Source organism: the organism of the source record quoted next, unplaced genomic scaffold (genome assembly GCF_019419815.1).
Source record: "Pyrus x bretschneideri cultivar Hongxiangsu unplaced genomic scaffold, Pyrus_bretschneideri_v1 Contig14, whole genome shotgun sequence".
Taxonomy (NCBI): Eukaryota; Viridiplantae; Streptophyta; class Magnoliopsida; order Rosales; family Rosaceae; genus Pyrus; species Pyrus x bretschneideri.
The window spans coordinates 6,715,449-6,777,199 of NW_025999435.1; the positions used below are offsets into that span (position 1 = coordinate 6,715,449).

At 39.0% G+C, this 61,751-nt stretch overlaps 5 protein-coding genes and 2 pseudogenes across 5 annotated transcripts in view; all 7 read right to left on the reverse strand.

The window, feature by feature from the left end:
- The window catches only part of LOC125475280 (subtilisin-like protease 4), a 4,125-nt gene extending 3,966 nt beyond the window's left edge, over positions 1-159 (reverse strand). Inside the window, exon 1 of the mRNA XM_048579962.1 lies at positions 1-159. This exon is cut by the window's left edge and continues 3,966 nt beyond it. The gene's annotated coding sequence lies outside the window, so the exon portion shown is untranslated.
- Positions 160-4,551: 4,392 nt separating this feature from the next.
- On the reverse strand, positions 4,552-6,639 carry LOC125475155 (annotated as a pseudogene).
- Positions 6,640-13,558: 6,919 nt separating this feature from the next.
- On the reverse strand, positions 13,559-15,871 carry LOC103952883 (subtilisin-like protease 3). Its single transcript, XM_009364570.3, has one exon. The coding sequence runs from the start codon at positions 15,869-15,871 to the stop codon at positions 13,559-13,561; it is 2,313 nt and encodes a 770-aa protein (XP_009362845.2).
- Positions 15,872-23,481: 7,610 nt separating this feature from the next.
- Positions 23,482-25,368, reverse strand: LOC103962354 (subtilisin-like protease 3). The gene has a single exon (XM_009375052.2). It carries the CDS (start codon positions 25,366-25,368, stop codon positions 23,482-23,484), a length of 1,887 nt encoding a protein of 628 aa, XP_009373327.2.
- Positions 25,369-32,739: 7,371 nt separating this feature from the next.
- Positions 32,740-33,415, reverse strand: LOC125475156 (malate dehydrogenase-like). Its single transcript, XM_048579527.1, has 2 exons — positions 33,125-33,415; positions 32,740-32,931 (listed from the first exon to the last, which is right to left on the reverse strand). Exons 1-2 carry the CDS (start codon positions 33,413-33,415, stop codon positions 32,740-32,742), a joined length of 483 nt encoding a protein of 160 aa, XP_048435484.1.
- A 1,407-nt stretch (positions 33,416-34,822) lies between these two features.
- Positions 34,823-35,498, reverse strand: LOC125475157 (annotated as a pseudogene).
- Positions 35,499-45,199: 9,701 nt separating this feature from the next.
- Positions 45,200-49,698, reverse strand: LOC103962386 (subtilisin-like protease 3). Its single transcript, XM_009375086.2, has 2 exons — positions 49,620-49,698; positions 45,200-47,460 (listed from the first exon to the last, which is right to left on the reverse strand). Exons 1-2 carry the CDS (start codon positions 49,696-49,698, stop codon positions 45,200-45,202), a joined length of 2,340 nt encoding a protein of 779 aa, XP_009373361.2.
- Positions 49,699-61,751: the final 12,053 nt, after the last annotated feature.

Here is a 61,751-nt window from a genome sequence, read left to right on the forward strand (position 1 = left end):
CTGGTTTCTCTGCTTGAGCTAGTCCTCAAAGTTAGAGTTCGATTCACTCTGATTGTAATTTGAAAAATGATACGTTACTGGTACGATTTCTAATTATACATGTATATATGTACGTATTTTGTAAATATTTCTTACACATGGCCAACTATTACTTGGAATTTATGCCGATGGGAATTGTCCATACTCAGTGTACAATACCATACTACACTTCGTGTGATTTTGTCTTTTATCCTCCGGAATATTTTTCTTGACACTTCTTTTTCATGCTGTTTCTTCAATGGAATAACAAGCCTGATCTAAAGAAACCCTCATTCTACAAGGCTTTATAATTAATTATTATACAAGAAATATAGAAATATTGCTCATTTAAACAATGTTCAATTTATTAGTATTTATCAATTTAATGTGGTTTTTTTTTTCCTTTTAGGTGTCGCCCTCCTCATCTAGTTGTAGTTAGCATGAACCGTAAATGGTGAAGGTAGCTGGAAATGAATAGGTTGATCCTCTAAGGTTTTTCGTGGAAGACGATGATGGTCTTTCTTTCAGGTATTATTGTGAATATCAATAATGAGTACAACGAATAATCTTGCCAAGTCTTTAGAATTAAGACTAGACGAAAAACTTGAAAGAACAAGAAATACACACTAATTTTTTCTCTCGCAAACACTTTGCCCTTACAATATTCTTACTCTAGTTATGAATCCTAATTGGGAATACGAATCCAATTAGGAGAACAACCCCAAATAGGAAAACAATTTAATCCTCTTAAGACTATAATTCATAATAGACTTATGACAACTCATTATGGGCTGGAAAAACCCAACAATATCCCCATCCAGAATATGAGGAAGGCATACCAAAATAGGATTGCTCCTTTTGATCAAACTTCCATTGATCAAACTTCTCATAACTAGGTCCACCTGGATTGAACTACTTATGACCAAACTCTCTCTGATCGAAATTCTCTAGACCAAGCGCCTCTTGATCAAACTTCTGTTGACTAGGCTCAAGTACTCATGATCGGACTCTCCCTGTTTGAACATCTCTTGACCAAGATCTCTTGATTAGACTTCTCTTGACCAGTCTCTCATGATGAGAACTCTCCTCTTCATTAGTGTTGGAGGCCAAAATTGCACATGCAAGTCCAATTATGTCTCAAAGCCCGATTGTTGTAAAATAACCCAAGCCAAGCTTAAACATATGCATAGGTGTGGAATCGAGAATATATACGCCACGTTAATAAAATAAAAATTATGGAGTAAGTGTTTGCATAATCACGCCAAGCTCATGCCCAAGCGTATTCATCACGCCAAGCTTTGACATGACATTGCTGTCATGTACAAATCATGTTAACTACAATACATGCTCACTTAAGCCCAAGCTATGTGCCAGGGCTTGCTTAGTGGATCGTGATGTAGATGGTTACATAAGTTTTATTGGGCCTATGTGGAATCAACAATATGGAAGACTTTGGGTTAGTTGGGAGTACCAAAGATCCAAGCCCACAACCCTTGAGCTCCACATAGGTGAGTTTGGGAGAGAACAAATTAAATTAAATTAAATTTGGTTGCTTATTGTGATTAGGATTGGACTGGCTATCCCATGACTCATCGTTCAATCTCTAGGTATTGTGTATTTTTGGGTAATTCTCTCATCTCTTGGCACACAAAGAAGCAGAATACCATTTTCTTATCCTCCACCGAGGCAGAGTATAGGGCGATGGAAGGTACTTGTTATGAGGTCACTTGGTTGAGATTTTTATTTGAAAATTTACGATTGCCTCATTGAGGAGCTTCACTTTTATATTGTGATAATCAAGCGACTTTACATATAGTGGCAAATCTAGTTTTTCATAAGAGGACACATCATATTGAGATGGATTGCCACTTTATTCGAGACAAAATAATTGATGCCACGATCCCTACTCGACATATACTGTCTTTGTAATGGTTAGCATATGTGTTTACAAAGCCTTTGGGCAAGGAGAAGTTCTTGGTTATGTTACGCAAGTTGGGAGTTCTTGAACTTCATTCTTCAACTTGAAGGGGAGTGTTAGAAAGTCAGTGTTCTTAGTTAGAAAATATTCATATAATTGGTTTATATTTGATTTCGTATTTATGATTGTAATCCCTAGATTATGGGTTTAGCTATTGTACAAGAAAAGCTGTTGTATATATTCCTAAGGTATTAATCAAATTACTAACCGTGCCAATCATATTTTTAACAGACTTGCGAAAGCATCATACAGTATGTTAGCTGAAGGAAGCGGAGGATTGGCCGGCATTTCACGCTGCTGGAGGATTTGCAGTCACTTCTTACCGCAATCTGTTGCGGTTACTCGGGAGAGTGTGTAGAGCTCCGATATTCCTAACACCACCACTTTCTCACTGGTTGCTGCCATTATTGGCAGCATTGCTCGAGTATTGCCACGAGCTTCTTCTACTGTGTGATTTGTTTTTTCCTTTGGTGCTGCGTTGCGGTTGGTTGATGCAATTGGAGAGGCGTTTGTCGGTTCGAGGCATGAAAGCTTGCAGATCCGGTTGGTTCCCTGTAGCAGAGGTGGTGGAAGAAGAAGATTAAGGGTTCTTTTGTTCTTATGGGCTCTTTTTTGTTTAACTTTGTTGGCCCACTTGTGCTTGTATACTAAGGCTTTGGGCTTTGGTTTGGGTCCACACAACCAGTGAAAAGGGACTCTCAGAGAGAGAGAGAAAGTCACTCATGAGGGAGAGAAACTAATTGATCATCCTTGCCTTTTTTGTTAACCGGACAGTTCTTAGCATTTATGGAGGTTATTTATCTTAAATTTCAAGTAGACGAGCCACGGGCCCACTTTAACAACACCGATACTGTCCCCACTTGGCCATCTGCTCAATCTGTTAGGTGTGGGGTTTTAATACAAAAGGTCTCGGTGTTGGTTAGAGTAGAGTAATTCTATATAAATTGCTTGTTCTCAAGCTCTTTGGTCTATGTGGGACAAAGGAATTCCAACAAATTATTCTCTTCTAGTAAGAAGCTACTATTAATATAATTGATGTCACCCTAGTTAGCAACTTGCCTGAATTTTTTTGCGTTGGGACTTTGCTGTCCTTTTCTGTTGGGTTATATTCTGCCACTAGCAACTTAGACATTAGAAAGAGTCGTTTCTTGCAAGTCATGGATTGCTATGTGGATAGAGTATTCTTCTTTAACCCATCGTACTCTAGATTCAAACTCTTATCCGTCTATCTAGTGTAGATGAATTCGGTTAGAACTAAACAAATACCAATATTTGTTACCTTATACTTAACCCAGCAGCATTTATAATACCAATATTTATTTATTTTGTAAATATTCTTACACAAAATGCCAATTATTCACTTGGAATTATGTAGATGTGAATTGTGCATAGTGAACAATCCTACACTTTATAGCCTCGTTCGTTATCCAAATAAATTTTCTTCACGGCTAATCTATTTTATACCTTCACTTAAACGAAAATTGCAAGTGGACATCCCATTCTCCGTTTGTCATTCCATTAAATCCGGTGAGTTGTCTATCCAAACCAATCCTAGACTACAAATTGACGCCTACGATTATCTTTTAGCGGACAACATATTTATTCTTGTCATGCATAGAAACCGTTACTTGCAAATGAAGATACTACTCATATAAACATAGTTCAATTTTTACTAATGTTTGTAATTTGTTTATATTTTCCATTTCATCCCCATTTTAGTATTTAGTTAGCGTGAATGCTAAATAGTATTATCCTCTCAAACATCTCAATAGGTTTCTTGCATCCCAAGTACTGTCACCTATTCGAGTACATGTCACAGAGAACGTTGCTGTTTGCTTCGTCTCCGTGAAAGTAATTACAATGGGCACTACACGGTTGTCAAATCCTTGTGGCGGAACAACCCATAGTAATAAAGTGAGAAAGCAGAGCCAACATTTGTCGCTGTCCTTGTAAATGTCAGAGGACTCGGATCAAATGCATCGGAAGATGAAGGATAGTTGTGCTGCAGGTACGCCTTTTGGACTCGACATTTTATGCTTTGTTATGTGATCATGCCTATCTTTCACTGCCTGTAAGATTCAAATCACATAAGTAATTGACATACTCATCAGGATAAATGTCACATATTTTTAGTCCATTTTTTCGACTTTTACAATTCTAGCCTCTAGAGGGCGCATTCAGCATTTCTTGAAGGGGGTTCGAGGAGCTTGGGGTTGCTATATTTCTAAATCACGAAAGAAGGTAAACTTGTTTAGTCATTAATATGTCATCCGCAACCTCTACTCTGAACTCTGGAAGTGAAAGGGCTGATGAAGCAGACCCCACCGCGATATAGCAGAGGGTGAAAGTACATTAACCATGAGAACCTGCATTGTGGAACATGGGCTTCTGAAACTCAATTATCCAAGTCACCAGATCAGCTGCTCGGTTGGCTTCTCTACACACGCTAGAGGTACGTATAATCTAAACCTTTGAAGACCTTGCTTGAAGCTATTTAGTTTATTTTTTATTTTTTATTTATCATTATGCTCGACAATCCCCAAATTTGTATGTTGGCTAATGCTGTTAGATTATTAGTTCTACGTTGAAAAAAAAAAAAAAAAAAAAACAACTGAAGAACTGTGTCCATCAGCTGATACAACCGTAAACAATCCATTTATCCATTTACTTCTTTTATCAATTTCAATTCTAGTATGTAAGCAATGATACAAAGGACTTGCAAATCGAAAATTAAATCTTGAATGTCTAAAATGGCACCGCTGGAGTATCACTTATTTATTGAGCTCAATTCCTTCTATCGTTCTCTGCAATCTTGTGATGTCTTTTCCTATGTGTCAAAGATCACAGATATGGGGATAGTAACAGAATGCTGATCAGAAACCCATCTCAGGTACCCCTGATCAAACAGTATACCATCCTTCCTAGCCCCGTCTTGTGCAATAAACTCCACACTGAACGTAATCTCTTGGTTAACCTCTGTGAATGTTAGAACCTGAGGATTCACACTCATGTTCATTTTATGTGGCACATTAAGATCCAGCTTGTAAGTTGAACTAGCCGTCCCAACATTCTTCACTGACCTTGTATAGTGCTGAGACTTAGACTCGTTAGATGACCTAGTTATAATAGAAAATGAAGGATAGTTGAGCTGTGCTTCTGGGATGGCTCCCACTTTAGCGTAGTTCAATGTTTGTTGGGTGACGATCTGTATCTGTTTGTTTGTGTAATTCAAACCGCACATGTAAGTAATGTAATCCGTTGGTTTTATGTCATAGATGAGCCCCGGGTCATTTTCTTTTGAAGGGTTAACATGGCCTGCACCAGTGGCAAAAATGTCTGCTGGTTTTAGTGTTTCATCAACAATAGGCTTTCCTCCAAGGTTATTTACTTCTGTGGTTGTCATGATTGCAGACTTAATGGCAGCTGGTGACCAGTCTGGGTGGGAACTCTTGAGCAAGGCTGCAATGCCACTTAAGTGAGGGCATGACATCGAAGTACCTGAAGCCATGTTAAATGTTGCCTTAAGATTAGGAGGTGTGGCAATGTCCACTGAAACGGGCCATGCTGCTAGGATGCTAACACCAGCTCCAATGATGTCCGGCTCCAAACTTCCAGGGCTTGCAATGCTTGATCCCCTTGATGAAAAGAAAGAGACTAGGAGCTAACGGATCTCCAATGACAGTGCCTTTGAACAAGACTGGCGCTTGAGGTGTTGTGGTTGAGTTTATGTACACTTTGATCATCAACCCCACATCATAACTCACGTGTGTCGTGGGAAGGACGTGAACATCAGCTAAGACGTTGTAGCCATCAGCCTCTAGGTTCACAAGAATCATGGCAGCACCACCAGCTCTTTTTACTTCTACCCTTTTGGCAACTCTTCCTCTTCCTCCCTCGCACAACACTATTTTCCCTTTGACATTTCCAAAGGATCTTGGGGGACACAAAGATAATGATAGGTTGTCGTTCACGCCTCGATAAACAAGAGGCAACAATGTTGAATTAAAATCGTTAGGCTGGTTCAAAGATACGCATCAAGTTCCCCGTGATTCAATGAGTGCTGTCGCTCTTATGCTTCTGTTAATGGTGCTTGCTCCAACTGTGAGAATCCACGGGGCCTCGTTGGACAAAGACTCGTAGTCAGGACCAGAATTTCCTGCTGAACAGCTGACAAAAATTCGCTTTTGGATTGTTGTGAATGCACCTACATCAATTCCTTCGTTATAGAAAGGAAATGAAGTACCAGCAAGTGAGAGGGAGAGGATGTCAACGCCATCTTTGACAGCAATATCCATAGCCGCTAAAATGTATGCATCAGAACAACCCTCCTCACCACATACCTTGTACATTACCACGTGAGCATAAGGTGCCATGCCTGTTGCTGTGCCATTGGCCATTGCAACGCATTGGCATCTTTCACAAAATATCCAGCAGCTATACTGGATATGTGTGTGCCACTTTCTCCCAAACAACGTAAGTTTGCATGCTACTTTCCCCCTCGTGAGTATCGGCAGCTGCTGCAACCGACAAACAAAACAAGAAACTTAAACCGAGTAGATATACAATCTGCAACAACATTAGACACTTTCTTTTCGTTTAAGAACTACTACGAAGTGCAAGTGTTTTGTGTTAGTCTACCGCATATGAGCAACTATATATAGTCGATAGCAATCGATTGAGCTGGAATGTGCCTGCATTTCTTATATAGATAATTGAAGAGATGCCAAATGGTAGCTGCTGAGGAATAAGACTCCAAAAATTCGGAGCTGGAGTTGTTCGGGCTAGATTTGTCCCTCGCACAACTCCACTGGGTCTTGCCTGTTGTGCAAGGTTTACTGCTTAATGTACTGCAATATGAGTTTGTTATTATGTGGGGCCTTTGTTAGGCCTTGAGACTCACAATCAAAAGTAATATGGGTCTGAGCGTGCCACCGTTATCTTTGTATAACATATTGTTCTTTTTTGGTTATTAAATGGGTTGATTACTTGCGTCACAAGTTATTTAGACTTTTTATTTCAATTGGATTTGATTGTTTATACATGGGTTAAGTCTGTATAAAGTTCTTTTTCTTGCCTTATAAATAAGGACTTTTACTCATAATATCATATGTCCAATTAAAGGGAGTTTAGTAGACCTAGCAATTTATTACACGACCCGTTAACATGACACGTAAACGACACAAAAATAACGGGTTTCGGGTCAACACGATAACTAATCGGGTCATTATCGGGTCACACGATAATAACCCGTTAATAACGGGTCCTTAACAGGTTTACACGAAAGTGACACGCGGGTAACCTGTTTCGACACGATAAGAAAAATGCTATTTTGATGATTTTAATTTTTTAAACTACTAAAAAAAAACTTACTATAAAATGCAATAGATATAATGAATATGTATATATTGTTTATTAATTATTATTCTATTATTATTTTATATAAATTTTAAAATTTAAGTTTTATTTATTTATTTATTTTTATAATATATTATAGGCAAAGATTGAGATTAAAAATCATAAAACACATTAAAAATAAAAATATCAAGTAATTTAAAAATACCAAAAACATAAAAAAATTATAATAATTAATTTCCCGCCTAATATTTCAAGAGTTTCATCCATTTCCCACCTAATGTTTGGGAAATTTTACAACCTATATCCATCCATTTCCCGCCTAATGTTTAACCCAAAGAAAAAAAGTAACCAGCTTTTTTTTTTTTTTTTTATCTCTTATAACATTTTAACTTGAATAAAAATAAAATACGTAATAAAAAAACATAAATGTAATTTTATTATTAAATATCATCACATACTAATTGAAACATAGTCTAATTAACACTTAAAATATATAAATAATTAATATATTTATTCCAAGTCATCAAAACGATAAGATTCACTAACGCTTAAAGTTTATTTATACTTTCATTAAGTATAACATCAATGCGTATCCCATCAAAATGATGAAAGTATGAATAAACTCTTAAGTGTTAGTGAATTTATCGTTTTGAAGGGATAAGTATCCTACAAAACTAATTTCAACAATCCAACTGTCAAACTTGTTTATACATGCTTCGAGATCGCATACTCCAAAAATTGCAAAAAACAAACATTCAGAGATGAAGTAATGAGACAAAACTTTTCAACGGTTATAAACGAAAAATCACGATTTAACGGTTATTTTAACTCCGATTTTGATGACTTTTACAGCTACACTCCTTGACCTTATATGAATACAATGAATGAATTCGATCTTCAATTTAAAATATTTACACTAGTGTATACCACAAATCTTATGTTATACTTAATGAAAGTATAAATAAACTCTTAAGTGTTAGTTAATGTATCGTTTTGATGGGATATGCATCCTATGAAACTAATTTCAATGATCCAACCGTCAAATTTGTTTATACATGATTCGAGATCACATACACCAAAAATTGCAAAAAAAAAACATTCAGAGATCAAGTAACGAGACAAAACGTTTCGACGGTTATAAACGAAAAATCACAATTTAACGGTTATTATAACTCCGATTTTGATGATATTTTACAGGTACACTCCTTGACCTTATATAAATACAATGAATGAATTTGATCTTCAATTTAAAATATTTACACTAATGGATACCACAAAATCTTATGTTATACTTGATGAAAGTATAAATAAACTCTTAAGTGTTAGTGAATCTATTGTTTTGATGGGATACACATCTTAGAAACTAATTTCAACGATCCAACCGTCAAACTTGTTTATATATGCTTCAAGATCGCATACGCCAAAAATTGCAAAAAACAAACATTCAGAGATCAAGTAATAAGACAAAACTTTTCGACGGTTATAAACAAAAAATCACGATTTAACGATTATTTTAACTCCGATTTTGATGATTTTTTACAACTATACTCCTTGAACCTAAACAAATACAATGAATGGATTCGATCTTCAATTTAAAATATTTACACTGGTGGATACCACAAAATCTTATGTTATACTTGATGAAAGTATAAATAAACTCTTAAGTGTTAGTGAATCTATCGTTTTGATGTGATATGCATCCTATGAAACTAATTTCAATGATCTAACCGTCAAACTTGTTTATATATGCTTCGAGATCGCATACGCCAAAAATTGCAAAAACCAAACATTCAGAGATCAAGTAATGAGACAAAACTTTTCGATGGTTATAAACGAAAAATCACGATTTAACGGTTATTTTAACTCCAATTTTGATGATTTTTTACAGCTACACTCCTTGACCCTAAACAAATACAATGAATGAATTCGATCTTTAATTTAAAATATTTACACTAGTGGATACCACAAAATCTTATGTTATACTTGATGAAAGTATAAATAAACTCTTAAGTGTTAGTGAATCTATCGTTTTGATGTGATATGCATCCTACGAAAACTAATTTCAACGATCCAACCGTCAAACTTGTTTATATATGCTTCGAGATCGCATACGCCAAAAATTGCAAAAAACAAACATTCAGACATCAAGTAATGAGACAAAACTTTTCGATGGTTATAAATGAAAAATCACGATTTAACGGTTATTGTAACTCCGATTTTGATGATTTTTTACAGCTACACTCCTTGACCCTAAATGAATACAATGAATGAATTCGATCTTCAATTTAAAATATTTACACTAGTGGATACCACAAAATCTTATGTTATACTTGATGAAAGTATAAATAAACTCTTAAGTGTTAGTGAATCTATCGTTTTGATGGGATACGCATCCTACGAAACTAATTTCAACGATCCAACCGTCAAACTTGTTTATATATGCTTCGAGATCGCATACGCCAAAAATTGCAAAAAAAACAAACATTCAGAGATCAAGTAATGAGACAAAACTTTTCGATGGTTATAAACGAAAAATTACGATTTAACGGTTATTTTAACTCCGATTTTGATGATTTTTTACAGCTACACTCATTGACCCTATATGAATACAATGAATGAATTCGATCTTCAATTTAAAATATTTACACTAGTGGATACCATAAAATCTTATGTTATACTTGATGAAAGTATAAATAAGTGTAGATTTTTAAAAATCTCATGAACAATGTTATTTATTTGAGTGAAAAATTAATAATAATAAGTGTGAAAAATGTAATCACACGTAATGAAAAACTTTACAACGTTCATTAAGGGGTCAACTCCGAAATTTAGTATGTATATACTAATTTAGTATTATGTTTTACATTTTTTTGGGTCAAATTATGTTTTTCTTTTCATTTTTATTGATTTAAAATATAATTTTCTTAACAGGTAACGGGTCGGGTCATATTACCTGATAATATTAACGGGTTGATTTCGGGTCGGGTCATATTACCTGTTTACTTTAACAGGTATTACACGACACGACCCGTTAAGCTATCAGGTATGACACGAAAACGACACGAACACGAGAAACACGACACGAATGCCAGGTCTAGAGTTTAGGGCCCTTCAAATTATTTCTTTGGTTACGGTTAATACTAAAGAAGTAAGGTTAATTAGTTTAGCAAGATTAATCATAGATGAAACTTTGAACGAAAAGTAGTAGAAAATGATATAGGATACAATGAAAGATGCATAAAATAACAGATCTACTTTATGTAAGTACAAACAAAAGAGACTCGGGCAAGATTATGACCTTGTCAGGCAAGGTTCGTCTTCTTGCAACCACTTCTCTTTGTGTTTTATAGGGGTTGTAATCTTTGGAGAATGAAGTATAAATCGGGTTTACTAAAGGGATTCGATACTACAACACAGGGGAAATGTAGTAGAGCTTCTAAAACTTGACAAAAAATGGCTTTCTATGGTGGACCTGCGACTAAAAAGGGTAAAGTTTGAACAAACTAAAGCTTTCTGGTTTCTTGCTTGTTGAAGTGCAAAGTTGGATGTCTTTTGATTGATTGGTTAAGCGTCATTCTTCCTTGTGTCCTTCGTTGCTTTTATAGACTCTCTAGCCCAACTGTCCAAGCCTCTCTTTTTGGGGATGGCCTCTAAAGTATGGTGAGTCACCATCTGCTTTTGCTATTTACCCATCTATACCCAAAAAAGTACTTTTTGCTGGGGGTGAGCTACCCTCTGTCACCTATCATTTTCCACATAGGCTTGCTGCCTATTTCTTGGAAAAAATAATTTTTAATTCTTCCTAGGCTGCCAACTGCCCCAGCCCAATCTTCCTTCTACTTTTTGAGTTCTTGGGCCTCCAATTGTAATAAGCCCAGCATTAAATATCCACTCAAACATGAGTTATATTTAACATGAATGTCAAACAAACAGGCTCAAATAGTTGAGCCTATTGACTGGGACGACCTAAATAGTCACTTGGTAGGAGCAGACCACATGAATACAACAGTCAAAGCTTTATTTTTGGAGTTATGCAAAGTAAAATAGACAAACAAAATATTCTGAATAGGGTGACCTTAGGGAGATCATATTTAGTAAATCGTAGACCCACTTCTCTAATAAAGATAACGTCTACAAATATAAGTATGTCATACCGCTATTAGGGAGGTGATTTACATGTAGTCTACTAAATTGGTCTCGTTAGCATTTTCCTTTTAAATAAAACACTTACGTATCATGTATTTTGAATTTGAATGATTTTTTGCAAGAATAATTTCAAAATGTGAGAAAATTAAAGGCTTGGATTAATGAAACCACGTCCTAGGTGGAATAAAATGATGATTTTTAAATTTGAATTACTGAGATGATCAAATCTTTTAGTATGTTGTTAACATCTGATAGCTATACTGTCAATCTTTGATCACCATATGGGTTTATATTTGATCGATGTGTCATCGATATTCAATTTTGATCGGTTTAGTAATTAGAATTATATATATATATATATATATATTTTTTTTTTTTATCCTTTTATCCTTTTTTTTTTGTTATTATCACATTATTATATTGTGGCATGTGTTTCAAAATTTGTTTTTATATTTCTCATGGTGGACGTACCATTAGCAGTACAATGTAATGATATTTTTCTCATTTTTCTCAATGTATAAGTAGAAGATTTCAAGTTCGACTCTCATCAATTATGAGTGCGATACTTAATGGCTAGCTCATTGTGTGGTTTAACGCAACGCCTACCTTGATATTATTGTATCAAAGAAAAACTCTGCATGGATTTCAAATTAGCCAAATGCTTAATTTCTTTAAACTATACAAATTACAGTTGTTCGGATCAGTTTCAACAATATAAATCTTGGACCAAATCGAACCAAACCAAAGCATAATTAAATTGATTCGGCCTATATAGGAACGAGGGCTGGCCCTGGCTAATTGGAGCCTTGGGGCAAAAACTGAAAATAGGCCCTTGAAAATTACCATAATAGCCAAATTTGTTGGGTCATCATCTTCAACCTGTATTTTTTTCATCTTTTTTGTCCCACTTCCCACCTCCAAGATCTGAGGGTGGGTATTTGTCGGCCACCAAGCTGATCCGTGATCATGGCTAATACTCATACGGTTAGGAACTTTGGGATGGGATGGGACATAAATTCATGGCCACTATTGTAAAAATTCCCACCTAGGTGGTAGGTGACTGGCCATTATCCCGATTAGCTAAGTGTTTGAAAATTAAGAAAACCTATTGAGGCGCCTGCCTAGACATGTTGAGGTGCATGCATAGACTGCCTAGGCACCCGCTTAGCCTACCCAGACCCACCTAGACTGCCTAGGTTGCAACTCACTTAGATAGAAAATAGATAACTTTCATTTTGCATTTTATTGCTTCCAATAAATTGTAAGAGATTTATTGAACACTTAAATAAACACACATTATATGTTTGCTCTCCATATATATTTTTATTATGTTCCAATACTTCATAATATATATGTCATTCTATTTTCTAGTTTATGATAAAATTATATATATTTTAAGTATAAACAGACATTTATTTACACGAAATACAATAGACTTACTTAAATCTATTTAGTCTGCCTAGGCGCTAAGCCCCAACCCGCCGCCCGACTAGCGCTTAACATCTTTTAGAACCTCGTTCATGGCTACTTGGTTTTCTTTATTTATATGTTAAGACTAACTTATAGAGCCATTTAATATTACGGTCTAGTGATATTAATCTCACTAGACATTTTCTTATGGGAAGTGTTATTGGCACTCCAAAAATCTCATTCTACACTCCTCACAAGTGTATTTTTCTTTCCTAATATAGAAAGTTTGGAGTGTAGAATGCGATTTTTGAAGTGCTAATAACAATTCCCTTTCTTATTGGAATGAACATTATTATCATGTTTCATCGCGCACATTAGAGACTTCTAACATAATTATCCATGTAGTTTGTTATTTTAATGGCTTGTTTGTGCTAAAATTTTATTTATTAGAATAGTGAATGCAATATTGTTAAGTTTGTTAGGTAGACGATATTCGATTCAGAATATAACAACCTTTTATTTTTTTTTTCAACTTTCAAGTTGACAATGACAACGCTAAAAAATCAAAATGTTCAAGGATTTGAATTGCTCTTATTTTGGGCTCTGTTTGCTTCTGTTACTGTCTGCAAGCTTGTGATAACTATTGCATGTTCATTTTCCATCCGAGCCGGTGTCAAAGATGACTGATATTGGACTACTAACAGAATGCTTATCAGAAACCCATCTCAAATATCCCTGAGCAAACGGAACTCCATCCTTTCCAGCGCCGTCTTCTGCGAGAAACTCCACTTGGAACGTAATCTCCTGGTTAACCTCTGTGAATGTGAGCACCTCAGGATTCACACTCATTCCCATTTGACGTGGTACATTAAGATCCAACATGTAAGTTGAGTTAGCCGAGCCAACATTCTTCACTGTCCTTGTATAGTACTGAGACTTAGACTCATCAGATGACCCAACTATAATAGAAAATGAGGGATAGTTTAGCTGTGCTTCTGGTATGCTTTCTACTTCAGAGCAGTTTACTGTTTGTTGGGTGATGACTTGTATCTGTTCGTTTGTGTAGTTCAATCCACACAAGTAAGGAATGTAATCAGCTGGTTTTGTGTCGTAGATGAGCCCAGGGTCATTTGCTTTGTAAGGGTTAACATGGCCTGCACCAGTGGCAAAGATGTCTGCCGGCTTAAGTGTCTCATCAACAATGGGCTTTCCTCCAAGGTTATTTACTCCCGCTGTTGTCATAATTGCAGACTTAATGGCAGCCGGTGACCAGTCGGGGTGGGAACTCTTGAGCAAGGCTGCAATGCCGCTCAGGTGTGGGCATGACATTGAGGTACCTGAAATCATGTTAAATGTTCCGTTAGAATCCGTGGCATTGTCCACTGAAATGGGCCACGCCGCTAGGATGCTAACACCGGGACCAACGATGTCGGGCTTCAAAATTCCAGGGCTTTCCAGATTCGGTCCCCTTGATGAAAAAGAAGTGATTTTGGGAGCAAGTTTATCTCCGATGATAGTTCCTTTGAACAAGATTGTGGCTGCAGGACTGGAGGTGGAGTTTAAGTAGGCTTTGATTCTCACACCTGCGGCATAACCCACATGCGTTGCGGGAAGCACATGGGGGTCAGCTAAGGTGCTATCACCATCAGTCACTGCATTCACGAGAATCATGGCAGCTCCACCAGCTCTTTTCACTTCTGCCCCTTTGTCGATTCTTCCTATTCCTCCACCTCTCTCACACACCACTATTGCCCCTTCAACATTCTCAAGTGATCCGGAAGAGCAGAATCTAGATGATTCCTTGCCATTTGCGCCTGCATACACCATAGGTAATAACTCTGAACCAAAATCTTTAGGCTGGAATAATGATTCACCGTTGTATTCTCCCCCATTTCCTAGCTTTGCTACTGCTCTTATGCTTCTGTCAATGGTGCTTGCTCCAACTGTGAGAATCCACGGCGCCTCGTTTGATAAACTACCATAGAAAGGACCAGAGTTTCCAGCTGAACAACTGACAAAGATTCCCTTTTGAATTGCTCCAAATGCACCAATTGCAATCCCATCAGCATAGAAAGGAAATGATGGACCTCCAAGTGAGAGGGAAAGCACGTCCACACCATCTTCGACAGCAGTATCCATTGCAGCTAAGATGTCACTTTCAGAACAGCCCTCCTCCCCGCAGACCTTGTACATTGCCACATGTGCGTAAGGTGCCATGCCCGATGCTGTGCCATAGGCCTGACCAAAGACGCTGACACCTTTGACAAAATTTCCTCCAGCTGTGCTGGACGTGTGTGTGCCATGACCTTCATCGTCAACTGGGGGAGCTCCTATACTTTTCCCGCCTTGGAAATTTCTTGCCCCAATAAGCTTGTTATTGCACACTGTTCCATTAAAGTCACACTTGCCTTTCCATTTTGCTGGAGGAGGGGGCATTCCTTCATCGCTAAATGATGGATGATCAGGTGTTATTCCAGTATCAAGAACTCCGATTATTACACCTTTACCGTAGTTTGCTTCTTTCCATACTCCCAGTCCTTGGTTCAATCCCAAGAAGTTAGGACTGTGAGTCGTGTGCAGAGGTAGAATTCGCTCTGGATGAGCGGACACAAACCCCTCCTTCTTTTCCATGGCCTTTACTTCCTCCGGAGTGAGCTTTGCTGCAAACCCGGTGGCCACATTGCGGTATACATGAACCATCCGTGAATTCACCATCTTGTTTGAGCTTGATATAGTTGTCGGCAAAAATGTGTGGTACCAACTCTCCAAATCTTGATGAGATCTTGAAAAAAGGAACTTCTGCACTGGTTTGTTTACCCACACAATATAAGTTTGCGTGTTTATATTTTCGTCATCTGTCTCAGGTAGTGATTCTAGCGCTGCATCTTCATGAGCAACTCCTATTGATAAGTATAACGCGAAACTCAAGCCAAGAAGGAAAGCCACAAACCTTTTGCCTTCCATCTTTCGATTGAGAAGAACCCGAAAGCGGAAGTGATTTGTGTTAGTCTGCTATTAGAGAACCTATATATATAGTAGCTACACAGAAAGAGATGGAGATGAAACGCGGGGTTTGAAGGAACTTTCGCCGGCATTTCTTGTACCGATCTGACAATGACCCTCGAGGTTAAGGTATGCTTGTTGTGAGTTGATTAACTAAGGGGACGCCAAATGAGGCTGAGCATAAGAGTCTAAAAATGCACGATTTTTGGAATTAAAATACAGAACTTGGTAATACTCGCTAATCGTTTCAGTTATACCAATGTAGCGAAGGATCTTATGTAAATTAAATAATACCAATATTTGTTTGTCTAGATTTTGGAGGTGCTATGTTTGTCTGGTGTCAACTTGGTTTATTGTTCTTCTTAATACCTGGATTTTGGATTGATTAGTAGTTAACATTCTTTCTTGGTTATGACTCTCTTATCTGGCTCTATCTTCGTGCTTGTAATTTCAAGATGGAATAAAATAAAAAATAAACAAGCTGTCCCCATAAGCTGAGAAATTTTTAGTCGTGACGAGAACACAAGTGGTATACCACGTGTTTTAATAAGAGTGGTGAGAAACTTTATTTTTTAACTTATTAACTTTTTAGCACACATATCTTATCATTTGTATAGTAACACGTGATGTACTATCCCGTGTACCGATTATACTGAAAAATCTCTTTCATAAGTTAGTCGGGAAATTTTTGGGATTTGGCCATTTAGCCCGATTGTACACGACGGACTTTTCAGTGGGACCGTAGATGTTAAGACTCGTTATTCACTTTTTCCGCTTTTTTTAGTGAATTATCATTTGTTTTTGAACTCCTCAACTTGCGTTCAATTCTTTATTTTTATTTTTTTTTGTGCATTACAAGTATTTCTAACATTTTCATCACTTCTTTTTGCTTTCATTGGAAAATTTTGAGATTTTGTTGTATTTTGATGAAAGGAAGGAAGGATTTGGACTTTAGGATTCTTTCATAAGAGAAATATCACTAAATTAAGATGTAGTTGCAGACCTCACTCGTCTTAATGAGTTAGTACCGGTTAGATTATTTCTTATGAGTCACGTCTTAGGATTTTTGAGTGCCAATGTTAAAAACTTCCTTTATGCGGATTGCATTGCATTATCCTACGTTGAGTGGATTAATGATCAACAAACAAATTGAACTGCATATTTAAGGAGTAATTACAATTAAGGATGCCAGTTTTCCTTATTCCTCACTAGCTTGGTTTCAGGTAAGTTCTTGTCACGGGGATGGGGATAACACTCCCACCTCGTCTCCCCGTCTTGCATACACATTCTAGCCAAATTTGGATTCGCTTTTGTATTGCTACAGTAGTATTATTGTATGTTACTTGTTGTATTCACAACAAGGTTCTAAAAAAAGTTAGGCGCTAGTTGGGCGGCGGGCAGGGGCCTAAGCGGATTTATATAAATTTATTATATATCTTGTAAATGATCCGAGTTGTAAGCTGAATTACTCGGGCCAACATTCCTTATAGTCTTTGTGTAAAGCACAGACTTGGTTTGCATTTTATCCAATCTACAATGATAAAAAATGATGAATAATTCAATTGTGTTTCTTCTATGGTGCCGATTTGAGAGCAGTTCACTGTTTCTTGGGGGATGTTGGTTATCTATTTTTTGGTGTAATTCAAGCCACATGAGTATGAATATAGTGCTTTGGTTGTAGATTGTGGTTGAACCCCAGACCATTTGCTTTCGAAGTGTTAACATATCCTGCACCAATTGCAAAGATATTCCCAGTTTTGTTCCATTAATCAACAACGGGCCTGTCTGCAAGATTTAGAACATTCGCAGTTGTCATGATGGTGGATTTGATGACTAATCAGGGTGTGACTTCTTGAGCAAGGTTGCGATTTCACCTAGGTGAAGAGTTAAAGTTGAGGTACCCGAAATTATGTTAAATGTTGCCTTAGGAGTAGGAAGTGTGGAGTTGTCTACTGATTCAAGCCATGTTGCCAGGATGTCAACACTAGGTCCAATGATGTTAGGTTGCAGAATTTCGTGGCTTATAGTGTTTGGCCCTCTTGATGAAAAGGATACGATCTCGGGATCAAGGGCGTCTCTGTTGCCATTGGACAAGATTGTGGCTGTAGGTTGTGAGTTTATGTTTAATATTATGTCGGTTGTTATTGTTCCAACTGTGAGAATCCATGAAGGCTCATTTGACAAAGAACCGGGTTCAAGACCAGAGTTTCCAGCTGCAGAGCTGACAAAAACTCCCTTTTGAGTTGCTCCAAATGCAGCTTGCAATCACATCCTCATAGAAAGGAATTGTGGGACAGCCAAGTGAGAGGGATATCACGTCCACTCCATCCTCAACCACAACATCCATTGCAGCCAAAACATAACCTTCAGAACAATCAAACTCACAGACTTTGTACATTGCCAAGTGAGCATGACGAGCCATGCCAGTAGCTGTGCCACTGGCCTCTCTAAACACGCTGGCACCATGTAGGAAATTTCCTACAGTTGTGCTAGACGTGTCGCCCCCATCGCCATCTTGGTCAATTGGAGGTTCTGGATTAGGTATGCATTTGCCTGCGCCAATGAAATTTCTTGCACCAAATAACCTTGTTATTGCATGTTGTCTCAATGAACTCACACTTGCCTTTCCATGTACCCGGAGGATGGGGCACTCCTTCGTCGCCAAATGAGGGATGATCTTGTGGTGAACTGATGATGCACCTTTTGTGAAAGTACTACGTTGTGAACTTAGGCCAGACTACCTGAGGACAAAAACTTAACTCTGGAGCTAAACGGCAAGTGCTTTATTTGATCGTATAAGCTTGCAGAGTTGGACATTACAAGTACTACCTGAGCATGGGGTTGTCTTCTCTGTATTACAACTTATCGTTTTTATTTGATCGTAGCTTAATTTATCTTATTTTTCTTATCATGTTTTATTGATGGAAAAGAATAGATAGAAGATACACACTGGCATAGGTTGATGAAATTTGTGATGGCATGACTCCCCTTTGTTGGTGGCTCGTGTTGCTTTGTTTTCAGACTATGTTGATTTTCCTGGCTTTCGTTCTCAAATTAATGTGCATCTTAACATATAGGTTTGTCTAATTTTCTTAACCTTGTGATGTTGCTCGATCTGTTTTGCTGGGTCTAGACCAATAGGTTTGGCTTTAGAGGGATTAGGTTTCATGTCTCCTCTTTTCCTTGTATCATTATTGTTTTCATTCTAGTGGGGTAAGGTTTATGCCTCCCCTTTTTTCATGTACTTTTTTTATCCTTTTATTCTTGTATTATGAGGGGTTAGGTTTACGTACCCCATGACTAGGTTTAACTTCCTTTTTTTCGTTATCAATAAAATTGCCCTCATACTGTTGAGGTTTTTTGAAGAAAACAAAAGTTTAATTGGTTGGGACCTGCTTTAATAGCAAAGGAAAGGTAATTGAGTTGTGCTTCTGGTATGACTCCGACTTCTGAGCATTTAACTATTTGTTACATGATTATCTTTATCAGCGTGTCATTAGCCGCACAAGTAAAGAAAGTAATTCTCTTGTTTTATGTTGAATACGAGCCCAGGGTCATTTGCCTTTGCAGGGTTGACATGGCCTTCACCAATTTCAAAGAGGTCAGAGGTTTAAGCCCTTTCTCAACGATGGGTACGCTTGCGAGGTTTAATACTTTATCATTTGTCATGATGGCAGATTTAATAGCAACTGGATACCAATTAGGGTGTGATTTCTTGAGCAACACTGCAATGCTACTTAGGTGAGGACTTAGCATCGAGGTACCCAAAATTATGTTAAATGACACCTTAGGATTAGGAAGTGCGACATTGTCCGCTGATTTAGCGAAGCAGTTAGGATTTTAATGCTTAACGTCGAGTCTAATGATGTTGGGTTTCAAAATTCTAGGGCTTGTGCAGCTTGGTTATCTTGATAAAAAGAAGGCGGCGCTGGGAGCAAAAGCATCTCCAAGTACGGTGTCATATGAGTTGAGCTTCTCATCTTGTGATTTTAGTATTCTTTCAGTAGTACTTGCTCCAACTATAAGAAACTTTAAGGCCTCATTACTAGACTTTCCAATTCTGTGGCTAACGAGTATTCCTCTTTTCATTGCTACAAATGCACAAATTGCAATATATCATCGTAAAACGGAAGTGTCGGACCTCCAATTGAGGCCAGTTAAGATGTCATCGGACCTACAACCAATGCTATAACAGACTTTGTACATTGCAAAATGAGGACAAGGTGCTGTGCCATTTGACTTTCCAAACATGCTAGCCCCTTGCACAAAATTTCCAGCAGCTATGTTAGATGTTGCAGCATAAACATGTTGCTAATGTAGATCAAAGGAAGTGAATTGCATCACATTGCAGTTCAAAATGAATTGAAGTGTTCTTAGTTTAATTTTCAACTTATAAGTTGAATGTAATTGATAACTAGGATTAAAACATCTAAACAATGGAGAGTGTGCCATCTGTCCAAATTTGTTAAGTTTTTAAGTAGTCCCATGTGGAGCACGTGAGCACGAGTGAGGCATGTGGCTCCTAACTGATTATATTTTGTTCTGTATATTTCATTCACACCTTATGTATCTGTGTGTGATCGAATGCCTCTGTAATCGAATCCAAGAGGAATAGAAAGAGAGCAATGTACTCTCCAAGTTTTACAGAACCGTTGTTCATCTTAGTGTGTTTCATTTTTTTTTTTTTCGTTTTTTTTTCCAAAAAACTTATTTTTCTGAGTGAGGTCTATGCTAGATGCAATATGTGCATTGCTAAACCAGAAGGTTTTGAACAAGAAAAGAATCAGACATGAGAGCTTGTTGATAGGTCTACTGAGAAACCAATGATTGGTGTAAAATAGGTTTTCAAAACCAAATTGAACTTGGATGGTACAATTCAGAAGCATAAAGTTAGATTGGTTGCCAAAAGGCTATTCATAGAAGCCTGGTATTGGCTTCAACGCAACCCTTGCACCAGTTGCAAGGCTTGACACAATCAGAACCTTGATTATTCTTGCTGCACAGAGAAATTGGAAGCTACATGAGTTGGATGTGAGTTTGCATTTTTTAATGGTGTTTTACAAGAAGAGGTTTATGTTAATCAACCTGATGGTTTGGTAAAGTCTGGAACTGAAGATAAGGTGTATAGATTAAAGAAGGCTTTCTATGGGCTAAAACAAGCACCCAAAGGTTGGTATGATGAGATAAATAGTTATCTACTAAGCTGTGGGTTTCAAAGGAGTCCTAGTGAAGCCACATTATATATCAAACTGAGAAATGAGGAATCACTGATTGTATCCATCTATGTGTATGACATTGTGTATACTGGAAGCTATGCAATGTCGATTGAAGAATTCAAACAGGATATGATGAAGTAATATGAAATGATTGATCTTGGATTGCTCTATCAGTTCCTTGGAATGGGAATTGTCTGAGGTGAACTAGTATATTCGTAAACTAGAAGAAGTATGCTCTTGCTCTTAGGGATAAATTTGGCTTGAAGGATGATTTTAAACCAGCGAGTATACCTCTTCTTGTGAATGAGAAAGCGAAGAAGAAAGATGGAAGTGAACCTAGTGAACTTCAAATCAAAATCAACCTCAATAGAGTATTCTGTAAATTTTTTATGAAACTCAATTGCACCATCTTCATAACTTTAACCCTCATAAGAAATATAACACTGCAATTCATTTCGTGCATAATGGTGAGGTCCATAAGAGCCATACTTACCCAAATATTGTTTCTCATCTCCAATACTAGTAGCTTCACTTAGGCAACAAGATGACACACTACTAGTAGAAACAATAGACATCTCCTTCTTAGCATGAACATAAATGTCAACAATAGGATTTGAAATCAATTTATTCACCAATAGAAGTGTCTGAATATCTTCATTGCAGTCTAATAAACAATTTGGTTCGCCTCCGTATAATGAGTATTTCAACAAAAAGCCTCTTGATGACAAACTTGAAAACCTTAAAGTTAATTGTCCACACAAATCCTCATAACTAGCATGCGGATAAAGCGGCACAAATACTGCACAATTTTCATATACAAACTTTAAAGCTTTAACAATGGACATGATCTACACCAAAAAAAAAAAAACATAAAATTAAACTAATGTTGCACATAAATAATTAGATATATATATATATATATATATGCATTTTAAAATGTAAATATAATAATCAATAAAAACTGATACTCCACAAAAGCTTTCAGAAATGAGAAAACTCTTAGAATATTCGGTAAAATTGATGCTGCACAAATGATAATAAAAAAATGTATAAATGCTGATACTGCACAAATATCTGTAACACAGATGCTACACAAAATGCCAAAAATAATGAAATAATCCATTAACTAGTTGCTAATCCATTGTCTTTTCAAAACCAATGCCAAGCGATTCTTTGTGTTATATAAAACTGATGCTACACACCCCCCCCCCCCCAAAAAAAAACTTATGCCAACTAATTCTGCACGATTCTATAAGCAGATACTGCATAAATATTAATAACCCTCATCAAACACTAAACTAACTTGTAATCCATTCCAATTCTAACAAATATACATGATAACTATACTACAAAAAACAAAAGGAACTTCAATGAAAACAAAAGCAGCACAACGAAAAATCACCTTCGCCGAGCACTCGATCAAATAAAAACTGAATCAAAATCTTCAAAACTAAAAAACCTTGCCTGCAAAAAACAAAAGCAATCCAAAAAAACTCAATGCGACCAATAAAAAACTGAAAAATCAGAGACTCGTTTCAAAATCTAAACCGAATAAATTCAAAAACACACAACACTTCAAAAAATCAAAAGTCGAAACAGATAAATTCATAAAGATAAACTTACCTTCGAAGAAAACTTGAATGATAAAAATACAAATTATGGCAAGAGATAATTGAGGGAGATGATGAGATATAAATCGAACATAAAAACTTAAGAGACAAAGAAAAATAGCAGAGAAACGAAAATAAAAATTGAATGATTCGAATAAAAGAGAGTAAATTCCGTCAATCACTGCCAATCACATTTAACAAAAAAAGGAAGAGCAAATACATAACTCTGTTTCTAACGGAAAAACATGACATGATGTCATCTTATGTGGATTTAAAAAATGTCCTTCCTTGAAATGTTTAAAAAGTGTAGTTGCAATATATAATTAAGTATTGAAAATATACTCTAAGTGTAATTTTTCCTAAATATAACACACAATTTAAAGTAAAAAATTTTAGATAAAGAAGGTTTTTTTCCCACTTCAAACACCCCCCCAGCAAAAAAATAAAAAATAAAATTTCCACGCTCAATTTTATTTCGTTTTTTTTTTTTTTTAATTTTTAATTTTTAATTTTTCTTTAAAAAAGTGACATAAATAACTTCATAACAAATAATAGACAAATTTAATTACACACGAATGTGTGGGCATACGACCAGTAGTAATAATAATAAGAAGAAGAAGAACAACAACCATGGATAAACGCCATGTTTTATTTCATAATGCATCATGGATGAACATTTGTTTGAATTGGACGGCGCACATTCTTTTTTGAGGATGACTGCTTATAGCATCTAAAGCAACAAATCTTAATCTTGCGGGGTGTCAAAGATGATAGCTATAGGGGTAGTAACATTATGCTTATCAGAAAACCACCTCAAGTACCCTTGACCGTATGGAACACCATCCTTCCCAGCACCATCTTGTGCGATAAATTCAACATGGTATGTAATCTCCTGGTTAACCTCTGTGAATGTAAGCACCTGAGGATTCACACTCATTCCCATTTGATGTGGTACTAAAAGATCCAAGTTGTAAGTTGACGTAGCTGGGCCAACGTTCTTCACAGTCCGTGTATAATACTGAGACTGAGTGTGGTTCGGGCCTGCTTTAATAGAAAATGAAGGGTAATTGAGCTGTGCTTCTAGTATGACCCCGACTTCAGAGCATTTCACTGTTTGTTGTGTGATGATCTTTATTTCTGTCTCATTGTAATTCAATCCACACAAGTAAGGAAAGTAATCCTCAGGTTTTATGTCGAAGATAAGACCCGGATCATTTGCCTTTGCAGGGTTGACATGGCCTCCACCAATTGCGAAAACGTCCGCAGGTGTAAGATCTTGATCCACGATCGGTGTGCCTGCAAGATTTTGTACATCAGCGGTTGTCATGATGGCAGATTTGATTGCAGCTGGAGACCAGTCAGGGTGTGATTTCTTGATCAAAGCTGCAATGCCACTTAGGTGAGGAGTTGCCATTGAGGTACCAGAAATTATGTTAAATGTTGCCTTAGGATTAGGAAGTGTGGCATTGTCTACTGATTCAGGCCATGCTGCTAGGATTTCAACGCCGGGTCCAATGATGTCAGGTTTCAGAATTCCAGGGCTTGAAAGGCTTGGTCCTCTTGACGAAAAGGAAGCTACCTTGGGAGCAAGTGCATCTCCGATTATGCCATAGGTGTTGAGTTTCTCATCTTGTGATTTTAGTATTCTGTCAGTGGTACTTGCTCCGACTGTGAAAATCCATGGTGCCTCATTTGATAAAGACTCATAATAGGGACCAGAATTTCCAGCTGCACAGCTGAAAAATATTCCTTTTTTAATTGCTGCAAATGCACCAATTGCAATGACATCATCGTAGAAAGGAAGTGAGGGGCCTCCAAGTGAAAGGGAAAGCACGTCCAAGCCATCTTCAACAGCGGCATCAAGACCAGCTAGGATGTCGCCATACCTACAACCAATCCCATAACAGACTTTGTACATTGCCAAGTGAGCATAAGGTGCCATGCCAACAGCCGTGCCATTGGCCTCTCCAAACACGCTGGCACCTTCCACAAAATTTCCAGCAGCGGTGCTAGAAGTGTGGGTGCCATGGCCAACGAGATCAAATGGATTTCCTGTAATATTCCCTTCTTCTGCACCAACGAAATTTTGTGCACCAATGAGCTTGTTGTTGCACACCGTTCCATTGAAGTCGCACTTGCCTTTCCATGTAGCTGGAGGCGGGGATACTCCTTCATCACTGAATGAAGGATGATCGGGTCCAATGCCTGTATCCAAGAGTCCTATTATCAAACCTTCACCGTAATTTGCTTGTTTCCATAGTCCGTATCCTTGGTGTAACCCCAAGAAGTCAGGACTATGAGTAGTTAGCAAAGGAACCGTTTTCTCGAGATGAGCCGACAAAAACCCTTCTTTGTTTTCCATTGCTTTCACTTCCTCTGGTGTCAGTTTAGCAGCAAATCCAGTGACCACACTACGGTATGCATGAACGATCCTTTGCTGGTTTAAGTTTGCAGTAGTTTCAGGCAAAAATGACTGATACCAACTGTCTAAATTTGATTCCACAGAAAATTTCGAGGAGGCCGGCTTTTCAAGAAAAACAATGTAAGTTTGGAGGCTATTTTGTTCCTCTTGTGCAACTGCCCTTGATAAGTAAAACATGATCAAAGTAAGACCAAGAAGATATATGGACATGCATTGCTGCACCTTTTTGGTTCTCCATCTTTTAATTTGGTTGAAAGAAGAACTTGGAAGTAAAAAAGATGTGTTAGTCTAACATTTAAGTAGCTATTTATATTAGATAATTGTGATTAGTAGAGATACAAATGTGCCTGGACTTAGTAATACTTGCAGGTGGTGGCGATGGAGCTTATGTGGCTGTTCTTGCATAGTGCGTTGCCAACTGGTTTATCATTCTTGTTAAAACCGTAAGGATCCATTCAATAATAATTTGTTAGATACAAACATAATAACCTCGAACAAACACAGCAGCAAGAATTCATTCTTGAGAAGTATTCTAGATGGTATAAATGTATTGTTTCCAAATATTAAATTCAAATTTGATTAGTGACTCACACACCATCTTTATCTTGCTACATAGCTTTGTTTATTTTTGATTATTGGATTGAATAAATCATAAATAAAAAATTAACAAAATTAAACAAAAGTATGTAGGAAGTGAAAAAGTGTTTGGTCATATTTATCCCTATTTATATATTGAGTGGGTAATTACATGTTTCATGGTACCATTTTCATCGTTTGCAAGGATTAAGCAACGAAATTGTATTAACAAAACATATAAAGTGGCGTCACAGTCCACGTACCCTCTAAATTCGATGTACATATATTAAAAGTAGGAGAGAATATTTTTTTAGGAGACTAGAATGGGGTAGACATAAAGAAAAGTATTTCTTTCTAATCCAATCATTTTGGAAGGGATGAAATTGGTAATTTACTTTTATACAATTTTGTAGGTTAGGGTGAGTCGGATCAATACCTAAACCGTAAGCTGACCCATCATAGTTGGTCCATGATTTGATAAGACCATACTCCGCCTCACCCAACCCAACTAGTTTTGGTTTGGGTTGGACGGGTTTGCGAGTTGAATGTGGACTATGAGTTTCGAAAATCTTGAGATTCTTAGAGCCTAAAAAGGTTGAGGATGCAATTAGAAATTTGGATGAGATTGGGCGTGGATTGATTCAATGATATTGACAACTGATAACTCATTCCTCCCTTAAGTACAATTCAATCAACAAACAAAGCCCATTGGGGACAAGGCACAAATGAAATACTTTTTCATGGCAGTAGTAAGCAGTAATAGGTCTTTTAGGCCATTTCCAATCGAAAAGGGCTAAACGTAGCCTCATCCAGATATATAGCCTATAAAAAATTATTTTTACATAAACAGTGTTAGATCATACTCATATACTATGTCGAATTGAAGGGGCTAAATATAGCCCCCTCAATAATTTATTAGTATTAAGTTTATACTTTAAATTTGTTGGTTAATTAATTAACCTACTTTGGATGGTTTCAAATCTAGTCGTGAATTTGAATCAATTATTGCAACTGAAGAGTTGGGTCCCAAAAAAGAGGCTGAGAGGGGAACTACAAATGGCCGGCCTGATGCCCTTTTGGCCAAATAATGGCCTAGTGGACTCTAAAGAATTATAGCCGAGTCATCAGTTGGAGGTGAGCTTCTGGACAAATTAGACCATTTTTTGGCTTTTGAACCTTAAGCCATCTCCATTGGAAATGGCCTTAGCTCCTCTTGTTTCTTTCTCTTCTATGTAGGTATCCTTGTCGTACTTACCCACAATTGGCCCAGCATACTGGAACTCTTCCTTCCTGGCTCATGTGTATATAGGACCACCCTCTTAATTTGAAAATAAGTATGATAGGGATTTTACCATCTGCAAAAGTAGGGATAAGAACACTAAAATACTTGCAAGAGTACAAGGTAATTGTAGTATAGATGCTCTAGTAAGGTCGTTTTCCACAGGGATTGAATGAATAATTTATATCAAATCAAATCTTAATTAATTACTTAAAACAAAGTTTTGAAAAAAAGTTGATTTTTTATTTAAAATAATAAAAACGAATTTAATAGAAAATAATTAAATAAAATGACAAAATAAAATAAGCTAAAAGAAAAACGGTTTTTGAAATTAAATTGTAAAAGCCTAGGGTTCTGCCGTCACCTTAACAATCCTATATAGTTCTTCCAATTACTTATGAATTACTCATGCATTTTTGAAGGTTAGGTTTTCCTAATATATGCCTACTTGGACCCCTAACATAGAGCATATATCAAACATACAATCCATCTGTGGTATTTAGATCAAATCTAAACATGCATGACTCATTAAGCTTTGTGAAACCATTTGAAAAACTGTACAACCCTTAAGACGTCGTATTCATCCTAAGTGAACTTGCACATATTAATCACAAGAAGCCTTCAGTCAATTTCAAGGACCGACCTCCTACCAAAATTGCATCAAATTACTTTTCTAAAGATCCTAATGGTAGCTAAGCATTAAGACAACTAGACAGTATAAACATGGTGATTAATAATTCAAAACTTGCATGCATAATATCATAAGCAAATTGAAAAGAAACTACATATTCTTGCTAAGGCTCAGTGGCCTCGCCCTAGCAAATGGAAATTAGTTACTAACAATCATAAACAAAATATTATTACAAACAAGGATATAAAACACCTAGAAAATAAACTTCAATCCAAAAGCTCTCAAAACCTAATGCATTCTTCCCCTTTCTTTGTCTCTCCTAATAAAACTCTAATGGCTAAAAAGCTTTATTTATACTATTCGAAAATAAAACCCTACCTAGAAAAGGTCCTAGAGTAATACTAGGAAACATAATAAAATAATAAAACAGAAAATAAAGGTTTCCTATTTGAACTAAAATTCAGTCTTCTCAGAAAAAGAAAACTTTTGACCGACCAAATCAACTCTAATTTGTTCCAAAAAGATCTTATTCGAAAGCTGAAGACGTCTCCTACAATCCTCTAGAGGAATCTTCCTCAAAATGTGCTAGCTTAACCTCCAAAATGCCCAAAATGTTGAGAAACGTCATGTAAACACGAATAATTCCTGAAACAAGAGACAAGAATACGTGTACAAAATATATATTTTGTATTAATGATTTTGGGGTTACAATCTCTTTGTAATTTGATCCTCTGATTCTATCTTCGTAGGATGTGAGTTTGTGGATGAGTTGTTGATCCAAAGGGCCGTCGGGGCTTGATCTAAGGATGCACAGTTGATGAATGGATCTTCAAGGGGCGTTGGGCTTGATCTTGAAGGTTGATGGATGAACGGATCTTCAAGGGCTTTTGGGCTTAATCTTGAAGGATGAACGGATGTGTGGATTTGTTGAGGTTGTTGATCCAAAGGGGCCGTTGGGGCTCGATCTTAGGATGAACGGATCTTCAAGGGCTTCTGGGCTTAATCTTGAAGGATGAACGGATGTGTGGATTTGTTGAGGTTGTTGATCCAAAGGGGCCGTTGGGGCTTGATCTTAGGATGAACGGATCTTCAAGGGCTTCTGGGCTTAATCTTGAAGGATGAACGGATGTGTGGATTTGTTGAGGTTGTTGATCCAAAGGGGCCGTTGGGGCTTGATCTTAGGATGAACGGATCTTCAAGGGCTTCTGGGCTTAATCTTGAAGGGTGAACGGATGTTCAACGATGAACACTTTCCTCAAGGGCCGTCGGGGCTTGATCTTGAGTTGAACGGATGATGAGCGATGAACACTTTCCTCAAGGGCCGTCGGGGCTTGATCTTGAGTTGGTGGAAGTTCTTCAAGGGCCGTCGGGGCTTGATCTTGAATTGGTGGAAGTTCTTCAAGGGCCGTCGGGGCTTGATCTTGAATTGAACGGATGATGAACGATGAACACTTTCTTCAAGGGGCCGTCGGGGCTTGATCTTGAGTTGGTGGAAGTTCTTCAAGGGCCGTCGGGGCTTGATCTTGAAGGTGGATTTGACGAAGAACGAAGATTGCTTTCTTGATCCTTCGGGATTTGCTTGAGAGCTTTAGAGTTTCAAGGCTTCTTTCTTTCTTCCTTCCTTCTTTTCTTCTTTTCCTTTCTTTCCCTTCTTCTCCTTCTCCTTCTTCTTCCCCTCAAATGAATGTCTTTGGCCTCCTATTTATAGAATTCCAAAACTTGATTTTTGGATTTAATTAATCAGATGAAATAAATCATTTCTGCCAGGTATTGACACGTGTCCTATTTGATGACTTTTCCAATTTATTTCGATTTTTCGTTGAGTCACACGCTACATGTAAAATTTATGTGATATGTGAGCGTTGAAATTTTAATTTTTGGTCAACATTTATTTCACCGAAATTTTGATGTCTACAAATGCCCCCACTTCAAGGCGTGTCGTAGACATGTGCTTGTCACATGTAGAAGATGCGTTTTGAAGTCCCTTAATGTAGATGTCAACCCAAGGGCCGTCGAGGCTTGATCTTGAATTGGGCTGGAAATTTCTTCAAGGGCCATCGAGACTTGATCTTGAGTTCGACTGGAAGATTTTCTGGTTTCCTCCAATCGTTGATTTTCCGCAGGCTTAATCTTGAACTGGGCTGGAGGATTCTTTTGGTCTCCCCCGAAGGTCTGAACTTACTCCTTTTATCTGGAGTTGAATTTGATTCAAGGGTGGTGAACACTTGATTTTGAATCGGACTTGTGATTTCTTCAAGGGCCATCGAGGCTTGATCTTGAACTGGGCTGGAGGATTCTTTTGGTCTCCTCCGAAGGTTTGAACTTACTCCTTTGATCTGGAGTTGAATTTGATTCAAGGGTGGTGAACACTTGATTTTGAATCGGACTTGTGATTTCTTCAAGGGCCATCGAGGCTTGATCTTGAACTGGGCTGGAGGATTCTTTTGGTCTCCCCCTATCGTTGATTTTCCTTTGTGCTACTCTTGAACTGGGCAGCAGGATTCTTTTGGTCTTCCCCGAAGGTCTGAGCTTACTCCTTTTTTTCTGTTTCTTTGTTCAATCTCTCCAATTCGTATTGAAGAGGGTTAGAGGATAGCTCAGCATATGCAGTCGTAGCTTGTCTCCACATGCTTCAATGCATCATTTTCACTTGCCTTACTTGCTCCCCTTTGCAGAAGTGGTATTTCCTTATGCAGGTTTAGCATCTTCTCTTGTACTATTTGTTCCTGATGCAGGAGTTGAATGCAAACCTTGCATTTGAATGGACCATCACTTCTTGGCGGCAGCGCAAGTTTGAGTGGAGGTTCCGACATATTGCTTTCTCTGTCCTTGTCCTGGCAGGTGAGAACAAGGGCAAAGGAAAAGATAGGGGAAAAGCATGATATGAGATACCTTTGCTTTCGCCCTTGATGATATGAGATACTTTTGCCTTGGTGTCATTTGTTTGCAAGGGTATTCCCGGAGAGGAAGAAAACTGAGCATTTTGAGATGCTTTGCTGGGAGTGTACTCTCGGAGGTGAGGAAGAGTTGGGCATTTTTTTTTCTTGTTTGCAGGTTTGCCTTGCCATAAAAGATGAAGGTCGACATATATAGGGATTTCCCAATAACAAGTGGTGGTACTGTTCTTTTACCCTCGTCGACAAACGTTTTGATCCCGCAAATCCGGCTTTTTGAAATAGTGACGACTCTTCGATTTCTGAATGAGCGCCTCTTTTGACAAAGCTGCACGCGTTTTCTGAAAAGCAGAGAAAGCGTCGCCGAACTTTTGCGCTTGTCAGCTAAAGATGTGTAGCTGCGATGACGACCTCCACGTGATCTTTTGACAAAGTGGCACCCGTGCTTTGAAAAGCCGCGAAAGCGTCGCCAGTCTCCACGTGTTTTCAACTTTGTCGGAGATCTTTTGACAAAGTTGAACGCGTTTTCTGGAAAGCCGAGAAAGGGTCGCCTAACTTACGCCGGAAAATCCAGCTTTTGAGATTTGCAGAACGATGTCTCTTCACTTTTGAATAAGCGGCCCTTTGATTTCTGAACGAGTGCCTCTTCCTTTTTATAGAGGTATTGATCACCTCTAACATGCACACTTTGAAGGTTGCTCATTCCTGAAAATCATCTCCGGCCTTTTGAGTTTTAACTCCATCCACCCATCTCTTTTAACACCTTTGAAAAATGGCTAACCCATCGAACCTTAGCTTAGAATTGAGTCTCAGCAGTGATCCGGTTGCGCCGCTTCAAGGTAATGTATGGTGCCCTTCTTTCTTATCTTCTAACGGTCCTCTTACAGGTGAAGACTCCATGATGCAGGACGCCACAACAGCTACAATAGTAGCTAGGAACCTCCTTACTCCAAAAGATAGTAGGCTGCTGTCAGGACGGTCCGATGAGTTGGCCGTCCAAGAGTCCCTCGCTCTTAGTGTTCAGTGTGCGGGCTCTGTGTCCAACATGGGCCAACGCCTGCTTGCTCGGTCCCGTCAAGTGGAATCATTGATGGCAGAGGTGGAAGATCTTAAGCAGGAGATTAAACAGCTTAAGTACGAGAATAGAAGTTTGCATGTGCTTGCAAATAACTATTCGTCGGGCATGAAGAGGAAGCTTGATGAGCTTGATGATCGTCAACGGTTTGCAGCTTTCTTCCAGAGGCACCTCTTTCCTGGGTCATCCAGCGTTCCGCCAAGTATTGAGGCCTCGAATGCTCTATCTCCGATGCCTCTTGCTCCGATGCCTTCTGCTCTGAGAGTGTTGCCACGTAGTGGGGCTTCACGTACACATCCTTTGTGAAAGTTTCAACTTGTTTTTTTTTTTTTTTTTTTTTTTTTTTTTTTTTTTTTTTTTTTTTTTTTTTTTTTTTTTTTTTTTTTTGTACACATTTGTAATTTCTCGAAAATTAATGAACATGCTTTGTTTTATTTAGTGTATTATGCTAAATACAGATAAAACATATACATCACCGTCCATCATCAATTTTTTTATTCTTTTCTTTGCTTTCGGTGGCGCTGATCCACCATTCATTTATATATATATTTCAGATGGTGCCAGAAGCACCACCATCGTTTTTTTTTTCTTTCTTTTTATTATATATATATATATATAAATATATTTTCACATGATTACATAAACATCATCATTGCTTTTTTTTTTATTATTCTTTTGAAAGATGCTTCCAGCATCATCATTACCACTTTTTTTTTTTTTTTTTTTTTTTTTTTTTTAATTATTATTTTGAAAGATGCTTCCCCGCATCATCATTTTTTTTTTTTCTTTATATGGCCATCTGCAAGACTGAGTTCGTGGGTGAAAACCCAGGCGAGTCCGAGAGAAGACGGAGGAGATCTTTGGGTGTGTGTTGACAAACTTTGATTTTGTTGAGCACATTCAAAGGCAGCAACCATGGCGGAGGTGCAGAAGCAGCCAGAGCTTGAGGCAGAGTGTAAGGCGTCGAGTTTGAAGACCGGCTAGTCGTTTGACAGCGGTCAATGAAGCTCTTCGTTAATTTTGATCATGCTGGCCAGAATGGGGAGCTCAAGATCGAAAACCTCTGAAGTCCACTCCTCTTTGACTATGGACTGAACCCATCTTGGGAGGTCAACTCCTTCCTCATTCAAGAGGGCATGCGTTGGAGCTTGATGATTGCAGCACCACGTTGTTGAACAGTGGAAATGAATTCTCCATTCAACCATGCATCATTAGCAACAAGCTCACGGACACCTTTCTCCCCAGATGGTATCTTGACAGTTGCATGGTTGACATCAGGATACTGCGACGATGAGTGGTTACCCCAGATAATAGCATTCTTAACATCAGAAACTTGAACATTCAATTTCTCAGAAACCTGGCCCAAGGCCCTGTTATGATCTAGTCTAGTCACACAGGTGATGTTTTTTTTTTTTTTTTTTTTTTTTTTTTTTTTTTTTTTCAGGAATTGATGGTGCAAATTCCTTCAAGATCAACGCATTGGAGTTTGCGGGATTAGCAACAACCAAAACCTTGCAGTTAGGAGCTGCATACTTTTCCAGTGCAGAAGCTTGGGACCTGTAGATGGAAACGTTCTTTGTCATGACGTCTTTCCTTTCCATGCCTTCTTTCCTTGGGAAGCCACCCACCATGACGGCTATGTTGACTCCAGTGCATGCCTCCACAACATCAGTTGTAGCAACAATACCTTTAAGCAGAGGGAAAGCGGCGTCCACCAACTCCATCTTGACACCATTCAAAGCCTCAGCAGCTGGTGGAATATCAAGCAAGTGCAGAATCACCGGCTGATCCGCTCCGAGCATGATTTTGAGCTGGAGATGGAGTTGGAGATAGAGCTGGCAGATTTGTTTCCGCACTACCCCAGCTCTGATTTTCACCACTGAAAAATTCAGCTTCAACTTCTTGTTTCACTTTTAGAATGAATTTCATCAGAGAGCACAACAACCTCTCTAAGCTGTATGATCTGGTCTCGATCTGCAGGTGGGGATCTGTAGCTATCGCTGCTGCGGAGAGGTGGGGTGTCGCAGGTCAGGACACGAGTTGCAAGCCGGTCGTGAAGAGGACCAACGTTCATCAAAATTCAGGCCTTGCTGAAGCCCAGGACTTCGTGGTGGCTGCTGTTGCAGATCTGCAAATATCGAAGAAGACGACATTTTTTTGAGGGGAATCTTTCTTCTCCTGAAGCTGGTTAGAAGATCCAAGTTTTCTGGGGCCACTTTCAGGTCTGATGAAACTCTTGAGATCGAAAGGAGCGAGGGTGGTAGTAGTGTCGGAGGTGGGGACGGCACCTGGGAAGACGAGCCCGTCGGGCTTCCGTTGCTCGACCAGCTCCCGACTCCGCTTAGAATTGACTGGGGAGACCCGGACATGACCCACTCGGGTTTCTCTTGGGGAAGGCGTCGGAGGCGAGGTGGGTGTATTGGGAGCCATAGTCGAGAATCAGGACCAGCTCCGATTTCACGGCTTTTGGGTCCATGGATTTGGCGGCGGAATTTGATGATGGTGACCTTGGTGAGGTCAGGCGACTTAGGATGAGATCGAGAACTTCTCAAGACACCCAACTCCCTCACTTCACGGGACCACTCCCCTCCTGCGGGAGCGTCACTCACTTTTGAACTTGGGTTTCTGTTTTGGTTCCTCGGCGGTGATGCTGGAGGTGTGAGGGATTTGTAGTCCTGAATCGGCTCCGAGTTGACTCGCTCGCCACTCAGTGACAGAAGCGTAATCAGAAGAAAACCCACCACAGTAGCAGCACTAAAACTCACTGCCATTATATTTCTAAAAATAAAATACACATAAAAGGAAGAAGAAAAGTGGGCATTGTCTCAACAGTGGTTTGGACCGAAGCAATAGGTGGTTTGCCGGCGCTTCTGTAGACGGCGGTGAATGGGTTTCCGGTGAATACCCATGAGAGAGAGAGCAGTGAATCTGCCTTGGATCCGGCCGAGACCAGTGTAGGCTTTTGAAACATGGCTGCTTGGGTTGGATTTGTAGATGGGTTTGTTGGTTTTGGAAAGGAAGCATACCACAACTGTGTGAGCCAGAAAGTTGAAGCGAGAGGACAGAGACGAGGCTTTGAGCTTGTGGTGTATTCCATTTGGATCTGGTGGACGTTTTGTCACGGGCCTTGAGGTTTGTTGGAATTTATTTTTTTTTTTTTTATTTTATTTTATTTTATTTTATTTTATTTTATTTTTTATTTTGTTTATTTATTTATTTATTTTTTTTCGCAACTGGTAGCTCCCAACTTCTTCAGCTCCATGCCTCGGAGCCTCAGAGTTCTTGTTATGCTTAGCCAGAAACTCTCTCAGGACAATAGTTGCCGTCCCCTGAAGCTTTTCCCGGAGGAAGATAGGCTCTTCTGCTGTACACCTCCACCTGCAGCGCCAGATCCTGCAAGTCTGCCTCCGAGCCCTCAATCAAGGTAGCAAACTTGGTTCTCCACACCGGATTTTCATTTCCAGACGCATCGATCTTGGTGCAGTACTTGTTATTCGGGTTAGTCCACCCAACAGCATACCACTGGAGCTTCCACAACGAATACGAACGCCTAAGCCCTCTGGCGGATATCAGGCACACTTCAACCCAGAGCTTCCCCATATCGGCTAGTTGAAGGAAAGCGAGGAGCTGAGAGACAGCGAAGATTGTGGAGTTGCAGAGCCGCGAGCGACGTCTGAGTCGTAGATCTACAATCTCAAAATCTTCGACGGCTTACAAAAGTAAACGCTCACTCGCTCAGAAACTCGGGAGAGAGAGAGAGCTGGGCCTGGATTTGGGCTGCTCCTTTTTGTGGACTTCAACTTCTGTTTCTTTGAGTTGGCATGGGTCTTAAGTGTAGGCAAACCCACTTTAACATGTATATTTTTTTTTTTTTTTTTTTTTTTGTAGAGAATATATATATATATATATAGTAACATATGTATTTTTTTTTTTCTTTTCTTTTGTAATAAAATTGACTTTCTTTAATGAAACATTTATTTATTTATTTTTATGTGACTGTACTTGAAGTTTTGAAGTTTCAAGTTGCCTACGTACCCTTGGTTGAGGAGGGATCAAGTCATAACGTAGTTCAAATGAGTGATGGTTTTGATGATGATTTTGATGATGATTTTGATGATGATTTTGCCGTACACAGTTTATGCTCTTGCGGGCCAGGAGCATTTGTTGTCGCCTTTTATGCTCGTGCGGACAAGGAGCTTTGGTTGTCGCCTTTTAGGCTCGTGCGAACGAGGAGCTTTGGTTGTTGTTGTGGATTTGTCAAGCGATCTGGGAGAGGCGTTCCTCGCAATCTTCATAGGAAGGAGCCTTGACCGAGTAATTGAAGAAGTCTTCTGGGAAGAGGTCGCACATTGTGATGGGGATGGACGATCTTTGTGTCGAAATTTCATTATCTCCAACACTTTCACATTGTTCTGGAGGTTGACAACAGCTGTTTTGCCCCCTTTTCGACTGATAAACTTGTGGACAAGATGGTTGCTGCTTGTCCAATTTCTTCGCAGCGATCTTCGAAAGGCATTCCTCACAATCTTCATAGCAAGGAGTCTTGATCGAGAAATTGAATAAGTCTTCGAGGAAGAAAAGATCCCGCATGAACGATCTTTGTGTTGAAATTTTCTTATCTTCAACATTTTCACATTGCTTTGGAGGTTGGCGAAAGCTGTTTTCCCCCCTTTCTGATTGGTGCACTTGTGGAGAAGACATATGTTTCTCGTGCAGTTTCTTCGAAGCGACATGAGTCCATCCTTCAATTTCACTTGACTTGGAGCATGCCCCCAACAGTCGAGGTGAAGACTTTGAGTCGAAAGAGCCAGAAGTGACATCTTTCTTAGGGATTTCATCTTCAGTGCCGTCCTCTTGGGTTTGTTGGCATGAAGATTTGCCAGTGTGGACGACGATGCGCCTCCTTACCTTCAGTGGTCCTTTTGTGTCGACCTCTAGGATTGCTTGGCGCTTCATCCTTGAAGGAATCAAGCTTTGAACGTCGCCTTTTTCTGCTAACCCATCGAACTTTTCTTCCTTTGGTGTTGTCTTCCTCTTTCCAAAAGGCTTCTCATTATCTTCAAATCTTTCCGAAGCTGATGGTCGCAGAGGAGAGATAACTGTGTTGCTTTGTTTCTTAGGCTTTAACAACCTTTCAAAAACAGAGCTTTGGGATGTTGGCACGCTAAGCCTCTTGAAGACAGAGGTTCGGCCTTGACTACCAATGCGATTAAGCGCTGAAATTCTGGAGCTTGAATGGCTCATCCTATCGAAGACCGACGGTCGAGGGGCGGGTTTAGGCTCTTTTTGGTCTTGTTCAATGCTCACGCTGATGTGTTGAGCGCTAGCTTTCTTCACTTTGCTTGAAATCTTCACGGGTGCATTTGGTGTGAAGCCAAGTCCGGCTTTGTTGTTGTCAACTCCGTAACCATGCTCCTTCAACTTCTTTTGAGTTTTGGTGAGGTTACGTTCTTTGTCATTGACGGTGTTTGAAACCTTCTTTCCAAGATTTGAAGAGGAAGCAAAGTCATGCCTAGCCTTTGACATGGGTTCGTAGGCATTTGGGTTAAAGCCTTCTTCGGTCTTCTTAGTTGGAAGAGAGCTTGGTTTCATTTTGACGCCATGCTGCGCCTCCAGACGGTTGATGAGTCCGGCGGTTTGCAAGTTTTTCTCCTCTGCAGTCCGTGTGAGCTTTGTGATTGCTTCATTCATCTGAGCTAGTTGCTCCTCGATTGAAGTTGCTCCAGTGGTCATGACTTGCATGGTTGTACTGCCGCTCGAATCAGCGTCGGAGGGTAGGGACTCTGAGTATTTCCTCAGGCTTTCCCCTCTTGATGCCCTTAGCGAGGCTAGGGTGATCACAGGCTCGTGCCTCAGGTGCTCTTGTTCCTTTGACAGAGTTAATGCAGGGGCGGAAGCCGCGGCAAAAAGAGCTCTTGCTTCACTTCGGGTTGTGATGCCCGAAATATCACCAGTTGCGGCGATAATGTTCTTGTTCTTCGCTTTGACTGCAGGAACAGCTTGACCTTTTCTTGATGCCATTTGCGTTTTTGATGATTTGAGGATAGAGATGAGAGGTAGAGATTGTCCCACCGAGCGTGCCAAATTTGTAAACACGAATAATTCCTGAAACAAGAGACAAGAATACGTGTACAAAATATATTTTTTGTATTAATGATTTTGGGGTTACAATCTCTTTGTAATTTGATCCTCTGATTCTATCTTCGTAGGATGTGAGTTTGTGGATGAGTTGTTGATCCAAAGGGCCGTCGGGGCTTGATCTAAGGATGCACAGTTGATGAATGGATCTTCAAGGGGCGTTGGGCTTGATCTTGAAGGTTGATGGATGAACGGATCTTCAAGGGCTTTTGGGCTTAATCTTGAAGGATGAACGGATGTGTGGATTTGTTGAGGTTGTTGATCCAAAGGGGCCGTTGGGGCTCGATCTTAGGATGAACGGATCTTCAAGGGCTTCTGGGCTTAATCTTGAAGGATGAACGGATGTGTGGATTTGTTGAGGTTGTTGATCCAAAGGGGCCGTTGGGGCTTGATCTTAGGATGAACGGATCTTCAAGGGCTTCTGGGCTTAATCTTGAAGGATGAACGGATGTGTGGATTTGTTGAGGTTGTTGATCCAAAGGGGCCGTTGGGGCTTGATCTTAGGATGAACGGATCTTCAAGGGCTTCTGGGCTTAATCTTGAAGGGTGAACGGATGTTCAACGATGAACACTTTCCTCAAGGGCCGTCGGGGCTTGATCTTGAGTTGAACGGATGATGAGCGATGAACACTTTCCTCAAGGGCCGTCGGGGCTTGATCTTGAGTTGGTGGAAGTTCTTCAAGGGCCGTCGGGGCTTGATCTTGAATTGGTGGAAGTTCTTCAAGGGCCGTCGGGGCTTGATCTTGAATTGAACGGATGATGAACGATGAACACTTTCTTCAAGGGGCCGTCGGGGCTTGATCTTGAGTTGGTGGAAGTTCTTCAAGGGCCGTCGGGGCTTGATCTTGAAGGTGGATTTGACGAAGAACGAAGATTGCTTTCTTGATCCTTCGGGATTTGCTTGAGAGCTTTAGAGTTTCAAGGCTTCTTTCTTTCTTCCTTCCTTCTTTTCTTCTTTTCCTTTCTTTCCCTTCTTCTCCTTCTCCTTCTTCTTCCCCTCAAATGAATGTCTTTGGCCTCCTATTTATAGAATTCCAAAACTTGATTTTTGGATTTAATTAATCAGATGAAATAAATCATTTCTGCCAGGTATTGACACGTGTCCTATTTGATGACTTTTCCAATTTATTTCGATTTTTCGTTGAGTCACACGCTACATGTAAAATTTATGTGATATGTGAGCGTTGAAATTTTAATTTTTGGTCAACATTTATTTCACCGAAATTTTGATGTCTACACGTCAATCTAGGAACGCTGTGCGCTGGGTCTTTATTTCATCGCCACGGTCAAATGGCTTGGTAGAAAAACATAAAACTTTAATACAATCATCTTAAAAGAGTCACGAACATCCTCCAATCAGAATCATTCCAAAATTCGTCCGTTTGATCACTTTTTGCTCCAGAGGAAGTCGAATGTCCTACATTGGAAATACATAACAAAGTATCAAAATTCTATCAAATAACCAATAAACTATAACTAAGATTAGGGTAAAATATATGGTATAATATGGACTCATCAAATACCCCCAAACTTAGCTTTTTGCTTGTCCTCAAGCAAAACAAAACTAAAAAACAAATTAAAAACTAACAAACTAAAGACTTAGACAAAAATTAATTAAAATAATTTTCACCTTCAAGTCGTAAGCCATAGGAAACATTAAAAATTAGAACATCTTTTCAAAAGTTCCAACCAATCCCACCATAGAGTCTAAGCCATTTAGAATCAATTAGAAAAGAATTCACAAACTTCCTTGAACCAACATAGTTAAGAAGACTCAACTAAAACCCTCACCTCTCGTCCTTTTATTTCACACATGCTAAATTCAAATATGGCTATTATTTTTTTCCTCTTTTCGACTTTTTTTCTCTTTTTTTTTCTTTTTTTCTTTCATCTTTCATATTTTTTTTCAGTAACAGTAGTGGTCGTGCAATGTCAGTTCCCTTAAACTTTCGATCCAACCCATGTAGCGAGCTTTAGGTCAATGACTCCCAAATCACAAAGGCTTTAGGGCACTAGGTGTAGAACACCCCTAAGGACTTATTGACTTGAGCTAAAAAGGCTATGAAACCATCTAATCACCTTGCCCTATGCCAAGACTTTACCGTTTGACGCGAGAATCACTGTTGATCAGGTAGGACTAGCCCGGTTACTAAGTAAAGTCTCGGGTGGAACAATTATTACTTTCTTTATAATAATAGACAACTTTACTTTACTAAGAACAAAACTTAAAAATTAACTAGACTAAAAGTAAGTATTTCAATCTCACTCCTCACAAACCATGTTGATGGAACGTGCAAATTTTCAAAGTATAACTCATGAATTAGTGTCTAAGCAACGATAAATAGAAAAGACTCTAATGCAGGATTAACCTTCACCATGTCCATTTGTTCTAACGTTTACAATAATCTATGGATATCAACTTAAAAAGAATGAAATTTTTTAACTTGACTCAAAAATTAACAACCTAGAATTTTACTTTCCTACCCCAAACTTAAATCACATATTGTCCTCAAGGTGTGGAAAAAAAAAAATAAATAAAGAAACAAAGACGAGCAAGGACCTAGGACACAATAAATTAGACAAAACACAACCAAACTAACAATAAAGAAAACAAAACAAATAACAAAAGTAAAGTAAATAAATAAAATGGACAGGAACACAAAGGAAAAGGAAAGATTGGACCTGGCATCAAACTTGGGCCCTGAAAGCAATGGGAAAAACATGGGCAAACCTACATGTGTGGCTAACCCTAAGATCTCTGTTTTAAGCTTCAGCTTGCATTTGTCATTTCCAACCTAGAGCCGTTTGAGAGGCTCTCCCTCTCTCAAGAAATTTGCACCTCGAGCTCAGAGCCACTCCACTTACATGAATCTGGATCTGAGGCTTTCAGCTTGCATTTGTTGTATGTGTGCATGTCTTTGTTGATGGATGCATGGAAAAAAATACTTGCATGAATCTGGATCTGAGTGCTGAAGTTAATCAATGGCCTTCTTCTGTGTTGCTTGGTTCCCCCCAAACATGAATGTAATGGAATTTTTTTAATAAAATGTGAGGGAGAGATTGAGTGAGAGAAGGTTCCAAGCGATGCAGAGGACTTCATTAGCGACCCCACTGTGAGTATATCCCTGGACCTCTGCGTGTGCTTGTCCTGTATCCTTTGCTTGAATTTGACTGCCATGAGGTGAATGTGGGAATGCTACTAAATGCAGGATTCAGTCAAATGTGTGCGTATAGTGGATGTTTAGGGTCGACTTTGAATCCGAATGCAACCTGCAATCACAAATCAAAAACCTAATTAGATAAGGAAAGAAAAATAACAAGAAATAAAAATCGCTTTTTTTTTGTTTTTTTGTTTTCTCAATTTTCTGATTTTTTTTATTGGTTTTATGATTTTTGTAAATGAAATGAAAGCAAGAAAATAAAATAAACGGAAATAAAAAGAAAAAAGTTAGAAAAATTGGGTTGCCTTCCAATTAGCATTTTAGTTAACGGCTATAACTAGACGTAGAGAAATGAATTGATGGTTACTGTCACTTGTTCTCTTAGAATCAACCACTCTATAGCAGCGTCATAGGGCAAAAGTAGGTACATAATGAGAAGTTTATCGATTATGCATTTTAGATGAGTGGTTGAATCCTTCATATTTGGCCTTTTATGTGAATGAAACTTTGTTGTAATCAAATAGGATTCCCTCCAGCGAGACTTGTGCATCTGTCGAACTGACTTAAACCTTGTATTTAACACCCATAATTTCTGCACTTGCTGAAGTTCTCTATGAGGAAGCTGGCAGCCACAAAATGTTGGGTGCTTCCTCTTGTAGAATTTACCCTGCTTGTAAAATTGGCTCTTACATTTTTGAAATTTGATGGGCTCTACTGTTTTGGCTTGTTTATTTCAGAAACCAAATTTCTTTTGTCAATAGTCTGCCCTGTATCCAAAGTGGTTAGAGTGCTTGAAATCTGATCATGGGAATCATCGAATTTTGACTTTGTATGAATAACCCCTTGCAACACGTCAGTTATGATGAACTCCGGGAACTTGGTTGGTTTCTTTGCAGCCTCTGGATAAGGTATGTGTGCCATATGGACTTCAGTTAAAACAGGTTCTGGAGAAATTTCAGGATCATCAAGGGGAGTTTCCTCCTTTGGGCGTCAATAAATGGCAGAATGCTTCTTAATTTTTGTACTAGTCTCATCTTGATCATCAAAGCTTTTCCCACAGTTTAATGCTTGAATCTGAAATCCTTCATTGGTTATTTCTATGTACTACTTAGTTGATTCCAACAATTCAGAGATCTTGTCCTCCACCGAAAGCCCTTGTGGCACATTAGACTGCTCAAAATAATGCTCAAGATGCTTTTGCAAACTTGGGGTTTAGGATTCTGAGCAGGTATTGTTCCAATGCCTCTTTGAGTCGTTCCTCATATTATTGTGTTCACATATGCTGGAAAATATTCTCTCTCAAAACATTGCAAAATATCTTGGGTATTTGAATTGCAAAGAGCACAAACTGTAGGCTTAAATCCATAATAACTTGTTTTTGCTAATGAAACCCAAATAGGTGGTCCACCTGGTGTTAGATTGAATTTAGGGGGAAGTGCAAATTCCATCGTTGCACTGCTCCAAAAGAAACAAATTGTAACCTACAAAAACAAAATCAGCAATTAAATAAAAAGATATATACAATAATAATTAACTAAGAGTAGATATACACAAATTATTTATATATATATATATATATATATGTCCATAAAAATAAAATAACACATCTATTGCAGTGGTATGTCAGGAATTTTGGTCTAACTCTACACGTTGCTCGACATCATACTTCCACTCCCGAAAATACCCCTTGCACATATTGTTGATGAACTTTATTAGCTTTGGATCGATTTCATCAATAACATAATTACCATGTTATGGAAAAAAAAAATTAATTATTAATCAATCATCCTATTTAACAAAATTAAATATTAATTTACTAATCCGCACTTACTGCTAACTCATCCCACAAATACTTTTTCAACTACACTAACACCAATTTCCAAGACTTCCACTCCGTAGGACAAGTAGTCCTCACTAGTACTTCAACGTCATGCTTCAGCACGGCGTGCACCTCCATCCCATATACCTTAAACATCATTGCTTACTTTCTTACGTCAGCCATCAATCACCAATCGTGCCTGCCCCGAAGTTGTCTTTGTTTTTATTCCTACGAAAAAGATAAATTTCATTATTGAACTACGTAATTAATCCAACAATTATTTTTCTAGCAAAAAATTATAACTCTTAAATCCACAAAAATTTATTATTACCTTTTTGCGATCCTTCGCCCTTGGATCCCACTGATGGAGGAATGGTGGAATCGACCATTGTTGAAAAATTAAAACAAAAATTGGGATACAAGGGATTCGGGAAGGACAAAAATGGGGAGGAGAACTTTAAGAATTTTGAGAAACCATTGTGTGGAAAAGGGAGACAGAATCTGTGCTTTTAAAGACTCCTGGGGCCTTTGTCATGCAAAGTTCGTAAAAATTACTACGCGTTAAAAGCCTGACCGTCTATTTCAGAAAAGGGTTAGCATTCATCGCGCAACGTGAACAGTAAATGTTGCACCTTAAATTCCCACCAACAATAGCAACATCACTTGGCAACGAATACCTTGTTTCGTCATGCAAATGTGTCTTAAGTGACGAAATATTCGTTGCCCAAACACTTGTGTGACGAAACATTAAGTATTTATTTTCTTTCTTCTAAAAAGTAGATTCTCAAAATATTAGAATTGGTAAGGTCATCAAATTTTGCAGTTAACTACCTTTTCCAAGTAGCACAGATTTGCAAAATCTATGCTACTTGAGGAAGCTAGTTAACTACAAAGTATGGTGACCTGTCAATAATAGTACTTTGAAAGTCATTTTTTAGACAAAAGAAAATAAATACTTAATGTCCATATTAAATTATTAATCCAAATAGAAATTAAGTAATTATTTAATGGTATTATCCACAAATACATAATTATAAAACTAATTTATTCGTCCATAACATCGGAAAAAACACTACTCTGCTGGTGGTGCTTCTCCATAGTGGGCTACGCCATACTTCCACTGGCATTAACGTCTCTTGAATATATCATCCACAAAACTCATCAAGTTCGGCTCTGTTTCATCAATAATATACAACTCCTTTTATCAAATAAACTAATTAAAAATTAAACATCGTAATATATTATATTACAAAAATAATTACTAATATATTAACTCCCACTTACTGCTAAGTCATCCAACATAGACTTCTTCAAATCCTTCGATACCTTCTTCCAAGACGCCCACTTGACTGTAAGACATTTGTTCCACAATGCATACCCAATCTCGTGCACAAGTTCAGCATACAACTTCTCTCAAATCTGCTGAAATCATTCACATTGATTCCCTTGCGCTCGTCATTATTTCCTTTTCTGACACTTTTAGGTGTAACCTTTGCCTTCTTTTTCCCAACTCCTTCTCCCTCACACCCTTGACTCGGACCACTGGCGGAATCGGCCATCGATACAAGGAGTTTGTGGCAAAAGAAAAAAAAAAGGGAAATAGAGGATTTTGGGAAAACAAAGTGAGTAAAAGAGGGAGATAACCTGTTAATGCAAAGGCCGCAATAATTACATCGGTCGAAAAGTTTATTTGCCATTTTCAAAGCACTTTGTGAGACGAAGTGTTCATCGGGCAAGATGATGAACACTATGTCACACAAAGGTTGCAGTAATCACATTGCCAGAAACGTTCAAGTTGCCATTTTAGATCCCCTTGCATGACGAGATGTCCTCGCACAAGATTGTAGCGGGAAAATCTTCTTCGCGTGAGTTGCTCGGCCAAAAACTCACCTTACCCACCTTTTTTCTTCCTCTTTGTGCGATGAAAGTTTGTCTTCGCCGTGCAAAGTTGCCTTGTGCGACGCAAGTATTTGTCGCATAGGTTTTTTTACTTTTGTTTTAAGCTATTTTTGCGGGATCGCTAGTTAATTTTGTCGTGCTAGTGTTAATTGCCCGAAGATATTTGCTTTGTCACCCGAAAATTTGTCGTGCAAATAATTTTTTCTACTAGTGTATGTAATGAAAGGTTTAGGTTGATGGCACAATTCGAGGATTTATCTTGTCGGTTTAATCCACGTAGTTTTAATCAGGTGGCTCTTGCCATTGCTAAATTTGGTCTTCTTGTGATGAATTTATATTTTGGATGGAGAAGGGAGGAAAGCAGTTGTCTCTCCCTATCTTTGAATAAATGTTCTTTAAGTTTATTTTCAACGAAAATCTTCATGTGCACTTTTATTGGCTTCTCCAGGCCCAATTTCTTTTTCATACAAGGTAGGGAATCGAACAGTTGACATTCTCGATCTTGACTCGCTACAACAAACTCCTTTTATTAATCCCAACTGCTCTAGAGGACTAAATTTTGATTTTATTTAAGAGTCAAAGAGCACAGCTATAGGGGTAGTAACATTATGCTTATCGGAAAACCATCTCAAGTATCCCTGACTAAATGGTACACCATCCTTCCCTGCGCCGTCATGTGCATTAAACTCGACATTGTATGTAATCTCCTGGTTAACCTCTGTGAATGTAAGCACCTGAGGATTCACACTCATGCCCATTTCATGTGGTACTAAAAGCTCCAAATTGTAGGTTGAAGTAGCTGGCCCGACATTCCTCACAGTCCTTGTATAATACTGAGTCCGAGTCTGATTGGGGCCTATTGTAATAGCAAATGAAGGATAATTAAGCTGTGCTTCTGGAATGGCTCCAACTTGGGAGCATTTCACTGCTTGTTGGGTGATGATCTTTATCGCTGTGTCATTGTAATTCAAACCACACAAGTAAGGAATGTAATCCTCTGGTTTTAAGTCGAAGATGAGCCCCGGGTCATTCGCCTTTGAAGGGTTAACATGGCCTGCACCAATTGCAAAGACGTCGGCGGGTTTAAGGCCACTTTCATCCACGATGGGTGAGCCTAGGAGGTTTAATACATCAGCGGTAGTCATGATAGCTGATTTAATAGCAGCTGGTGACCAGTCAGGGTGGGTGCTCTTGAGCAAGGCGGCAATGCCACTTAGGTGAGGACAGGCCATTGAGGTACCCGAAATGATGTTAAATAATGCCTTGGGATTCGGATGTGTGACATTATCCACATTATAAGGCCATGCTGCTAGGATGCTAACACCGGGTCCAATGACATCAGGTTTCAAAATTCCGGGGCTTGCAATGTTTGGTCCTCTTGATGAAAAGGAAGCAACTTTGGGAGCAAGCGCATCTCCGATGACAGTGCCGTTGAACAAGATTGTACCTTTAGGTGTTGAGGTTGAACTTATATACAATTTAATTTGCAACCCTGCAGCGTAACTCACATGTGTTGCTGGTAGCACGTGAGCTTCAGCCAAGGTGCTAAATCCATCAATCTCTTTGTTCATAAGAATCATGGCTGCACCACCAGCTCTTTTCACTTCTTCCCCTTTGGCAATATTTGTTACTCCTCCACCTGTCTCACACAACACTATTTTCCCTTCAACATTTTCGAGAGACCCTGCCTTGCAAAAAGATGATTGGTTGCCAAATGAGCTCGCATCAACGAGAGGTAACAAAACTGTTGAATCAAAATCTTCAGGCTGGGACAAAGATTTTCCGTCAAAATGATACTGTTTTTCGTCTCCAATCTGCAATCCAGATGTTAATATTCTGTCGGTGGTGCTTGCTCCAACTGTGAGAATCCATGGCGCCTCATTTGATAAGGTGCGATTCCAAGGACCCGAATTTCCACCTGCGCAGCTGAAAAAAATTCCCTTTTGAATTGCTGCAAATGCACCAATTGCAATTACATCATCATAGAAAGGAAGTGAGGGGCCACCAAGTGAGAGGGAAAGCACGTCAACTCCATCATCAATAGCAACGTCTAGAGCAGCAAAAATGTCAGCATCGGCACAACCAAAGCCTTCGCAGACTTTGTACATTGCCAAGTGAGCATATGGTGCCATGCCAGCAGCTGTGCCATTGGCCTGCCCATACACGCTTGCACCTTCCACGAACCTTCCGGCAGCTGTGCCAGATGTGTGGCTTCCATGACCAGCTATGTCAAATGGAAATCTTCGTTTTGGTTGGCCTTTGCCTACGCCTATGAAATTTCTTGCACCAATAAGCTTGTTATTGCACAATGTCTCATTGAACTCGCACTTGCCCTTCCATTTTGCTGGAGGAGGGGGCATTCCTTCGTCATTAAACGAGGGATGATCTGGTACAATCCCGGTATCTAAAAGTCCAATTATTACACCTTTACCGTAAGTTGCTGCTTCCCAAAGTCCAGACCCTTGGTGCAACCCCAAGAAGTCAGGAGTATGAGTAGTCTGCAACGGCAGAATTCTTTGTGGACGAGCTGAGACAAACCCTTCTTTTGTTACCATTTCTCTCACTTCCTCGGGTGTCAGTTTTGCAGCAAAACCTGTCGCTATGTTGCGGTATGAATGAACCATTCGCTGGTTCATCTGTTGGTTTGAGCTTGCAATACTTTCAGGCAAGAATGACTGGTACCAGCTCTCTAAATCTTCATTCGATTGCAGAGAAAATTTCTGAGAGACCGGCTTTTCAACCCAAACTATATAAGTTTGCATGCTGTTTTGTTCATCATTTGTCACATCAGCTAGCTGTTCCAGCACCACTTCTTCATAGTCTGCTACTGCTAGTGATGCAAAAAACATAGAAGTTAAACCAAGAAGATAAAAAGCATGCAAGATTATTTGTGCACCCTTTTTGTTCTCCATCTTTACTTTGTGTCAAGAAGAACTTGGAAGTGTAACTTGTTGGTGTTAGTCTACCATTTGAAACACCTATATATAGTAAACAGCGAGAGCGGTTGATGGATTTTGAGGGAACAGGCCGGTATTCTTGCACCGAAGATGACGATTGTCCGAGGTATAGTTGTCAAGGGTATTATTCGTTGCGACTTGGTAATTTTCGCCTTCTTGTAGCAGACCAGCGATGAACTTTATGTGATAATAGATTAAGAATAATATTGCCTCGAGTTTTGAGAAGCACTTGTATTTTATTGTAGGTGTGATGCCAGCAGGTTTCTCATTCTTATTTAAACCTGAATAATATCAATTCAACAACATTAGAAAAAATATTAATAATACGCAATAGCAAAACTCGGTAGGTAAAAGTCGTTGTTGATTCATCTTCTTCGTGGTAGAAGTTGTTACGCGTAGAAACAAATTATAAGACTATACTATGGAGAGAGAGAGAGTTTTTGATTTATTTCATAGAAAAATGAAGGGTAAATTACATAAAACTACCTCAATTATGAGTCACACCACAATTTCATATCTCATGTTTTAAACATTGCAATGTCATACATTAACTTATGAATTCGTTGCAATGTCATACCTCCGTTAGTGATTCTGTCAAATTGGCCGTTAAGTGATGATTCGGCAAATGTAGGGCCCATATATTTGCTAATGTGGCAGTCCACTTGTGCCAGGCATTAAAAAAATTATAAAATTTATCATTTAAAATAATAAAATTTAAATGATAAAATAAAGAGAAAATTAGAATTAGATGTCTCATTTTAGACTTCTGTAGACTAAACATTTATGATTTTTGAGTTTTTTATTAAGTTTTTGAAACATTTGATTAAGATACTCAGACTTGAACTACTTCAGATTAATTGAAATTAATTTACATTTAAATATCTGCTAGATATTTTAAATAATTTCAACTATATTTAAGTCTACAAATTTAAACTTTTCAATTCTAAATGTACACAGGCGTCAAATGAAAACGTACCAACATTAAATGAAAACGTACCAACATCAAATGAAAACGTACCAACCCCGAATTAGAACATACCCAATTATAAACTATATTAAAATGAATATTCATATTTTTGGAATGTTTAAAAATATGTTTGATTCGTGCACAATTGACACACCCCAATCCAAAATTTGGGGCGTGCTGGCCATCACGTGAGGGTAAGTAAAAGAATGAAAATACAAGGAAATAAAGTCAACAAAATAATTTACAATAAAATGATTAGTGAGTGCTAGTGACAAACACAGAAGGAAAAATGCAAAGTAGAAGTTCAAGTATCCTAGGTGCAGTCCAGAATAAACAAACACTACACCAGTGATAACTAGAAAATCCTACATGGAGGGTGCTCTGTCAGAAATGCCTCGATGCCTCGTTCATCACCCTACTACCTAAAACCTGGAGGGGCATAAAACAGAAAACGTGAGTGGGCAATAACAAAGTTTGTTTTTCAAACCATTTCAATATCAAGTAATAACCCCTCTCTGTAAAGCCCGTATACTTTCCAGAAAATATTATATGTACTCGTATCTCAAATCATGCTAAAAACAATAAAGCTCAAATATGCCATGCCAGAGATATGCCGTTTCAGAATATCCAAACAAATAGTATAAGCATCAAGCATGTGAGATAAAACAAATCATAATATGTCGATAATATCAGTACCTCAATGGGAGTCACCTAAAGTGATCTGTATGGTTGAATCTATAGCTCCTCAACCACTATCCTGCACACGAGTTGGAACCACCTATAGGGGTCTGTACGACAGGCTGGTGTATCTAATTACGCTTAGTGTTCCGATCACATGAAGGCTGTGCGATGTATCACAAGTCACCTACGAGTCGGAACCACCTATAGTGGTCTGTACAACAGGCTGACACCTGCCATGGATCCAAGGTGAATGTACGGTGCGGGAGATGAACGATCACATGAAGGCTAGGCCCTACTCTGGCGAAGCACAATCACTGAGGTGCAGGAATATAAGCTACAACTTAATCTCATCAACCCCATATCTATCACTAACAAGATACTCACCTGCCTTGCCTGAGCGTCCGCGGCACCAAAGCATAACCAACACAATCACAATAATAATAATATCGACCATATTCGACATCGCATTTCAATTATAAACCATTTCGATTATAAAAATCATTAAAACGTAATTTTTGGAAAGATACCAATCATAATATATATATATATATATATACTGAACACAAAAGCCCACTCACTGATACGTAGAAGGGTCGTAAGCCCCGAGCCTCAAGTGGCTGCGCTCGTCCTCCGGATAGTCCTCACCTATATGCGAAACAACTATAAAACCGTCAATTAACGCACATAACCAACCTTAGGTAATAACTTCTCATATATTGCTCAATTAGGGTGTTTGAATATACCAACATGATCTACTCAACCTCACGAACATCCCCATATTTTTAGAAAAATTTTCCGACCATCCACGCGCGGCTAACCCTAACTGATTCCTAACGGCCGTTAAGAATATTCCGTTAAAACCCTAACAAAATTTAACGGCCATTACCTAATGCCATTAGAATATTCCGTTAACTCTGACAGAATATTCGAGTTCTTCTTCGGTGAGCCTCGCCGGTCGTTGCCGTCCGCAGCCGTCAGCGCCACCATCTGTAACTCGAATTTTCACCGGTTTCTGGAAAAACTGCAAACTTCAATATCTTCTTCATGTCTCAACCAAAATCCATGAAATTTGTACCAAAATGAAGCTTAAGAAAGCACCAAAAACGCTGGAATCACACCGAAGAAATTCCACAAAATCCAGCCAACCTTAGAACTTGCTATCGCAACGTCCAAAATCCTTCAAACTTGATCTTTGAGCTTTGTGAGAAGGTTTTAATCCCTATAACCTCAAAGCTCGATTAAACCTCTGCGATCACAAGTGCATGAAAACTGGGTTATCGGGTTTTCGAGGGTTTCAAGTTCTAAAAATGGTATGGATGAGCTCCTGGGCTTGCTAGGAGCCCAAAACCAACCTTCAAACCTTCGATCCGTGTGTGGAAAGTTGGCTTCGAAGTTTGTTCATACACTTGCAAAGGAATGGAAGAAATCCGAGAGAGATAGAAGAGAGAGAGTCACGGGAGAAAAAGATAGATGTGTGTGAGTGTGTGTGTGGTCCAAATGGCAACCCACCAACCAAAAACAAATCAAACACCCTACAACGCAAATTAACGTCCAGGGGCAAAATTGTCTTTTCACATTAACGTTACAAATAATTCGGGATGGGCTATCACAACATACCCACCTTAAGAAAATTTTGTCCTTGAAATTTATACAATAATTACAATCCACTCATACTCGTAAAACAAGCGTGGATACATTTTTTTCGTCCGCTCTTTTGTCTCCTAGGTGGCCTCCTCCACCGATTGATTCCTCCACAAAATCTTCACCAAATGCATTGTCTTGTTCCTCAGAACTTATCTTTCCAGTCTAGAATAGTCCCCAGCTCCTCGTCGTAAGTTAAATCAAGATTAATTTCCAACGGCTGTGGGGGTAGCATATGTGATTGATCCGAGACATAGTGACGAAGCATCGAAACGTGAAATACATCGTGCACTCGAGACAACTCTAGAGGTAACCCAAGTCTATAAGCTACTTCGCCAATTTGTTCATTAATCTTATACGGTTCGATATACCGAGGACTCAATTTCCTCTTTTTCCCAAATCGTACAACACCCTTCCATGGCGACAACTTCAAGAATACCCAATCATCTACTTTATGGGTCCGATCAATGGCATGTCTGTCCGTTAAGCTCTTCTGACGATCCTGGGCCACTTTTAGGTTAAACTTGATTACCTAAATATTTTGGGTAGTCTCATCCACTATCTTTAGGCCGTCCAAAATTCTTTTGCCTACCTCTGACCAACACAACGGCGTACGACAAGATTTACCATACAATGCCTCGAAAGGGGACATACCAAGGCTCGAATGGTAACTGTTGTTGTAGGCAAACTCCACCAGATCCAGACGTTTATGCCATGCATTGCCAAATTGCAAAACAGAGGATCTCAGCATATCCTCCAGCGTCTGAATGGTCCTATCAGATTGCCCGTCTATTTGAGGATGATATGTCGTACTATACAGTAATCTCGAACCAAGAGTTTCTTGAAATGCTGTCCAGAATTTAGAAGTGAATCTTGGATCTTGATCAGAGATGATGCTGACTGGTACACCATGTACTTAACGATCTTCGACACAAAGAGCTTAGCTAACCGCTTCAGGGAAAACTTCTCTTAAACTGGAATAAAATGGCGTGAACTTGGTGAGCCGATCAACCACTATCCAAACGCCATCATAACCATTTCATGTACAAGGAAGCTTATACATGAAATCCATGGTAATGTTTTCCCATTTCCACTCTGGAACGGGAAGTGGTTGCATCCGTCCAAACAGCTTCTTTCTCTCAGCTTTAACCTACTGGCATACAATACATTTGCTAACATACTTAGCAATCTCTCTTTTCATACCCGGCCAATAGTAAAATGGTCGTATGGTATGACACATTTTAGTGCTCCCCGGATGCATAGCGTATGCCGATACATGTGCCTCATCCAAAATATCCCTCTTTAACTCTGCGTTGTTCGGTACAAACATTCTACCTTCTAACATGAGCATGCCATCTGATTCTCGAATCCGAAGGGGCTTTCATTTTCCACTAACTTCTTAGCCGAATCAGCTCCTGAGTTTCATCGTCATCCATCTGTGCCTCGAGTATACGGTCAATCAAAATTGGCCTGACTTGAAAGTGAGCAAGTAAAGCTTTCTCTTGAGCTTCTACTTCTAACTTCGCTCCAGTCGACCTCAAATAAGTAAGAAGAGGAACACGACTTGCGTAAAAAGCATCAATTATACCTTCAGATTTCCGAATAAGTGCATCAGACACGACATTTGCACGTCCCGGGTGATGCTCAATCGTGCAGGCGTAAACACTTAGCAGCTCCATTTACCTTCGCTGGCGAAGGTTCAAATCCGTTGAGTGAACAGGTACTAGAGACTCTTATGATCTGTGAAGATCCTACATCTCTCACCATAAAGATAGTGTCTCCAAATCTTCAATGCAAACACAATTGCCGCCAGTTCAAGATCGTGAGTAGGATAGTTCATCTCATGAAGCTTCCGTTGTCTCGAAGCATAAGCGATAACCCTGCCGTGTTACATTCGTACGCAGCCCAAACCATTCAACAACGCATCGCTGTAGATCTCAAAGTTACCAATATCATCTGGAAGTGCTAACACCGGTGCATGAGTGAGACAATACTTCAATTGTTGAAAACTTAGCTCGCAACTATCATCCCACTCGAATCTAACGTTCTTCCTGGTTAGCCTCGTATATGGTAACGCAATGACAGAAAAATCCTGAACAAACTGTCTATAATAGTATGCCAGACCAAGGAAACTCCGTACTTCGGAGATGGTTAGTGGTTGCTCCCAATTTTCCACCGCTGCAATTTTCTAAGAATCAACCAGAATACCTTGAGCTGAGATAACATGTCCCAAGAACGCTACTTGATCTAACCAAAATTGACATTCACTAAATTTAGCGTATAACTGATGCTCCCTTAGTTTCTTCAACACTAAAGTAAGATTTCTCACATGATCTGCTTTGGATTTGGAATAAATCAAAATGTCATCGATAAAAACAATGACAAACCTGTCCAAGTACTACTTAAATACTCGATTCATCAAATCCATAAAAGCAGTAGGTGCGTTAGTTAACCCGAACGACATCACTAAAAACTCATAATGACCATAACGGGTTCTAAACGCCGTCTTAGGGACATCCTCACTCTTAATCTTCAGATGATAGTAGCAGACCTTAAATCGATCTTCGAAAACACACAAGCTTCTCGTAGCTGATCAAACAAATCGTCGATATGTGGCAATGGATAACGGTTCTTAATCATCACCCAGTTCAACTGCTGATAGTCTATACACAGCTTTAAGGTACCATCCTTCTTTCGCATGAACAAGACTGGAGCTCCCCAAGGTGAAGTACTGGGTTGTATAAAACCTTTATCTAGTAAATCCTGCAACTGAATTTTCAACTCTCTCAACTCAGCAGGAGCCATCCGATAGGGAGTCAAGGATATAAGGTCTGTACTTGGCAATAAGTCGACAACGAACTCTACGCCACGATTCGTCGGCAATCCAGGTAAATCATCCAGAAACACATCGGGAAAATGTCTGCCCACTTTAATGTCCTCCACGTGGCTGGAAACGTTTATGTGCCAGATATCCCTGATAACCCTTCTGTAGCAACTTCTTGGTTTTCACTGCCGAAATAATGTCGTGTCTCACACCGCTACGCTCGCCAACAAACGTAACCATAGGTAGCCCCAGGTGATGAAACATAACTTTCTTCTCATAACAATCAATATTGGCTCGATTATAGTGTAGCCAATCAGTGCCCAAAATGACATCGAACTCAACAATATCCAACGGAATGAGGTTAGTTGGAATAACCTCATCCTCCACTAACACTGGGCACCCCGGTACATCCAGCCCACCTGACACGTCTCTTCTCTAGGCATCGAAAACTCTAACTCAAACCCGAGAGGTGTGGGATTAGGTTGCGTTAATTGAGCAAATGTATGAGAAATAACTGATTGAGTAGCACCACAATCAATCAACACTCTAGCAAAGTGACCAAGGCTATTTAACGTACCCATGATTAAATCTGGGTTATTCTGGGCATTGATGCGAGAATTATACGCGCACACTCAAATTAAACCCTCTTTTTGTCAATTGTAGTATAAGTATAAGTAGGGATCGTTCTGGACCGGGGATTAGGAGGGATTGTTAATCACTTGGATTTTTGACTCAAAAACGTAAAAACAATATAAAACACTAAACTAAATTGATTTCTAACTAATTTGACAATAAAGTAAAGGGGGGATTGTGTTTGGACGAGATTAAATTAAATGGACAAATTGTAATTAAAGGCAAAACGTAAATATGAATGAGATGAAAATATGGATGATGGAATAGCCAAGGGGTTCATCTCCACACATGTTATACTTGCATACAAGATTGATTCTCAGTTGGTCTTTCGATAAATTATGAAACTCAACACTCCAAGTTAATTAGGTTCGCTTAAATTAACCTTCAAATTTCCCTAGAATCATTGAATTGGATGAATATGCATCGCAAACAAATTATTCCTAACAAGTTCTCTATATGAACAGCATGATAAAGATACAAGTTAGAATCATTACGTTCTTTGGAAATTATAAGCATTGACAAGGCATTTGTAACTATGAAAAGCATGATACTCTTGCCAGGAATTCAATTAACGCGATTGTTTATAAGCAACCTCCACTACTTGTGAATATAAGTTCATAACTATTAGGTGAAACTCACTTATATTCTAGCGTCAAATTCATGCATGAACATTAAGCGTGCACTCTCAATAAACATACACAAACAAGTTATCAATCAAACAGTTAAATGAATTGAATCCAACATTCATGAAATTCCAACCAAAAGTAATCAATTCATATTGCAAGCATAAACATGGTTTCGAATCACCCCCTAGCTAACTAGGGGGATTTAGCCTCTCATGTTCACAAAAAGAGAATTACAAATGAATTTAAACATAAAGCACAAAGGATTGATTACACCTAGAACGCCCAACGAATCCACGTGAATTGGTGCGCGTCGAAGCTCATCTTTCCTCTTCTCCTTGCTGCGGCAGTGAAAGTCTAGGTGAGTTTTTGAATGTTTTTCTGGTTTTGGGATTATGTTTATGGAGGTTTAGTGGTGCGGCACTGGTGGTAGAAGGTGGGGGATGGTGCGGCAAGGTTGGATTGTATATGGAAGATGGCTGGAATGGAAGGGAGATGGCACGGAAAAATGGAGAGAATATCAATGGGAATATGTGTGTCCGGGTTTTTGTGAGAATGGAAGGATTATCAATGATGGATGCCACGGTTTATGGGTTTTAATAATGGGAAAGAATGGATTAGAATATTAGGGTTAATGGCTAATGGGAATGCACGGATTAGAGGATGTAAATGGGATAGTTAGGTTGTAATAAAAAAATGGGATATGGTGGCTGAAAAATAATGGAATGGGAAATGGGATCCCACAGCTGGAATTAGTTTATTAGGGTGAATGGTTGCATGGTTTTGGGAATTAATAATGGGAGTTGCGGCTTAATGGGGGAGAATAAGGTTAATGGCTGAATAATAAAATGGCATGAATGGGTTTTTGGTGATGGTGGATACGGCACAAAGGAGAAAATGGAATTATGGTGGCTGAATCATTAGGGTGATGGTGCGGATTGAATGAATAATGGGAGTAGAATAATGGATTAAATGGCTTAATGGTTGAATAATGGGAGTATTAGGTTGTATGGATTATGGGTGATAGTGGCTTAATGGGCAAATTTAAGATTAGGAAAGGTTACCAAAATGGGAAACTTAGGGTTAACTTTCCTAAAATAGGAAACCTTATTTGAGTAGGATTCCTCGTTTTGGTAGGAATTCATCGTTGGCGTAGGAATTCGTCGTTTCTTCACGTCTTCAACTCATTCATTCCTCTTTCGCTCCAAAAGGCTCCAATTTGCATCTTCTTGCACACTTTGGCCTTTTAATCTGAAAATACACAAAAGTGGCCTTAAACACTAAAATAGATAAGTAAACACAACATAAATGCACGAGAACAAGCTAATTAAGTCGCATGAATAAGCTCCTATCAAATTCCCCCACACTTAACTTTTGCTAGTCCTCGAGCAAAACAAAACAACTAAAGTAAACAAAACGAAACAAAACAAAGAAAACAACCTAAACCTTCCAACGTTTGCCTCAGGGATTTCCATTGAAACATGACATGTCAAAGATCATTACTCACATAGCTTTTAGTCCTACTTCCCCTTAAGCACATACTTTAATCATAGTCACCATTCACTAGTTCGCATTTAATCAATTAAAACATATTTTGAATGTAGTAACATGCCTTAGAGAATTCCCTCAATTCCTCACTCGTTATGCACTCAATTTTCACTCAAATTTTCTGACTACACACCCTACACTAGTTATATGTGAGAAGATTGATGTAAACATGAAAGACTAGTACTCACATACGTTATACAAAGAAAGCAATTTCGGGAGTAATTAAACGTGTATGGATATGATCTCATGAATGGGATGCTACTACTTAGATGCGAGAACCAGTGACACCATATGCTCATACCAAATTCAAACTCCACATTTGAAATGCACAACACTCAAGATAGAAGTCAAGGGTTGTAACGGGGCTTGGGGTTTTGGCTAACAAGGGAAGGTAAGGAATAACAAACGTTCTTTAAGCAATAATAAGTAAAGTAATGAAATTAAGACCTAGAATTCCCTTAGAATGCAGAAATCAACTTTTAAACAAATAGGGGAGATTCAAACAACTCTTAGGGCCTAATTCATTGTTTTGGGCCCTTACTTCAACAACCAATACTTTTCAACTATTTTCAACTCTTTTTCCATTCTTTTCTTTTCTTTTTTTTTTTCTTTTTTTTTTTTTTTTTTTTACCGTGCCTATGGCACAAAAACTCACATGAATACACTTTCCCCCACACTTATTTTCTGCACACATTAATCAAAGGGAATTCATTCATGCTTACTATGCTTCAAGAACAAGGGTACGGATGGTCCTAATCTAGGCTAGGTGAAGATAATGTGGGTTAACAAAGAAAGTAGGCTATACAAGGCTCAACGGTGTTAAATCCTATAAAACAAATGAAAAGGGAAATATGGCAATTTGGCTATGGTGTTCACTACACAACTTCATCTTGAATACGTGTTATGCAAATCAATGACATGCTTTGAATGAAATGGGCATGAGTTCTAGCATTTGGAACTAAGTGATGAAACGCCTTCTAAGTAGTAACCAAGCAAAGAATAATGAGATCATGCAACGACTTTAGAAAACATTAATGCACAGATGTTAACTCTCCAAATAACGTTTAAGCTCAAGTCTCACAGGGATGTAGCGTTTGTTTAAGTTCATTCCTTCAAGCATGTTACAAAAACTAATTTTTATCATTTGTGATTACATGTGAATTCGTAAACTATAATGACAACCAAGCATAAACCAAAGAGTATATCAAACGTCCTTCCATGTTTGTAACTTTCTTTAACCATCATGCAATTAAAAACCAAATCCTCATCATTGCGTTGGAAGGTACCCTACGACACAAACACACAAAAACAACTTTAAAACAACTCTTTTTGGGTTTTTCAAAACAATTTTTCAAATTTTTATGGGATTTTCGAATTTTTAAGTCAAAACACACTAAAACAGTTTAAAAACATTTTAAAACAGCAAGGAACAACACTTGAAGTTATGGGTGATAAAATCCAACAAATTTGCATCAACATACTTAGTTACCCCCCCACACTTAAATCAAACATTGTCCTCAATGTTTTAAGCTTAAAACACACCAAACAAAAGAAAACATATAAAACAGCAACTAAACATACTAAACATGGTAGAATGTAACTAACAAAGAGAAGAGTTTAGGGACGCAAATCTGGAATTGGAGTGCTTTCTCGGTCTTCCTTTGTTGAATGGGTGGGTTGATCTTGGTGATTCCACAGGCTTACTCTTGAACTGGGCTGGAGGCTTCCTTTGGTCTCCCCCGAAGGTCTTGAGCTTCCTTTGTGCTACTCTTGAACTGGGCTGGAGGATTCTTTGTGGTCTCCTCCACTCGTTGATTTTCCTTTGTGCTACTCTTGAACTGAGCAGCATAATTCTTTTGGTCTCCCCCGAAGGTCTTGAGCTTCCTCCTTTTATCTGTTTCTTTGTTCAATCTCTCCAATTCGTATTGAAGAGGGTTAGAGGATAGCTCCGCATATGCAGTTGCAGCTTGTCTCCACATGCTTCAATGTATCATTTTCACTTGCCTTACTTGCTCCCCTTTGCAGAAGTGGTCCCTTCTCTGGAAATGTATCAACCGTTGAAGATGACTACTCGAGAGCAACGCTAGGTAAGCAATCAGGGAAGGGATTCCAGGCAGTTGGTTCCAGATCGGAAGACTGACTCCAAGTGCCGGCTGATTGCTTCTTTTACTTTGCCATGCGAGTAAGAACAAGGACAAAGAAAAGGACAGGGAAAGAGCATGATATGAGATACTTTTGCTTTTGACCTTGATGATATGAGATACCTTTGCTTTTGAAGAAGCGGTGAATGAATCAGCACATGCTTCCATCTACCGTTTCCTCCTGGGTCATCTGTACTCCAGGCATCTGGTATCATCTTTGGGGAAGAAGAAAAAATTGAGTATTTTGAAAGGCTTTGCTGGGAGTGCGCCCTCAGAGGTGAGAAAGAGTTGGGCATTTTCTTCAGTTCTGCTTTGCCAAAAAATGAAGGTCGACATATATAGGGAATTCAATAGCAAGTGGTGGTACTGTTCTTTTACCGTTGTCGACAAACGTTTTGATCCCGCAAATCCGGCTTTTTGAAATAGTGACGACTCTTCGATCTTTGAATTTGCCTCTTCGATTTCTGAGCAGTCGCCCCTTCGATTTCTGAACGATGCCCTTCGCTTTCTGAACGACACGTAGTAGCGCGGATGCGGCTCTGTCTGAGATCTTTTGACAAGTGGCACGCGTTTTCTGCAAAGCCGGGAGTTTTCGACAAATATGCACACGCTTTCTGGAAAGCCGGGAGCTTTCGGCTTTGTCTCCCACATTTGTCGGCTAAAGTGTGCAGCTGATTTCTCGCCTTCCACGCGTCTTCTGAAAAGCTGGGATTGCGTCTGACGAGCTGGCGATCTTTACGCCGGAAATTCCGGTTTTGAAGAGTGGTGTCTCTTCATTCTGAATTGGTGAACGCCTCTCCTTTAATAGAGGTGATTGATCACCTCTAGCATGCACACTTGAAAATTGCCCAGAAATCGTCTCCGGCCCGTTTGAAAATCTACTCCGTCCACCCCTTCTCTTTTAACTTCGTGAACAATGGCTAGCTCATCCAACCCATCGAACCTTTGCTTAGATTTGAGTCTAAGCAGTGATCCGGTCGCGTCTCGTCAGGGTAAGGTATGGTGCCCGTCTTTCTTATCTTCCCATGGCCCTCTTACAGATGAGGACTCTGTGATGACGGATCCCACAACGGCTACGATAGTGGCTCGGAACCTCCTCACTCCCAAAGACAGTCAGCTGCTTTCTGGACGGTCCGATGAGTTGGCCGTTCAAGAGTCCTTGGCTCTTAGCGTTCAGTGCGCTGGCTCTGTGTCCAACATGGGCCAACGCCTTCTTGCTCGCTCCCGTCAGGTTGAATCCTTGATGGCGGAGGTGGAGAGTCTTAAGCAGGAGATCAAACAGCTTAAGTACGAGAACCGAAGTTTGCACGTGCTTGCCAACAATTATTCGTCAGGCATGAAGAGGAAGCTTGATGAGCTTGATGACCGTCAAAAGCTTGCGGCTTTCTTCCAGAGGCACCTCTTTCCTGGGTCATCCAGCGTTCCACCAAGGTTTGAGGCCTTGAATGATCTATCTTTGGTACCTCCCGCTCCGATGCCTTCCGCTCCGATACCTCCTGTTCCGATACCTCCTGTTCCGAGAGTGTTGCCACGTAGTGGGGCCTCAAGTACACAACCTTTGTGAAGACTCCATCTTTCTGCCATGTTTTTTTTTTTTTTTTTTTTTTTTTTTTTTTTTTTTTTTTTTTCATCTCTCGGAAATCAATAAACAAGCTTTATTCACTGTATTGGGTTGCCTCCCAAGTAGCGCTTTCTTTTACGTCTTGCAGCCGGACGAAGAACCCAATCACTCCAGGATATGTTCACGAATCAGATGAGAACTCCGAGTCATGAACTAGTACCTAAAACAAGAAACAAAACAAATTTAAGAATCTGGAAAAATAAAAACAAACGAAAATAAAACAATCCAAGGGATTAGCAAAGTTGCTAATCCCCGGCAACGGCGCCAAAATTTGATGCGAGAATTATACGCGCACACTCAAATTAAACCCTCTTTTTGTCAATTGTAGTATAAGTATAAGTAGGGATCGTTCTGGACCGGGGATTAGGAGGGATTGTTAATCACTTGGATTTTTGACTCAAAAACGTAAAAACAATATAAAACACTAAACTAAATTGATTTCTAACTAATTTGACAATAAAGTAAAGGGGGGATTGTGTTTGGACGAGATTAAATTAAATGGACAAATTGTAATTAAAGGCAAAACGTAAATATGAATGAGATGAAAATATGGATGATGGAATAGCCAAGGGGTTCATCTCCACACATGTTATACTTGCATACAAGATTGATTCTCAGTTGGTCTTTCGATAAATTATGAAACTCAACACTCCAAGTTAATTAGGTTCGCTTAAATTAACCTTCAAATTTCCCTAGAATCATTGAATTGGATGAATATGCATCGCAAACAAATTATTCCTAACAAGTTCTCTATATGAACAGCATGATAAAGATACAAGTTAGAATCATTACGTTCTTTGGAAATTATAAGCATTGACAAGGCATTTGTAACTATGAAAAGCATGATACTCTTGCCAGGAATTCAATTAACGCGATTGTTTATAAGCAACCTCCACTACTTGTGAATATAAGTTCATAACTATTAGGTGAAACTCACTTATATTCTAGCGTCAAATTCATGCATGAACATTAAGCGTGCACTCTCAATAAACATACACAAACAAGTTATCAATCAAACAGTTAAATGAATTGAATCCAACATTCATGAAATTCCAACCAAAAGTAATCAATTCATATTGCAAGCATAAACATGGTTTCGAATCACCCCCTAGCTAACTAGGGGGATTTAGCCTCTCATGTTCACAAAAAGAGAATTACAAATGAATTTAAACATAAAGCACAAAGGATTGATTACACCTAGAACGCCCAACGAATCCACGTGAATTGGTGCGCGTCGAAGCTCATCTTTCCTCTTCTCCTTGCTGCGGCAGTGAAAGTCTAGGTGAGTTTTTGAATGTTTTTCTGGTTTTGGGATTGTGTTTATGGAGGTTTAGTGGTGCGGCACTGGTGGTAGAAGGTGGGGGATGGTGCGGCAAGGTTGGATTGTATATGGAAGATGGCTGGAATGGAAGGGAGATGGCACGGAAAAATGGAGAGAATATCAATGGGAATATGTGTGTCCGGGTTTTTGTGAGAATGGAAGGA

Bases quoted from the DNA above. Each gene is read 5' to 3' on its own strand.
- LOC103952883 (XM_009364570.3), bottom strand. From the start codon at position 15,871: ATGGAAGGCAAAAGGTTTGTGGCTTTCCTTCTTGGCTTGAGTTTCGCG.
- LOC103962354 (XM_009375052.2), bottom strand. From the start codon at position 25,368: ATGTCCATATATCTTCTTGGTCTTACTTTGATCATGTTTTACTTATCA.
- LOC125475156 (XM_048579527.1), bottom strand. From the start codon at position 33,415: ATGCTCGGAGCGGATCAGCCGGTGATTCTGCACTTGCTTGATATTCCA. The intron at 32,932-33,124 runs GTTTTGGTTGTT...TCTGATGTTAAG, and splicing joins ATGCAGCTCCTAACTGCAAG to AATGCTATTATCTGGGGTAA.
- LOC103962386 (XM_009375086.2), bottom strand. From the start codon at position 49,698: ATGTCGAATATGGTCGATATTATTATTATTGTGATTGTGTTGGTTATG. The intron at 47,461-49,619 runs GTGAGTATCTTG...TTGCATCACTAG, and splicing joins CGGACGCTCAGGCAAGGCAG to CAGTAGCAGACTATGAAGAA.